Source organism: Vitis vinifera, chromosome 16, assembly GCF_030704535.1.
Source record: "Vitis vinifera cultivar Pinot Noir 40024 chromosome 16, ASM3070453v1".
Classification (NCBI taxonomy): Eukaryota; Viridiplantae; Streptophyta; class Magnoliopsida; order Vitales; family Vitaceae; genus Vitis; species Vitis vinifera.
The window spans coordinates 1,047,819-1,119,907 of record NC_081820.1 but is presented as its reverse complement, the minus strand read 5'-3'; the positions used below and the strand labels follow the sequence as shown (position 1 = coordinate 1,119,907).

Genomic DNA, 72,089 nt, shown 5'->3' with positions numbered 1-72,089 from the left:
TAGCACCCCTCTAAGCCCTAAAAATGGGTCTCTACTAAATAAGGTGAAACAAGTGTGGCAATTAATAAGGAAATTAATGGATACCAATAAAATGATCAAATAATAAAACGAATTGAGCATGATAACGAATAAATAAATGAAGTAGGATTGAAAACGTACCTTTAAGAATTGGAATTTTGGAAATTAAATTTGAAAGAAATTGGAATTTTGAAAATTAAATTCGGAATTGTGGAATTTTTAGAAAATTAAATTTAAAATTTTGAATCTTGGGAAATTAAATTTAAAATTAGAATTTTAGAAATTATTTCGAGAATTGAATTTCGAAGAATTAAATTTAAAAAATTGGAGTTTTGGAATATTGAATTTAAGAATTGGAGTTTCGTAAATTAACTTTAGAATAAGATTTTACAAGATTATTTCGAAAATGATATTTTTTTTTTTTTTTTAAAAAAAGAATAGATAAATGAGTAGATAAATAAACTTGGAATTTTGGAATTTTAGGAGATTTTAAAAAGTTATTTGAGAATAAAAAAATAAAAAAAAAATAAAGAAATAAAGCTTTTATCATTAAAAGTTTTAAAAAAATGAATAAAAAGATAGCATGGCTACTGCATGTGCATTGTTTTTCCCAATCACATCTGTCTGTCATGATTGCCAATAGTAAAGTTTGAACAAGAATTCCACTTAGCATTCCAGTCCAGATACTTTTGATGCCCGAAATGAAACAACCATCCCAAGAGAAACCAAAAGTAACTGCAATCCCAACAAAACCAACCTTGAGCTTATAAACCAAGAGCCAAGCAACAAACACGTGGACTAAAAGAGCTAACCTAGAAACCCAAGCAATCATTGCAACCCAACAACATGGAATCCAAATCAATTCCACAATTAGGCCAAGCCCAAAAACCAACCCGAACTAATATCTGCATATAACATCTCAAAATAACCCATTCAAGTCAACAATCCAACCAAAAGGAGACCTAAAACACATATTCAAAGCCCAAAATCCAAACCCAATATTGAAAATAATTACTATAGAAATCAAAGAGGAAATAAATAAATAAATAAAACCTCATATTCGAAACCCTATGATTGGAGACAGAATGCAACAATACGCGATAGAAGGGGTGGCAGTGATGATCGAAGCATCGGGAGGTGTAGGTTGGCAGTGCTTGCATCTTCGACAATAAGATCTAGTAGGTGGAGGCCATAATAACCAAAGGAAAGAAGAAAAGGAAAACGAGAGAGAGAAAGAGAGGGAATGATGTTGGGGGTGGAATGTGGTCAGATTAGTGGCCGATGGTGATGAATGACGTTGATGAATGGAAAGAATGGGAGTTGTGGGTATGGTGTTGGTGAGGGAAGAGAAGGGGAAAAAGAATGATGCTCCCCAAAAAAATGGGTCGGCCGCCTAGAAACAAAGAAAAATCGGGGAGTAGAATCTAGAAAGGGCCATGGAAAAGAGAGAAGAGGGAAGAAAGTGGGGGAGTGTGGTGACGTGAGGGTATGGGGGATAGGTGAGGATAGGTGGAGGAAAAGAAAGGAGATATGAGAGAGGAAATAAAAGATAAATAAATAAATAAATAAATAAATAAAAATAAAATATAAAATATAAAAATAAAATATAATATTATATAACATAATAATAATAATAATAATAATAATAATAATAATAATAATAACAACAAATAAAAATGAAAATAAAAATAAAACAATTTACAAAATAATAAAAACTAAGATTTAAAGGTTGAGTGGGCCAAAAAACACATGTAATCGGGATTTAAAATTAGGCTCAAAATTAATGTAAAAATAAAATTGGGACGAATTTTGGGGTCTACAATTACGTAATTGGAAAACAAGCCAAGAAAACCTTTTTCATATTTGAATTCTCAACTAAAATTTTATTCCCAAAAATAAATAAAAAACTAGTTTTAGACATTATTGTTCAAATTTGTTTTTTAAGAAATGTTTTTAAAATTATTGTCAAACAAGTCTTTCTCATTATGTTTTGAATTTCGTGAATTATAACATATAAAAAAAAGTTTACAAAAGAGAGTTTAGAAAGTTTGAAAATAAAACTCATAAGGATTAAAAGAGTGTTGGGTAAATCTACTTAATAACTTAAGTGACTTAATTAATTAATTTATGTCATCAAGTATGTTCAGTAAAATAACTTAATGGTATTGTTCGCGCCCAACCAACAATAGTAAGGTCCAGCTAGATCCTAACGGACAAAATTAACACAATGTATTCCGTCTAGCTCCTAAGATATAGACAGAGCTATTGCCTGCACAAAATGATGTTTGAATGGATTATCCGAGCACACTCCTCCAAAGCTTAAGTTAGAGAGAGAAGACTTGAGCAAGAAAAGAAAATGTCTTGGAGAAAATGACCACGTACTTTTCTTATGGCCAAGAACGTCTTCTCAAGTGCCTTAATGGGGTCTTTGATTGCGTGTTACTATCTTTAATGTCAATGATTGTCAACTTATAATGGCTATCATGTCTTGATGAGACTTAAAAATTGGCATTTTAGCCTCGTAACGATGGTATCAATCAAGACACTTAATTCCTATCGTAGTTAATGTTTGTCAGACGACGTATGCAATGTTCGGTTGGTTTTGTGTCCGTCTAGTACCATAGAGTGAGACAGACAAGGCTACATGGCTCTTGTGCAAAACATGCATCGCTCTAGATTCCGCGTCGGGCTCATACTAGACGACGGTGAGCGTATCACGGTGCCAAACATCCTTTGTTCATTTGATACCTAGATGAGAAATTGATTTATACCTAGACGGATACGGGGTCCCACAGTATGACTTAAAGTGAAAAACAATTTAAAGTAATAAGTAAAAACAATTAACTTATTCTTAAGTTCACATCTTTATTTTACTTTTTTATCCTCATTTATCTTAATTACCTTCATGATTTCTTTTGTTATTTCATGACCTTTATTGTTATTCAACTTCCTTTATCCTAGTTATAATTTATGAAGATAAATATATCAATTTGATGATTTACAATAAATTTTAAGTTAATTTTATTAAACAACTTTAATACTTAAAGTAAAAATTAAGTAATAAGTTTTAAACCAATAATTGTTGTAGAACAATTTTAAAGATTACCAAATATTTTATCAACCCAAAACCAGAAATCTCATGTTAAATCATAAAGAAAACATGCCGATTAGATTAGAGAATGTAGACAAACCTGAATCCATTGTTGATCTTGAAGAAATATGGTTCTTCAAAGGCAATAGAGGAGGAAACCACCTTTCTGTTTTCTCTCTTATGATGAGAGGCAGGAGAGAAAACGTTTATTTATTTATTTTTTTTCAAAAAAGAAAACTAAAAGACACCAAACTTCAGTTTCCTTTTCCCTTTTATTAACTTCCTCTATGCCTTAGGAACCATACCCATTAGGTTGTTGGGCCACATGTGTCATAATCCCACCATGTAAGACACATGTGACTTGGGTTCTACACACAAGGTGACCCATACTTAATAAACATAAATTGAATATATATAGATAGTTTAATCATAAGCAATTATTAATATATGTGAGTCAATAATTATTTTAACAATCTTCCACTTGGACCACATATATTACCAAATAATGTTCATGATAATACTTTATTGAGCTCATCTTTGCTATCCTATCCAAATATCCTTAAACAATCCGATCTACTAATTATGTTAACACAGAATCAAAGCGGCATTCATTAATCATAACTATAACTAAACCCATCAATGATCACAACATTAACAAAATTAGCAACATGGATCAAGTATGGATGTGTAGCATGAAAATTACATAAAATGTGATCTTTAATATGTCTATTTCCAATTGGTCCTACTTTATGATTAAAAATAGTCAAATTCCACTTTCAACACTTAATGCTAAACTGCTTCTGAAAGTCATCATTTCAGTTCAGAGTATTCAAACACAATAGTCTTTAAAACTAAAGTATGTACAAATAACACAAACATAACAATACATCAAGAAAATAAACACAAAGCCCAAATACAAACTCCCACATTACTGGCATATCATTAATATGTACAACACTCATATGTGTGACATGCTCATGAAATACTTTGGGTGGCAAACCCTTAGTGAGCGGGTCTGCAATGATGGAGTTTGTGCTTATGTGTTCGATTGATACTTGAAGACTCTGAACTTTTTCTTTCACAACCAAGAACTTGAAGTCAATGTGTTTGGACTTTGACGAACTTCGGTTGTTCTTAGAATACAATTCTGCGGCCTTATTATCGTAATTAATTCTCAATGGTTTCTCAATCCCATCAACAATGTGCAATTCAGTGATAAAATTCCATAGCCATATCCCATGGTTTGATGCCTCATAGTAGGTTATGAATTCTGCCTCCATAGTGAAAGAATCAATAAGTGTTTGTTTAACATTTTTCCATGAAACTGCTTTTCCAGCCAACATGAAAATGTAACTTGAAGTGGATCTCCTACTGTCAAGACATCCCGCGAAATCGGAGTCCGAATATTCCACGATCTCTAAATAACTGGATCTTCGATATGTGAGCATATAACCTTTAGTTCTCTATAAATACCACATAACCCGTTTTGCCTTTTTCCAGTGATCCATACCTGGGTTACTCAAATATCTGCCCAACATTCCAACAATGTATGCAATATCCGAATGCGTACAAACTTGTGCATACATGAGACTTCCTATTGCCGAGGCATATGGAAACCTCTCCATATCCTTCCTCTCAAGTTCATTTCTTGGACATTGGTGCAAACTAAATTTATCACCTTTTGCCACAGGTGTGTCTCTTGGTGCACAATTGCTTATGCCAAACCTAATCCAGTCGTGATGTCAGCCTTATCCGGCCACGACCACCATCGTTCGTACAATTCATTCCCACCATCCCACGAAACTCCCTTGCTGTCGCTCTTCAAGTCTCTCTTATACAAGTACGCTGACAAGAATCCAAGTTTTAGTCAAAAGTCAGTTTTGAATTTACTAAAATGCCCTCAATCTCTGTGATTGCCACTGACGCTGACCGACACCAAAATATTATAGACATATCAATTATTCAATTTTTTTTTGTAAATATTAAAATAAAATTAAAAATTATGAAAAATCACTATAAAAATATTTAAATAAAATTTTGAAAATAAAATTAATTAAAAAAATTTAATATATGCAATTACAAACAATATGATTAATAAGAGGTATAAAACTTTTGCATAGTACTGTTATTATGGTATTTTTTTATAAATAGAAAGGATTTTAATAAATTATTTTGTTACCATAAAATTCAAATTAAATAAGATAATAAATAATTAAATAAAAGGCTCAAATCCAAAAAAAACTAAAAATAGGATTCCTAACACTAGGCCGGCTAATTTTGGGCCTGCTTTGTTCATCCCTTAAATGGAGGCCCCAATGAGTCATGCTCTGGATTCACACTCGCTCGGGCCAACCCAAAGAGGTTTGTTTAAGAGCATGTAATAGTTGATAAAAGAAAAGAGAAGATAGAGGAGAAGGGTGAGTGTTTTGAGACTCGTTCATGTTGCACCATGCAAAAGTTCCACATCACTACTTGCAAGTAGAATATCATCTACATATAGCACCAAGATAATGAATTTGCTCCCACTGAACTTGAGATATATGCATTGATCAATGGTGTTCTCCTTAAAACCAAATGAAGTAATCATCTGATCAAATTTTCGGTACCAATATTGGGATGCCTACTTTAAACCATATATGGACCTTTTTAATTTGCATACAAGTTGCTTTGAATCATTAGACTTAAAGTTCTCTGGTTGCACCATGTATATTGTCTCATCAATGTTACCATTAAGAAACGCAGTTTTAACGCCCATTTGATGTAGCTCTAAATCATAATGAGCCATAAGTGTCATGATGATTCTAAAGGAGTCATTTGACGAAACCGGTGAAAAGGTCTCCTTATAATCAATGCATTCATTTTGAGTAAAACCTTTTGCGACTAGGCGTGCCTTATACCTTACAATGTTGCCTTTTGAATCTCGCTTGGTCTTAAAAATCCATTTGTAACCAATCGGTTTTACACCTTCAGGCAACTCTACTAGGTCCCAAACACCATTGTCTTTCATTGATTTGATCTCATTCTTCATGGCTTTTATCCACTTTTCAGAATTAGAACTTTGTTTGACTTGACTAACTGAAATTGGATCATCTTCCAGACCCATGTCAAACTCATGTTCTTGGAGATATACAACATAATCATCTGAAATTGTACTTCTCCTTTCTCTAGTGGATCTCTTCAGTGACACTTGTACTTGAGGTTCTTGAGTTACCTCTTCATGAACTTGAATTGGTTCCACAACTTGAGTAGAATGAATTTCAGGTGTGTCTACAATCTCTGTTATTGGTTGTACATTCTAGATAGTGTCATCAAACATAATATGACCATGTCCAGTTGCAATAATAGGAATACTAACAGACTCCTCTTCAAATACCAAATTTCTTAATGACTCTCTCCTACTTAACTCAACATCCTCAATGAACTTAGCATTGCCCGTTTCAAAGAAAGACATAGTTGAGGGATCATAAAACTTGAAACCTCTTGACATTTCAGAATACCCTACAAAGTAGCAGCTCACAGTTCTAGAGTCCAATTTTTTCTCATTTGGCTTGTAAGGCCTAGCCTCAACTAGACAACCCCAAACATGCAAATTCCTAATACTAGGTTTCTTGCTAGTCCATAACTCATATGGAGTTTTGGCTACTGCTTTGCTTGGGACTTTGTTCAAAATGTAAACTGTAGTTTTGACAGATTCCCCCCAAAGTGATTATGGCAAGGTGGAATGACTGATCATACTCCTTACCATATCCTTAATAGTACGATTTCGCCTCTCTGCTACACCATTTTGGCTTGGAGCCCCTGGTATGGTGTACTGAGGAACGATATCACACTTCATCAAATATTTGGCGAATGGTCTTGGACATTGTTCACCGGATCCGTCATATCTACCATAATATTCATCTCCACGGTCAGATTTAACGACCTTTATTTTCTTGCCTAGTTGGTTCTCAACTTCGACTTTAAAATTCTTGAACACATCCAATGACTGAGACTTCTCATGAATCAAATAAAGATAGTCATAACGTGAGTAATCGTCAATGAAAGTGATAAAATATTGTTGTCCATTCCAAGAAGGGGTAGGAAATGGACCACAAATGTCTGTATGTATAAATTCCAAGACGTACCACACCTATTGGCATATTTTTTCCTTACATTTGTTTGTTTACCCTTAATACACTCTATACAGACTTGAAAGTCTGACAAATCAAGTGGATCAAGAATTCTTTCTGACACAAGCCTTTGAATACGTTGATTTGAAATATGACCTAAACGCCTGTGCCATAACATTGATGAATTCTCATTTGTTAACTTTCGCTTAATGTCATAATTACTTGAATGCAAGGTTTCATTACCATTAGAGGCCTTTATGTTCAATTTGTATAACTTATCTATTAGACTACCGGTACTAATAACACTTGCATTTAGGTAAAGACTAACCATTCCATTTCTAAATGAACAAATATATACATATTTGTCCAAACATGAAACAAAAATTAAATTTCGTCTAAACGACGGTACCACAAAAGTCTCATCTAAATCTAAAGTACAACTAGAATCTAACTATAATCTAAAAAGACCAATAGCCTTCACTACAGCCGTGTTGCCATTTCCCACATAGATATATCTTTCACCATCAAATGACATTTGACTCCTTAGGCAACCCTGTATCGTGACATTTATGTGAGTAGTTGCACCTGTATCTATCCACCAAGTGTCAATAGGCACTATAGCTAAATTTATTTCTGAACAAACAAAGTTGAGAAGTGTACATTTCTTTTCACACCAAATGGCGTATTTGGTACAAGCCTTATTCATATGACCAACCTTCTTGCAAAAGAAACAAGTGATCTCCTTATCTTGTTTCTTCTGCACCTTTTGCTCAGATGTCCCATAATATGCAGTTTGTTTTCCCTTATTGTTCCTCTTTCTTTTCTTATTGGTACCATGTCCCTGAGATGTGGAAGCTAAGTGAACACTTTCCATCTTCTCTTGTTTCAGTTTCTCCTACTCTTGCACACACTGAGCAATAAGCTCATTCATAGTCAATTTTTCCTTTTATGTGTTGTAATTGATCTTGAATGGACTAAATTGTGTAGGCAAAGAGATCAAGACCAAGTGCACGAGCATGTCTTTTGATAACTTTAACTTTAGTGCCTTGAGTCTAGTCACAAGATTGGACATTTCCATTATATACTCCTTTATATTCTTTTTCCCTTTGTACCGTATTGAGACAAGCTTACTAAGAATAGTGCTTGTCTCGACCTTTTCGTTTGCAGCGAATCGGTTTGCTATCTGGTCCAAGAATGTCTTGGCTCGGGACTTCTTAGGTATTGCACCCCTTATAGCTTCTGGAATTGAGTGCTTCATTATGATTAGACTCATGCAATTGGATCGCTCCCATTTTTCCATAGCAACCCTTTGCTTAGCAGTGCTGGCACCAGTAAGGTATGTAGGGTGATCCTCCCTTAATGCATAGTCCAAATTCATGCACCCAAGCACAATCATAACCTGCTACTTCCATTTCTTGAAGTTTGTGCCATTAAGCACATGAATGTTATTAACATTAGCAGATATAGAAGATGCTGAACAATAACAATAAAACTCACAATTAGTCACAAAAATATCATACATATATGAATAAATAAAAAAATTTAACATATATATACATGCATGTGGGCCCATAATAAAATACCTAGCACAAACATTAATATTTAGTATTTGGACAAAATATCAACTTGTAATTGGTACTCTTTTAGAAAATTAGTTCATAAATATTGACAATAAAACTGAAGCAATATGCCTTTCTTTGGACTGACATATAGCATGCAAGGTAAACTTTATATGTCACACATTTATGACTACTTTATTTATTATTATATTAAAATAATCTTCCTTTGGGTCAATTATTTTACACAATAATAACATGTTTACATATTTCAAAATAAATAAAATTACATAATATAAGTTACTTTGGCAACAAATATACATAACTCATTTATTTTAAAATATTAAACACAAATGTAGTAAGAAAATGCTAAATCCATTATTTAATATTAAAAAACTGCATTGAAGTCACTTTGGTGACAAGATTAATAGCCTTACATATGTTGTACGTTGGCAGATTGGAAAAGTTCCAATCCAGTTCCAAAAGTTGAAACACAAAAGAAGTGGCAATAATTATTATTTAAACTCTATGCCTTAAAAAACAAGCCTCCAAACTGTAGGCCAATTCCAGCCCTTTTAGTCATGCTTTGGCTTTCTCCACTAATTGATTAAATTTTATTATTATTATTATTATTTAGATTCAGAAAATGAACCCAACCCAGAAAAATTCTCAGATTCTGTCAAGAAATTTCTTGCCTTAATATGCCATATGGGAGAAAATTCATATAACTTTTAATTAACATGCATTTCTTAATGATTCAACATGTGTGGCTCTGATACCACTTGTTATAGAACAATTTTAAAGATTACCAAATATTTTATCAACCCAAAACCAGAAATCTCATGTTAAATCATAAAGAAAACATGTCGATTAGATTAGAGAATGTAGACAAACCTGAATCCATTATTGATCTTGAAGAAATATGGTTATTCTAAGGCAATAGAGGAGGAAACCACCTTTCTGTTTTCTCTCTTGTGATGGGAGGAAGGAAAGATAACGTTTTTTTTCTTTTTCTTTTTCAGAAAAGAAAACTAAAAGACACCAAACTTCGGTTTTTTTTCTTTTATTAACTTCCTCTATGCCTTAGGAACCATACCCATTGGGTTATTGGGCCACATGTGTCTTAAGCCCATCATGTAAGACACATGTGACTTGGGCTCGACACACAAGATGACCCATACTTAATAAATATAAATTGAATATATATTTATAACTTAATCATAAACAATTATTAATATATGTGAGTCCATAATTATTTTAACAATGATAACTTAAGTATAATTTAACTTAAAGTCAACTTAAGTTGTTAAGTAATAAATATCAAATTTTATCAAATACTCCCTAAGTTTGATAAAAATTGTAAATAAGCAAAATATTTGAGTGCATTTCACAATATTTTTAAAAAACACTTTTAATCTAAAAATGTTTTTTTTAAAAAAAAAAAAAAGTGTTTGACAAAATTTAAAAAATATATTTAAAAATCTAAAAAATTACTTATAGTATTAAAAGAGAAACACTTAATATGTGATTATTTTAAAAACACTTCAACCACATTTTAAAAATATCGATATTAGAAAGAAGCTTATAATTAAGAGTACTTGCAAGTAATTTTAAAAGGGATAGAAGCTCTTTCAAGTATAGAAAGAACTTTTGAAAAACTCTTAAAAAACAGTTCTAAATTTTTTTTAAATTACTTGAAGTTTACATTATAGTGATTTTGTTTTTTAAAGATAACTTTATTTATATAATACATTATGAAAAATTTTATGAGAACTTTTTTTGAGTTAACATCCAAACATCAGTAGTTCTCTTTGCAAGTGTCTATAATAGAAGTTGTGAAGACTACAAAAGTTTTTCTCATGGCCACTTTCAAATGGGCTCTAGCCTATGGTAAATTTTATAGATTTCATTAACGTTTTATAACAATAAGATAATTTAATTACAAAAACTTAAGGATAGAATATTGTCTCATTATTTTAAAGATAATTTGTTTTTTTTGGAAAGTATGAGAATGGTTTTCAAATATTTAGAAATGTTTTTCTTAGAAAAATTAAGAGTTTGACAAAGTTTTGAATATCACTTTAAAAATCCAATAAGTTTTGAATAAATAATTCTTTTTTTTTTTGTGTTTTAATATGTTAAATAAATTGAAATAAGAGGAACTAGTTCTAACTTTTTAATATGATGAAAAAGAAAATAATTTATTGTTTAGTAGTTCAATGAATTTCTCATTTTTTTTAGGATTATCTTGAAGTAATGTGAAAAGACACTGACTCACTTTGAAAATTTTATTCCACCCATTTTGTTTTTGTATGAAAAAGGGGATAAAGGTATGAAAATTCCTTTTCATAATATTGAAAAAGATGCGAAATCTCAAAGGAAAGAAAAACACATAAATCAATGAAATGGTTTTACATACACATCGCTTAATGTTTTTGTATGGGTTTGGTCGAGTGATCATTTCATTTTCTTTCTCTAATTAAAAAGAGACCCAATAATATTTGGGTCATTTTCACCTCATTAGGCTTTCGAGTTTAGCAATTAAACCAAATTTGAATAATCCCATTTTCTCAATGACAAGACATGACAAGCCAAGCCCACAGAGTGAATGATCAATCAGCCTCTCTAAGGATTAGTCTTTGGTGTGGAAATGAAATAATTTTAGTCATAACATTCAATCATGACCGGTTTAAGTCACCTTAATGGAATTTCTAGAGTAATGATTTTGTAAGGTATGTCTAATCATTTTTGCTTAGTGGCAAAATGACTAATCTTTATTAGTTGATTGAAGAAGAATTCAAAGAAGAAAAATGTTAAGACGTTGTAGTGGTACTTATAGAATAGAAGACTCAAATTATTGAATATGTGTAGTGAGATTTAGGTCATCGAATGAAAGTATAAACAAATGAGATTAAAGTATAAGAGTACAAATAATTGAGATTAGGGTACAACCGTTATGACTTAAAAATGTGTTATCACATCAAATATGAGATTACGGTACAAATAAATAAAATTAAAATACAAATAAATTCCAAGAATTTATTCTTAGAAGCAGCATTTATCATTTATCAATCAAGTATTAGTAAAAGAAAAAAACATTTTAAGCAATTTTCTAAATTATTAAAATTTTGTTAAAATTGTAATTTCATTTTAAGTAGAAAATGTTATATCACATCAGATAAGGGAGAAAGTTCCTAACATTATATAAGTGTAAGTTTTTATTAATCATAGATGTGTTTTAAAATCGTGAAGGCTCCTGTAGATCCAAAGCAAATAATATTTATATAGTTGAAAATAAACATTACGTCTACATGGGGGAGTAATTGTGATATCTTATATTGAATATGAGAGAAATCTTTTTAGCATAAGAATATGAGCTTCTTTTAATCAGGTAGATGCATTTTAAAGTCATAAGAGTTTTTTGGGTTTAAAATAAACAATATTTATACGATTGAGTGCAGGTCATTACAAAAAACATTTCTAATCCTTTAAAAATCATTTGAAACAGAGTTCAAAATAGACTCCAAATAAATACACTTGCTAAAAAAAGGAAGCATTATTCATAACTTAGTAAACCATGCCTATGCCTATAATAAATTTTATATAAAGGTAAATTTCACACCATTTACAAAGAGAATGGATAAATTTCCCTTGTTTGGATTTTACAAATTTCTCAAGTATATTATTAATATTTTTTTATTTTTCACTTCTAAATTTAGAAAAACAAAAATTATATTATAGAATATAAACATGGAGCTAATCCATTTTTCTTTTTTCTAACTTTTTTAATCGTAAGAATACCATCCGCTATAATTAGTCAATAAACGTACAAAGAAAGAAGTTGCTTCATTTTATTTTATTTTATTATTTATTTATTTTTAGGTTGAAGTCACTTTCAAGAAACAATTTCCTAGTTAACATCTCAACAAAGATGTGACTTTGATGTATATATTTTTTTAAATAAATGGGATCCAAGTGTACCTCACGCAAAGTATCTTTGGTTCTTGTTTGACTTAATCCATCTATGAGCCTCAATTATTGACATTATATACTATAGAAATTGTTACTTTATTTTATAGATCATAGACTATGTGCTAAATTATAGATCATAAAAAAAATTAAAAAAAAAAATCGATTTGGAAGATTTCAATGTCTACCAAGTTGCCATCATATATTCCACATCCAAATCTCTTTGTGGTAATCGCTTCACAATTTTAAAATTTGAGAGGTGGAGCTCAAAGATTCTCCCACTATCACCATGGTCTTTTGTCTTTTGTCCTTTTTTTTTCTTTTAAAAAAAAATTATAAATCAAACATTCCATTCAAATATCCTTCTCTCATGTAAATGCTATCATTCTCCATAAAAGGTAATAGGAATTTGGCAAACTCATTCCCTCATATATCCAACAATTTATTTGTTCCAATTTCATGTCAATAAGCTAAAAGCTCCATTCTATGACAGCTTAGTAACAACTAACAAGGCAATTATGTGTTTGATATTATATGTATATATATAACTCTGGAATCTTCCATGATCAAACCATTCATACTCTTGGGGACTCAAACCTCCAGATGCTGATTGAATCTGTCACAACCAACACCAAATAATTTAAGGCATTCAACCAATGTTGGGATTCCAAACCCTTGGATATTGCACCTCTACCACACATCCTAGCATTCGTCCAAAGGCACCTGACAGGCAAAATTATGTGTTTAATATTGTTGATTGACCTATAAGTAACATTACCTAGCCATGACGGCAAGCAAACACACATATATATATATATATAATGTATTTCTTATGGGCCACCATGCCCTATGTTTAAAATAATTTATTGATAAGAATACACAGCTGTAATTGCCAAAATCTTTTGGTTATTACATGGACAGTGAGAATAATCTCAATGAGTTCAGTAATTATCAGTTAATCAAACCCATATCGGAACAATGAGTTGAAATTGCAAAGTTGGCCTTACCCATTTGAAGTGAGGTTTTTTTTTCAACACTCTTCATACAATTATACATATGAATCTCCAATCTCCAGTCATGGTAATAACCCAGGTGATTTCCATGGAATAGAACTTCTACCTCCTCAGCAATGCTGCTGAAAAAAATTATTGGGAAGGTGACAAATAAAGATACAAATGCATACAATGATCAAAACCTTATTTATCTGAATGATCATTGGTGTCCATCAGTTGTTGTGTCCTGCATCAATAGAAGAGAACTGTAAGCATTTTTGCAGATTAATGTAATTAAGGTATGAAAAGCTTTAGAAAGTTCCCATAATATACAAGTTCTTAATGAATTATTAATTATCCATGTCTTAGAAATTTTAAGATGACAATTCATGGGATTCTTTTAGGAGAGAGTGGGTCTCACAATTTTGAGGAAAACCAATGTAGATATCAAATACAATCCAAAAAATAAATGTTATGAAGGTGAGTTTAAAATGTAGTAACCCAAAAAAAAAAAACATATAAGAGAAAAAAAAAAAGCACCGAATCACTAGCCTTTTTAAGACTAAAGGCTTAGAAAATGTCAGAGACATCCAAAAGCTACATCCATAACTAAGAAACTTCCCAATGTAATAAGGGCATCAGTAAAGCTTTTGTATCGAAAGAATGAATAGTACAAATATTTGATTTTTTGATCCTGGAGATATTCCAAAATTGATGCAAGTGCACTTCCCAGAGGAAGTTTTATAATGCCAATGAGCTCTTAACATTGAGGTGCCTGGGCTAAAGTGAGGCCCCGCCTCCTACTTCTATGTGTGTAGAGTATTCTGCATTTTTTTTCCTTTTTGGATAGATAAAAATTGATTGTATTAAACAACACAGAAGTATGCATGTTATATACAAGGATGCCAACCGGCCAAAATATCAAGGCAAGGGGAACACAAAAATTAGAGAATTCTACAAAATCCAGTTCTAAACTGTTCCAAGGCATTCTAAACTGTTTAGAGAGTTCCACAATACTGTAGAGCACAAGCTTTTGGAATATCCCGACGGTCTCTAAAAAGGTCAGGCGAGGGGACAGATTTGTGTAGAGTTTATTGAGCACTGATAGATAATATCTAGAACCTTCTGTCTAATGGGAGAGGATTTGCATAGGGCATTGAACTTACCTCAACACAATCTTAATGCAACCACTACCACCTTCCCTCTTCACCTAATGTACTTCTTCCACTCCTTGACTTCATTCCAAACTCCAACCTGTTTTCTCACTATGTTCTCTAGCTACAACTGATAAAAATCAGTAGCACAACCTTTAACATCTTACATAACATTACATTTATGTCCAATCCTTCATTTGATTCACCCTCCTACACAAACTCCCAAAACAACAGGCAAATTTGGAATTATCCATCCCTCTATTTATTAGCCACTGATTTTCAAGTCCAACTAGCCTCTTAAATTCCAATTTGACTCATTCCTTACACCAATCTTTCGTTCAATAACTTCATTCAAAGAAATTTCCATAACGCTATCAAAAGCCATAAAAATTCAGAGAAACATCAGATAAATGGATTTCTTTTCAATAAGATTATAAATTCCATTAGAGAAGGGGAAATTCTTTCATGATGCTTCTGAAAATAATCGTAAAATTATGAAATAGATGTCCCGGTGAGCAAAGCATCTTGCCTGTTGCAAATGACTTCCTTCAACAGAGTTGGAAGTTCTCATTAGTAAACTCATCCATTTGTTCAATTCTTGTAGTTATGGAAGAGTAAATAAAGGGTGGAAAAAATTCTCATAATAGTCAATTGCTATGTGGCCAACAGTTTACTTTTAATGTGGGTTTTTACTATTTAAACAAAGGCCACAGTTGAAAAGAAAATGTTACCATATGGATGTGTGACTAATTCCAAGCCCATTGCAGGTAAGTATCATTCCTTTAAATCTGGTAAGATATTCCTGCAGTGCAATGGCATAACATGCCATAAAATCAGTTTAAAGCACCATTGTATCACAAATCAAGAACATTTTACAATGCTCCTAAACAAATGAAAGTTGGCAATTCTACACCTGATGAGATTACAAAACTTCTTACCCGTAAAGTGTACTTATCAATCTCATAGTTTCCAGTTAAATCATAGTCAAGTCGTTTAGCAGGATCACTCAACACTGCAAAAGAATATAATAAGAATAAAACACAAAGAATTCATGAACTACTGAATAAAATAATAATGGTTTTACCACATTATCTGATTCCCCAAAAATATTTGAAAACGACCATCAAATATAACAAAGTTTTACACAAATAGCAGTGAATAACTCTGGAATGAAATTAGATATATATTTTTAAAATTTCAGCCTACTTTTACCAAACAACATGAGTGGACTATGGGCATGTCTTGTTCTAGGAGAGTAGAAGTTGGTTATCATGGTACTGAATCTACACTAATCAATGAATAGCTTAGAAATGCAGAATATCATTTGGGTTCCAATAGCTCAATATAAAAATGGAGAACATCAGAATTCTGCCACAGAATGACTTAAACCATTTCTCGTCTTTTCCCAATCACAGGTTGAATCATCCTACCTCGAATATGGGAGACCAAATGATTAATAAGTTACTCAAGATGAGAAATCAAATAGATTTGTAAGGCATATAACTCCCATAAGTGGGTGACCACAAAAAAATGCAGATTGCGCATCATATAGCATGCAGGGATACAAGTCATTTGGCTAGCATGCAGGATACAAACCATTTGGCTTGCCACAAATAAGAATATTACCTTTATAAGCTTCATTGATCAGTTGAAATTTTTCTGTAACAGCATTGTCACCCTTATGCTTGTCGGGATGCCACTTCTATGCACGGACAGCAATATCTTCATCAAGTTCCCATTTATATTTTTAAGCAAGAAAAACTTATAAGCACCATCTAAGAAGCTACTAAAAGAAGATCGATCACTAACCAGTGCAAGCCTTCTGTAATTTAACTTGATCTTCTCATTAGTTGCATCATAATCAACCTCCAAAACTTTGTAGTAATCCTTGAAACAAGTAAAAAAATCGTGATCAGATTTTACATTGTCGTAGCCCAATTTTATCATAAATATAAACACATGAAGAACAAAAAGTTAAAATTGTGGTTCAAGCAACTGATAAATGGGTCCCAAAAAGAGATTTTGTATTATAGAAATTAAGTGAACTGGAAAACAGATTGCCTTTTGGTACCCCCTGTATAGATCTTTTATACTTTAGTGTATAGAATTCTTGTTCTTTAATTATAAAATTCCCCCCTTTACTGATCAAAACAATAGATTGCAGCCATCAGATATATGACACTGTTTTGGAAATTCAGTGTAGGTGAATTGGTAGAAAAAGATGAAAAATGTGGCATATCATCATTAAAAATGATATGAGCATCTTCTATTCTGTCTTTGAATCCTTTCCTACTGGAGAGAACTCCGGGGGAAACATTCAAAAGGAGAAGTTCCACATTGTAAACTGATACCACTGGTAGACAACCGTCAAGGTTTACCATGTACAACTGACTAGAACGTTTATTCTGACAGTATGTATCACTTAGACGTAACATATTAAAGGAAAGTACAGGGTCCCATTGGTGTACCGAGGTAACTGTAATCCTAAATGGGTAAACATTAAATCCTTGATTCAGCCCCCCTATTCCTCAATCACATGATTCCAAAGCCACAACTGACCATCTTATGGATTTGCATAAGCCGCCCATATATCTTCAGTTCCCGAGCATTTCTTGGTTTGCAGTTCACACCTCACAGCCAATTTAAAAATAGGGAAAAAAAAATATCATAGTGTATTCTAATCATGAAACGACATGATGAACCTAGAGGATTTGGGCCAAAAATGAGGTATTGGGCATAAAGTATGCTTTTCTTTTTCCCAGGTTTGCCTTGACTTTCTTGGCAACCAAACGGATCTAAAATATGAAAACACCAAGAAATCTCTTCCCCGTCTGTTCCGAAACCAGCAAAATTGTTATGCTTTCATAAGCATATCCCAAATTGCAACCTCCTTTACCCCAACTTTCTTGGCAACCAAACAGAGGGCAAGTATGAGTGAGCACAAACATATCCAATCCCCCCAAAATAGTTACATTTCCTTAAGTATATTCCAAATTCGAATCCCGGCTTCCCGGAAAATTTCAGAGAAATTCCTGCATCGCTCTGCAACAAAACAAACAAAGATTTCCCAGAAACTACAGCTCTAACATGTAACAATTCAGTATCCAAACAACAAAATGCAAAAATTGATGATAAACCCCAACAATACTTTCGCTCCTCAATACTCAAGAGTTCAAGAATTCCAAATAATGAAGAATCAAAATCACACATACGAATCACCAATAATATGGAGAAAACAAAATTGAAGCAAAAAAACCCCTGAATCTGAAATGGGTAATGACTGAATGGAGCCGTTATTACTTGCAACAGAAGAAAACAATATCACCCATAGAAGGAATAGAACAGAAACATAGAGATAGTATGGAATATTGGGTACCTTGTGGGTGGAACTATCATTGCTTTCCATTTGCTGCCACAGCTACATACTTCATTGATGGAGAAAACAGTGATTGACCCAGCTCTGATTGATGATATATAACTGAAATTTGCAAGATTTTTTTTTCTTTTCCTATGTTTTTTGAAAAATTAATTTCAAATTATTTTGGGAAAAAGAAAATTAGGGTTTTTGTGGTGGAGCGTGGAAGGGGTGAGGAATGGGAATTCTGTGTACCACAATCTGAGGGCTTTGGTATTTTGTCCCAAACTACATGGGTCTTGTCTTTATCTCAAGGCCATTTTTCTTTCCTTCTTTCCTTCTTACCTTTTTTATTTTTTATTTTTTATTTATTTATTTTTATTCTTCATTTTCTTATTCATCTACCAATAAGATATTTATCCTGAGATTTATTGAGTGGTTCCAGGGCTAACAATAATTTATTTTAAAAAATGATTATTTGATCAAAAAGTTCATTCAAAACCCAATTTTAAAATTTTAATATTTCATCATTTTTTTTATATCACTTTGACTAAAATACCCTTATTTTTTCTTATAAAAAAACCATTTCTTTTTATAATATTATAATTATGAATATTATTAATAAAAAATAAAATTAATTATTAAAATATAAATTATATATAAATATGGAAATAATGTTAAATATGACAAAGTTTTCATAGTTTTGAAATATCAAAACATTTAGAGACAATATATACATTTGATATATTTTTTTTTATAAAAAATATCAAACATTGAGATGGGGTATAATTTTTGTTCCAAATTTAAAGAAGTATAATATATTCTATTCGAAAAAATATCTTAAAACATTATTTTCTCTTTAATATATATATATATATATATATATATATATATATATATATAATGCATTTGAAATTTGCCCCATCACCAAAATAAATAAATAAATAAAATCATGGAATTGATAAGAAATATTGGTGTTGGCAATTTCACCATCTTCCCCATTTTGTCTTCTCACTCCAATGGGATTCAACCTTCTTCATTTCCTTCTCAAGCACATGTATTTGTCTTGGAATGGAGACTTCATTTTCTTCATTCTCCAAAACAAAAAAACAAAAAAAGCATTTAGCAACTAAAAAATAAAAAATAGTTTTTATTCTTAACACCAGAAAACATAATGTTTTTCAATAACATCTTGTAGTTATTTAATTATTTTTTTTAAGAATTGTTTTAAAAAAATAATTATATAAATATAAAAAATGATTAAAAACAAAATTCTACATATAAAAGTTATTTTTAAAACATAGATAATATGTTAAAAATATTTATGTTTTCGAATAGATATTTGTTTTATAAAACATTAAATGACAGTTTTCAAATCCTATTCTTAAAAACGATATTTTAAAACTACTTTGAAAAATAATTATCAAATAAGACCTAAGTTTTCTTGTCACCTTACTAAGAATATATCTCGTTTCTTTTCTTTAAGGAATGTATATTTTGGCTAGAAGTTATCATTTTTGTCTTTATTAGCATAAATGAAATATTTTTAGTTTTATTGGTAATGGGTTACATATTGTAAAATAATTGAAGAATTTTTTTTTTCTTCTTCTTCTACTTTAATTGTCAAAATAAAATACCAATATAGATATATATATATATATATACAATCTTATGTCTCTACAAGATTCTTACTCAAATGAGGTCCAACACATGGATGGTGGGGTGTCTTGCTTGGAAGGGAGAGATGGATATAGGAATCTTTGAAAGAACTCAATTTAAAACTAACAAAAATGAAATTTAAGATGAAGAGAATTTACTTTTTTGAGAGAAAATTTCTGATCCTTCAAATAATCAAGATCCCCTGAGTTCATGGATAAGAGTAAACTAAATGTCATTTTCAAGCCAAATATAGAGATAATATCTAGGGATGCTGAAGACCCAAAAATAGTAGATAATATCTAGGCCAAATATAGAGATAAAATAAAAGGGTCTAGTATAATTTTTCAATTTTCTTTCTATTCTTTGTAAACATTAATACATGTTTTGACACGATGATTTTTCATGAACCTCAAATTTTATAAATCAGTTTTATCTTTCTTCATTTAAAAATATTTTAAAAATATATGCACTTTTTTCATAAATCCGATAATTATTTTCTGAAATGACATTTTTTCTTACCAGATTAATAACATCAATTTACAATTTAAAAAAATTAAAAATAAAATTAAAATTTAAAAAAATATTAAAATAAAATATTAACTTTCACTTCACTAAAGCACACTAATAGAAAATATAGATATTGAGAAAGAGTTGAAAATATAATGAGAGTTAATATTTTATTTCTTTAATTTGTAAGTTTTTTGTTTTAATTGTATTTAATTTTTAAGTTTTTATTTTAATTGTATTTAATTTTTAAGTATTTTAGTTTCAATTGTATTTTAAATTCTTAAAATTTCTTATTTTATTGTTGATGTAAACTAACAAAATTTTTATTCAATTTCATTAAAAAAAAAAAGATGAATGGATTTATATAATACATGATATAAAATCGTTATTAATTAGGGAATTAGAAAATTTTTATTTATCACTCCAGAATCATGGAGAATTTTTACATAATTTTTGTATCTTATATTATATAATAAAAAATTTATAATATATTTATTTATAAGATACTTCAATCAAATTAAAATGGTAAATTAATTTTTTTTTTATCATTTTATTTAATATTTTCGTGTAATACCCCAAACCCAATTTAGGGGTAAAATCGTCATTTATAAATTATTAATTAATTAAAGTAACTTAATAAGGGTAAAAAAGTCTTTTCATATTTAAAACTCTAGATATAAATTAGATTTTTCCTACATTCTTTATTCAGAAAACCTTTTTACACAAAGATCATAAAAATCAGAAAGCATAGGACTGAAGATTTGGAGATTGGAGGTTTAGGATATGAAGATCAATTTTTCAAATAAGATTTTAATCCTTAAATTAATATTTCATATTCATTAATTAGTTTTGAACACTTTAGATATTATTTGAAATATCTCAATTTTGATTAGAGTTCGTTTAACTAATTTATAGGTCAAAAAGATTAAAAATTTATGAACACAAATTGATTTATTAATGGAGATCAACATATTTTGATTACTCAAATTAAGAGATCTAGAAAAAATAAATAAATAAAATAAGAGTAACGTGATTTTCTGGAACGGTGAAGAGAAAATAATAATAATAATAATAATGTAGATATGTGTCGTGTAGTAGAGGGTTTAAAAGAAAAAAAAACAAGGATACGTGTGGACGTCTAGGAAGGAATAAACAAAAGAAGAAAAAAAAATGTTATTATAATAATAATAATAATGGGTGTAGTTGGTGGCTTGGAGTAATGGTGTTACTGGGTCTTTGAAAACAATAATAATAATATATACGTGTGGTGGTGAAATTGTGGTTAAGTGACACTTGGATTATGGGAACAATAATAATAATAATAATAATAATAATTCATTGCATAGGTTTTAATTTAATTTAAGTATATAAAGAAATAAATAGTGAGGGTAAGATTATGAAAGAAAATGAATTTTACAATAATTTGGAAACTTAATAAATTAATTTATTATTGTTTAGTAAGTTGAAAATAATATTGGGTAGTAATAATATTAGCGGATCCCTAATACTAAATAAAATATTTTTTAGAATTGTCAAATTTTTATCTTTAGATAATTGTGTATGATATTATGTTAGGTGAAGAGTAAATTCGTCGAGCTAAATACTTAAAAGTAAGGGAAATTAATGCAAATTTTTATAAAAGAAAATAATTTTCTTTTTATATTGTATTTTGAAATGTGTAAAAATATTATTTTTATCTTTACGCATGGATCAAATATGTCTTTTGTATGAAAAATATATTTGAGAATTTTCTTTATTTATAAAAAATGAAAAATTGAGGAGATATGATATTTTGTTTTGTAAGTTTGAATTAATGAAATAAAGTATTTAACTCTAGATTATATGACCTTAGTTAACGGGTTATAATAGTTGATCTTATGACCCTAGTCAACAAGTTATAATTGTTGACATTTGGTTTTGTTCACCTTAAATGGAACAAATTTAAAACTAGTTACTCAATTGTGAAGTCCCACCTAATTGGGCACCCTTTGTCATACAATAATCAGAGTAAAAGATATTTTGAATGTATTCAATTTGGTTTTGATAAGAAATTGTTTTGAAAAGGATATGAGAAAGTTTTGTTGAAAAGTTTGAATGTATTAGTATTTTGAACTCAAAAGTTTTTATGAAAATAAGTATATGTTATATCTCTAATTTTCAAGCATGATTGAAAATGTTTGATCCATGAAACTGTATTAATGTTCCTTATTGGGCTTTGAGCTTATCCCCTTTATTGATAATCTTTCAAGTAACCTCAGTTCGGGCGAGGAGTGACCATTAAGAGGGAAATTTGGCTTTATTATGACATTTGTTTAAACTCTCTTTATTTTGGATATTATTTAGATGTTAAAACTTAATTCTCGTTTGAATTATTTTGAGTTTGGAGTTATTTGGACAATAACACTTTAATTGATGTATTAGTTTTTTTTTTTTAAAGTTGATAATCAGATATTTTAGAATTTTGTTCTACTACTCTAAACAGGAATTTAGTAATTGGTAAATGTCCAGTTAGAATATGAATGTTGTGTCGTTTCTACTTTGAGCCTTTAGGCTTGAGTTGTTAAATGATTGTCATGCCCTTGGAGTAGGTTAAAGGGTATGACATTTCGGTAAAAGGGTATTTCAAGAAATAATTATTTGATTTATGAATATAAATATATATATATATATATATATATATATATATATATATATATATATATATATATATATATATATATTATCTTTAAATAAATAAAAATAAATTTAATTTATGAAAGTCCACTTATACCTTTCATTTTTATTGATAGAAAAGAAATTTTCTCTTTGGATTTTTACCTTATTTAGGAAGGTTTTTCGATGTTATATTACTCAAATATTTTGAAGGCAATCCTCTAACTCTAATAACTCTTGAATCTATATTTCATATATTATTACATGGCAAGCAAATTAAGCCTAAAATCCAAATAAACCAAGTTCAATTAGATTTTCTAAGTCCCACTCTCAAGTTAGTGAAGTATAAAACATTTGTGTTAGAGGCTTAGAGGTGGCAACGGACAGCTTGGATATGGGTCACCCCTATCCTATTCCTGTTATTTATACTTATCCTCATTATTTATAATTATTCTCATCCTTATAAAATAAATACATAAATAAACATTCGGGTAAGTGAAAATCTTTGTACTTGTCCCACATTGTTTAATATTTTATTATTTACAAAAAAAAAATATTTTACTTTTATGAAAAGTAATTCTTTATTATATGTATTAAAAAGGGAAAATGAAAAAAATAAATTAAATTAATTTTTTATTTAATTAACATATAACGAGAGGGTTGGAGCGAGGGGTTTGTGATTGAAGTAAAAATATATACTCCAACGACACATATATGACATGATTTATATGATATAAATAGTTCAAACCATCCACCTTTAACTTAAAGTGATGTAAAACCCTAGTTATGAATTTCACTTTTATTTTGAATCTAATTTCAAGTTTAAAAGATGAAAAAAAAATATGATAAATGCAAAAATCATTATTAACCAATGAAGCAGAAGTTAAACATACATCTCAAGACTTATGAACCATGAAAAGTCCAAACAATGGTGTAATAAGCAAGTCATAGGCATGAAATATTAGTAACAGATGTTATAGAGTGAGATAAATGACAAACAACCATAATGGAAGAGGTTTGAAGCAAATGCAATCAAGTTCACATAGAAATTTGGAACTCAAAATATGGCAACAATATGTATTATGAATTTGAGATTAAATCAAGAGCATTTCCTTACATTATTTTTGGAAAAACTATATATGCTTTTAAAGTTTGGAAAGTTAGGAGTCCAATGCTTTAAACGATATGCAAATTGAAGTTGAAATGAGAAAGTTATGTGCATTTGAAGTAAATTGCGCATAGAAGAATGTTGAGTTTGAAATTGATAATTTGAATTCAAAATGGTTTTTTAGTCATTTAAAACTCAAAGGAACACAAGGATACTTTTGGTTGATGCTGAGTTCAAATCCTTCTACCTATTTCGAACAAGAGGTAGGCATTTCGAACTCGAAAATACGACGAAACAACATGGACAGTGGTGGTGATCAGTTTGAAATTCATAGTGAATTTCAAACTTACTTCCTAAATTTTGAATTTGTCAATTTTCCTTCACGTATGAGTTTGAAATTGATTTGGAATTCATCCCAATTTTGAAGTTAACCACTGGTGATTGAGTTTTGAGTCTTGAAACATGTCAAAATGAGTTACAAATGCCTTCATTCAAGCTGAAATGCATGGTACTCGTTTAGAACTCGTAATATTTTAAGTCTTTTAGGTTGTTTATAACTTTTCTTTCATCTTTCTACTTTATTTTCTTGGCAACCAAATATAGCTTATGAGGAGAAATCCTCCACCATGTATGGCTAACTTGATTGTTCCAGAGATGCCAACAAGAAGGTGAAGAATCCAAATAAGAGTAGCAAGAAACAATAATGTATTGAATGGTTTTATCATGTTTTCAAATTTTAATTGGTAGGAATAAATCCTCTATGTTAGATCACCATGGATAAATTATAAAGGATTCTTATTAATATATTAGTAATTCTTGGGATGACCTTGATTACTGGTTACTATAATTTGATCCTCTAAGGGTCAAATCCACAAAGATGGATATGGGTTTTTGATTGAATAAAATTGAAAATTAAAATTAATCATCAAATTTAATTGGTTTAAGAATTATAAAAATGAGAATGGTTGGATTACAAATTATGAATCTTTAGTCCTATCTTTGTAAGATGTATTAGGGAATGATATGGTAAATTATTACCTAATACTAATGACTCTTAGTGGCTCTTTTATCATTAGTTATCCTGGTTTTCTCCATCATTAATAGCCCTAAAACAAAACTATAAGAGTATGACATATTAAAAAGTCAATCCTTAAACGGGTAATTAATTTCATTCACTTCATAGTTTTAGGAATCTTTTTTAAAAAGGAAAAATTGGAGTTCTAGATGCAATATTGATCTTAAGATTCAATTTGTTCATGAATTGATTTGATCCTAAACCCTACATTTTATAATGCTCTCTCTCTAAGGATTTGACATTGGATTGCGAAACTCTCCGAAACATTTTCTTTTGTTTGATTTATTTCATTAAATATGTTAGGAGATTTTTATTCATATATTTGTCTTTATTTCTTTAAATTAAGATTTCATTCATTTTAGCAAATAATTAATCAATTTAATTTAAAAACAAATAAACACATTAAAGTTAATCTTAAACGACGATAACCTGAAACACTACAAAGTCGTGAAAACTCTATTTCTTATTTTTCTTGACTAGAGTTATCCTATGTTTAAGTTTTAATATTTCAAAACAAGGTAATACTTGAACCCAAACTTAGTCACTTGGTTTTGAAAAGAATTTTAAAATTTGTCTCTAATCTATCATGCTTCTTCCAAATCCATCTTATTAGGGATGAAACGAGGCGAATATTTGAGAACAGTACCCATTCCATTGTCATCCCTAATATCAATATTATATGATTTCACACATTTGGAAGAAGTCTTGGGTGATATGCAACAAAATGATAACTTCATATGATTTCCTCTCATGAATGAATATGGAACTGAGGAAATCAATCCCTCACCACTCAACTTCGTTGTTGGGGCTGATCCCTTCATCGATAATACCAGGTGAGTGAAAGATAGGTATGAGACTTTACTCAACATGCACCATGAGTAAGCTATGAGAAAGGGCCAATACACATATCAGACAGCAAGTACACATACTATTAAAATAGCAATAATAACTACTGTATACACACTAACTTCACCATCATTATATGCAGCAGAGCCAGATGAAATAAGAGCATCTACAGACTAATAAATCAGCAATGAATTCAGCAAAATAAAGAATTGTATACAGATTACAGACTACTAAATTATGAATGAATAAGAAGAATTCAGTCTTCATCTTTCACAGCTTCACCAACTGAATATGAATTTCCAGAAAAATCATGCTGCCAATTTTGCCATCTTGTGTCTCTTGTTCCTTGGTTTACTCTATGTTTTCGTGTGGACGCCGTCCCTCAACAAGCCTTTCTTCCCATTCCAGAACTATCAGTGTAGATCCTCCACCTCAAAGATGATGGTATGTAACTTTCTTTGATCTACTTCGAATTTAATTTTCTTACAAATTTTCAGAGAAAATTATGTAGAATGTATGTATATATAGCTCCCATTACCTAAATGATATTTTTAATATCTTGGTTTAGGAGTCTGGGGACAGCCATACAAATGAGCTAGAAAGAGCTTTATCAAAAGCTTCCATGGCGGACAAGACTGTAATACTCGCAATGATAAATAAGGCCTACGTCGATGGGGACAAGACGATGCTAGATCTTTTCTTAGACGGTTTTTGGCTAGGAGAGGGCACACGAGGCTTGCTCGATCACCTCCTATTGGTTGCTGTGGATCAAACATCGCTCGAACGATGCAAGTTCCTTCATCTTCATTGCTATAAACTTGAAACCGAAGGCGTGGATTTCAGTGGAGAGAAGATGTATTTGTCTGAGGATTTCATGAAGATGATGTGGAGAAGAACCTTATTTCTTGGCGAAGTACTCAAGAAAGGCTACAACTTCATCTTTACGGTAAGTGAACAACTTCATCTTGCATGTTAATTTTGAGATGATTGATTTGAACAATCAGTTAAGCAAAGAATGTTTGTCACTAAATAATTCCAAAAATTATATATATATATATATATATATATATATATATATATATATATATATATATATATATGTATGTATATATTAATAAATATTTTATTTAAAATGTATTAGCTAAGTTTTACTTTTAACCATTAGGATTAACTAAATTTTTTCGAAATTATTAAATTGACATATTTAATTAACTTCATTATTTTAATTTGTATTTATCTTTATTAATTATAACTAATATTTAATTTCAGTACTCTTAAGTAGTAAATTTGTTTATTAAATGCTCACATTAAAAATATTATAGAGAAATAAAATGTTTATAATAAAAATTGAGTTGCAAATATGGAGTCGTGAATATGAAAGAAACTTTTATTAGATGTCGACAAATAGAATAAAAGAAATTTGAGATTTAGAATAAGTTAATTATTTTAATTCAATACTTAAAGTTATTTTTATTTTTAATTTATATTATTAAGTTAATTTACAAAATTTATTAAATTGTATTAAATCATTAAATTGATTTGTCAAATACACTCGAGAAGCACATAAATCACAACATGATCAAAATAAGAGTGATAAAGTTTCAAATTAAAAATCGTAAAGTTGGATTTTCAAAAATAAACTAAGAGAAAAAATGTTTTTAATAACTCTTTCTATGGTAAGAGAGAGAGAGAGAGAGAGAGTATAACCAAGGTTTACAAAATTAGTCAATATGACACCTACCAATCCTTTGAATAAAAAGGAAAAAGGCTACACATTTTTCAGTGGTATTGAATTATTTATACATTTCCCTATCCCAATTCATTAAAACATTTTAATCCCTTTTCTAGTCAAAGTATTTTATTAGCACCCCAGAGAATTTTAATTCTAAATAATGTCATAGCCAATACGATTTTCTAGCCCCCCAAAAAAAAGTCATCTTTTTGACCATTTTTCTTTAGGTGTTAGGCATGCAATATTGAGCCATCTAACCCAACCGATTTTAAAGAAAAAAAAATTGCTCTCTGTATCTTTTTTTTTTAAACCGTGGATGTTACCTGGATAAACCTCTAGTGACCCTGAGAGGACTCAAACTAATGATCATTAAAGAACAAACCCAAGGCGGAACCAACTGAACTACCGCTCAAGGTTTGCTCTCAATATGTACTTGAGGTGTGTTTTCCAATACAAATTTAATTTAGGATTGACTCAATCAAGTGTTAGATTAACCCAAGCTTAATTCCAACTAAATTTAATACTTTTACAATATTATACATATATATATATATATATATGAAACCTGAAACCAAAGCTTAAAAGAATGTAACCACATCCAACTTTAGTTGAGCATTTAAGACTCAAAAGTTCTATTTTAGTGAGTTTAAATTTAACTCAAGTTTTAAAAAATAATGTATTCATATCCAATTTCGAGTAAGCACTTAAGAGTCAAAAGTTTTAATTCAATATATTTAAATTGATCAAACTCACAATGGTCACATATCCAACCCAATCCTTAAGGTATGACCTTATTACTCTCTCTCTCCCTTTTTTTTTTTTTTTTTTCCTCAAATGTTCAAAAATTTTGGTGATTATACTTTTTACCTACAACTTTCACTTGATTGACTCAACTAATGAATTGATCTTTTTATACCAGGACATTGACATAATGTGGTTAAGGAACCCATTCCCGAGGTTAACCCTAAACCAAAGCGTCGATCTCCAAATTAGCACTGATGACTTCAATGGTGACGAATGGTCAGAATCTAACCACATCAACACCGGCTTCTACATGATCAAATCCAACAATAAGACCATCCAATTGTTTGGGATGTGGTATGCTCAGAGGAACAACTCTAATGGTCTGAAAGAACAAGATGTTTTGGATGGAATGCAGAAAGATGGTGTGTTTAGGGACTTGGGAGTGAAAGCCAGGTTTTTGGATTCCCTCTATTTTAGTGGCTTTTGCAAAGAGAGTAAGGACTTTAAAGTTGTGACCACTGTTCATGCCACGTGTTGTCGAAGCATTCATGCCAAGGTGGCAGATCTGACGGTGGTGCTTCATGATTGGCTAAGGTTCAAGAACTCTCCCACCAATGAGACTTCGACATTTCAATGGTCGAGCCATACTGCATGTATGCATTCTTGGTGATTTCCATGTCGATGGCTCAAGTGATCCTCAAGGTCTCATTAATTATAAAGTTATTATGAAAGATATTTTATGAATGTAATCTTAATTTTAGATATATAAATAAATAAGTTTAATATTTAAATATAATATGATAAAATTAGAAAATAATTTTTTTTTACAATATTTTAGTCTTAAAAGGAAAAAATGTGTTTCCACACTCATAAAAAAATAATTATAAAATAGAAACCCTCTAAAAATAATTAGAATTTCATGTATTCATACGTAAATGATCGAAGTAATACCTATATCATTGAAAGATAGTACTTGAATGGTCAACGAAAAAAATATGTTTTTACACATTCATGTAAAAATAATTATAAAATAGTAACTCTCTAATTATGTTTACATAACTATTTAAAATTTATATTTTATAAACTCGGTTTGTATTTTGTAATTTTTTTCATATGAATGTATGGAAACATATTTTTTTTATAAATATTCATTGTATAGTCAAATTTTGATAAATAATATTAATTTTTAAACATTATAAAATTGGTAAATAATTACTAAATTAAAGAATGATCTTTAAAATTCAATGTTTTTTATATTTTGTTAAACACTTATTTTAATGGATACTTTATCATTAAAATGTTATAGCTCGTTAGGGCTCAAAAATAAAATAATAAATAATAATATAAATTTGAATTTGATAAATTTATAATTTTTTAATATTTTATTTTATTTTTTTCTTCAAATGAAAAATAGAGCCATTGAATAATGCAGTCAAAGTTTTGTTATTTAAATGGTTGTTCAAATTTGATGTGCCAAGTTGAAGGTAATTAAAAAAATTTATTATTTGATCACCATGGTTGTACATAGTTGACTTTTTCAATGACCAAGTTTAAAATATTGAAATATTGTTTTAAAAAATAATTTTTAAAAATCGATTTTTATTCCACTTGTCCTAAAAATACAAAATAATAATACAAAGCAACAAAATCACTAAAAAAACTTGCATAATTTTTTTTTTTGCTATCCATGTAAATGAGGAATTTTATTTTATTTTATTTAATAAACAAGGAATGTTAAAATTTGAAAACAACCCACAAATACCAATAAATTTAAGTAAAATTAAATTTCCTTGGACTGCTAGAGCCTTACACCCTCACTATTTATATATGCTTTTGTTTTCCCTTCCCGCATCTTTATGTTAGTCTTCAACATCTACCGCACAAGCAAAGCCATCACCAAAACAATTTCTTTCTTTCACAAACATGAGCACGCAAGCCAACCAAGTCATAACATGCAAAGGGTAAATCCCCATCCAAACTTTTCGTTTCTATGTCTATCAATTTAAGTTTTTAGGTCAATTGTGTAGGGACCACCCCTAAACGAACACGTGGCAACCTCGCAAAGCACTCCTCCATTGGACACGTGGCACGCCCAACCCCTTATCCAGATGTACACAAGGACCGACACGTGGCACGTCCAACCCTCCATTCAGACTACCATGGGACTAACACACCTCCCCTATCCGGATGTCCTATCCGGACTCAATGGATAGCGTCTCAAACAAGAGTCATGACCGCGTCTCGCGGGCAATCATTATTCATTTTACCAAAAGCATGCTCGACGGGACCTTCCTGGGTCACTTCAGGCGACCTGCCACCACCTGCCCTGCACCGCCTGCAGAGCGAAAAGATAAGGATGGCAGCAAGTCATCCCTCCTACAATCTCTGATAGCCGCCTGCAGGATAATGATAACTCTGCCACCATCTAAGCACCATCATGACAAGCCAAAAGGTTTTCCCACCATTAAAGGGGACAAATCTCCTGGCACTATAAAAGGCCCTCACACAGTCAAAAAAGGTAAGCATTCCTAAGGAGAAGGGCTCAAGAGAGAATATCAAAATGTTAGAAAGCAAAACTAACAGAACCATCGAAGGGTGTGTTCAAACCCCCTGTTCGGACATCTTTTGCAGGTTGAAGAAAGGAAGCATCATCTTCGATTGAGGAGGCGTGTCCATCAAGCAATTGCAGTGGTCCCGGTAACGCGAGCCCTCAACAAATTGGTAGTTTAATAGAACCTTCTTCTCCTGCTGTCTTGCAGCGACTATCTGTTGGGGACTTGGGGAGCAGGTGAAGATCGAGGAGATACAAGTTGATCCGCCAAGGTCATTGGAGGCTAGAGTTAGGGTGCTCTATGCTAGTCTATGCCACACAGACATTGTGTACTGTAGAGGAGGATCAGTAGTAAGTTCTAATTAGAATTCAGTTCATCTCTTTGGCTCTTGGTTTGGTTTGTTTTGGTTTTGTTAGTCTGAGTTGTGTCATTTTGGTGCCTTTCCTCAGCCTTTGTTTCCAAGAGTTCCTGGGCATGAAGGTGTTGGGTAACTTTTCTATCGCTCACCAACTTCTTAATCTCTCAAAAATTCTAAATTAATATCATATTTTTTTTGTGAGTTTCATGTGAAGTAGATGTTGTGGGGGCTCCCCTCCACGTGTCACTTACTAACCCACCACTGTCTGGATAGTGGGAGCAAGTAGTGTCTAGATTCTTCCATCCGGACCACGTCCAATACATTCGGTCATAAGGGGCCCTTCCCCTATGTGGACAAACAGCAAGAAAGACCGGACTCCCCAACAAACGGAACCACCTAGTCAAGCCCTCAAGGCCTACTATTATGCGTAATCATTCACGTTTGACGTAGGAATAGCTGATGGGATCTCTCCCAACCCTCAAGTCCATGTCAATTAATTACCACACACAAGCCCATACCACCAGCATGTTGAAGGAACGGGCGGCTACACGATCAAACATCATGGCTTATCATCTGACAGTACCTGTCAACCGCCTAAAACTGTAATGATTGTCCTGTCACCTACAAAACAGTCATCATTACAAAGAAGGTCAGAGTGCTTAATCAGCACTACAGTGACTTTCTCCTCAGCACTATAAAAACCCTCTTAAGGCACAAACAAAGTACACACACGCATAAGTTAACCTACTAACTCTCTCCTTTAAGGAGCCTAAACTATCTTTGTCTAACTTAAGTCTCAGAGGGGCGTATCCGGACCACTTATCCGGATATCCTTTGTGCAGGAAAAAAGCTTGCCCAGACTTCTCCTTTGTTGGACAGGAGCTCTGAGAAGTATAACGTAAGAAGGAAGGCTGTCTAACCCCAATTAACTTAGACGGATATGACTTCAGTAGGCTCTGTTTCAACAGATGTGATTAAAAAAGAGAGAATATAGGTTTTTTTTTTCCGTCTGACACGAAGTAGATATGAGTGATAGAGAGAGATGGATTGAGAGAGATAGTGAGAATATTGGAATTTCTGTGCAATCGCTCAGTGGATATGACTGACAGAGAGATGAATTGAGAGAGAGAATAATGGAATTTTTGTGGATTGCAGGTGATGTGGATGTGGTTAAGAGAGAGAGAGAGGATTGGATTTTTTTGTGGGTTTTAGGGGAAGCAGATATGATTGAAAGAGAGAAAGGAGGGAGGGAGGGAAAAGTTGAGTTGATGGGGAGAGAGGAGAGAGAAAGAGAGCGAGAATATTGGAGTTTTTGTGGGTTTCGGGTGAGAGAATATTGGAATTTTTGTGGGTTTCAGGTGTGAATATGCGACAGAGAGAGAGAGTTGAACTATGTGAGAGAGAGAGAGAATTGAACTGTGAGAGAGAGGAGAGACTTGAACTCAAAGAGAGAGAGATGGAGAATTGAAAATGACACAGTTGCAACAATTGCAGTTCTCAAGAAGTCTACAGACTAGTCAATGTTGTGGTTTTACCAGATTTTGGAAAGTTAGGTGACGGAACTTGAAAATGGGTCTTTGGGAAGATTATGAATGTATATATATACACATTGGGAAGATTGCATATAAAAAACATTTTATATAACTTTTAATAACATTTTGTTTTCGGAGAGTCAGAAGAGACTCTGCATATAAAAGCTTTAAATGAAATTATTTGGCCCTTAGATATAAAATTCATTCTTGTTTTAAGTTATTGCAGATCTTCTTTTAAATTCCACTAAATGAAAATAGGATAAAAATAATAAAATAGGCAAAACTAAAAATAAGAAAAGATTAAATTTGGGGATGATTGATGGATTATAAACATTCTTTGGGACAAGGCCTGACCTCTACACATTAGGCAATAGAAGCAGCAAGAGCAAAAACAATAAAATAGTAATTATTCCTTTATATTTAGTAATAGAAGATGCAAAAGTAAAAATAATAAAGTTGGAAACTTTATTTTAAAAGTGTTTTTGTTGAAAATAAGGATAATATTAATATTTAAATTTTAATTAAATAAGAATATTCTTAGAGAAAAAAACATGAATCTCCTTATTTCTCCAAATTGCTAAGAACCAAAATGACACTCAAAGTTTGTGTTTCACCATCAATAAATGTTTTTACCATTTATGAAGTTCTTCGGTTTACATTGGATTTGGATTAGATTCAGCTTCTTGGGGAAAAAAAAAAAAAAACAAACTCAAGCTCAACCCCAGTTTTAAGAATGATTTTATAGACCAACCCCGTCAAAGATCTAATCTAAAACTCACAAATTTCTCATTCTTCTATCCAAATGAATAAGAAAACAACACAATGTGAATGCAGTATTGTTGAGAGTGTGGGAGAAGATGTAACAAGCTTGAAGGAAGGGGACCTTGTGATCCCAACCTATGTAGGAGTATGTGGAGAATGTGAGAATTGTCTATCAGGAAGTAGCAATCTATGCAGAAAACACCCACTAATTCACAATGGGCTAATGCCTGATGGCACCTCAAGAATGTCTGCCAAAGGGCAAAGGCTCTCTACCATTTGTCTAGCTGCTCTACATGGACTGAGTACATGGTTGCCACTGCCAACTACCTTGTCAAGATTGATCCCAGGGCTTCTATGGCTGATGCTAGCTTCATCTCTTGTGGCTTCTCAACTGGTTATGGGGCAGCTTGGAAGGAGGCCAAGGTTGAGAAGGGCTCAAGCATCGCGGTTCAGGGTCTTGGTCCTGTTGGATTAGGGGTACATACTCTCTATAGCGCCAAAGACAATCTCGATACTGTGAGATTCCTATAAAATCTAAAAACGGAGTCCATGAGAAGCACCATTGTCCTTTTGCTTTCATGTCAAGCCCTTTTTACAGTCTGGAATGTCTGATTCAAGGTTTACCCTCAAATAATGAAATCTATTCAGCATAAGGAAAAAGAACTAAATGTTTCAAGACTTTCATGGCAGCAAAGCTCACATAACTTCACATTGTTTACTTCATTGACATTATATGTTTTGATATGATTGTAACTGCAGGTGCTAGTAGGGGCTCGGATTCAAGGGGCAACCAGAATAATTGGGATTGACATAATTGAAAGGAAACGTGAACTGGGAAAAGCTTTTGGAATGACTGATTTCATAAACCCTAGTGAATCTGATAAGACCATCTCACAACTGGTTAAAGAGTTGACAGAAGGAGAGGGTGTGGACTATAGTTTTGAATGCACTGGATATATGAATTTGATCAATGAAGCTCTTCAAGCAACAAAAGCGGTATGTCTCTAGATTCACATGAATCAAATCTATATTCCATGCAGAATAACTTGGAAACAATACTAATAAGGTTTTCTTCTATGATGGTTGCATGGGAGATCAGGGGAAAGGGATGTTGACTGTAGTTGGTGCAGGAAAGAACGCGCCTGTACAGATTGATTTCATGACCCTCATTGCTGGGAGAACAATGAAAGGATCCATCTTTGGAGGGATCAAAGTCCAATCAGGCATTCCTGTTATAGTTGAAAAATGCATAAACAAGGCAAGTTCCATATGGTGAACGTTTTTTAACTCATCAAACCACCTAGGAAACCTGTTCCAAGTATCCTGAATTTCTAGGTATCTGGTTTAGTGTTACTGAAAACCCTTAAGAGTATTAAATAATCTTTCACACTAACAGCTAAGAGAGTGCTGTTTAAAAGACCTATTTCATTTGAACTCTAATTAGGTTTCTTCTCTCCCACAGGAAATTTAACTTGATGAACTTTTGACTCATGAGGTTCAATTGGAAGATATGACTAAAGCATACGAGCTTTTGAAGGACCCAGATTGTGTAAAGGCTCTAATCATGATTTAATTGATCTCAGCAACAACTATACTATGTGTATTGTCTTAATAAGAAAGTTCCTATATGAGTTTTTGGAGCAGTTATTATATGTATTCTACAACAGCCAGCAAGTACAAGCATTCAATCAGAAGAGCTAGCAAACTTCAAGATAGAACTCTTTGCAAGTCAAGTCAGTTCATAATTCTATTCATATTCATATCATTCAGACTTTCACAACATGAAATTATACAGAAGCTTAAAAAATGAAGGGAAATGTATTCATCAAGCTAATGGTGTCGATTGATTAGATAAGTGTCATCATAAAAGGATTTCAAACTACACAAAGGGCATCTACTTGTTATGGCAATTGATGGAAGGGAATACCACATCTACCCCTGATGTAGTCAGGAATGCTTAACTAACAATCGACATCCTATCTGCAATTGTCATTCAGTAGAATTACTTACAGTTCTTGATGATTCTTCCTTTCTCAAATCTAGACCGAGGAGAAAATAAGCGATCTAAGGCTTATGAAATTTAAGGTGCTATGTGAAATAGAGAAAATTGGTCTTTTACACAGTTCAGGACTCAGTTCAAGTGTGCCTAGATGATGGCAATCCACGCTTAAGAACTAACTTGAGTAAATACCTTTTTTAGAGTAGTGTATCGATTCAATTGATGATATAGATGACTGTAACTTGTCTCTTCCCAGGTATGACAGGCAAAAGGAGAAGATAATGAAGTTTCTCAATTGCCTTTGGGTTTAAAGCTTATTTTAATCGGATGAGAGATCAATCATGACCATCCATATTAGCAAGGCTTCCTGACTTTAGACAGCAATATTTCTGTTACAGAATTGAAACATTCGAAGCTGTTTCTCAAGGGTTGCTCAGTGGAAGACAAAGAATATGAATAAGAGACTACCAGTATGGTTAACCAGACCTCTAATATAATTGACAAGGAAAAGAAAAGGAACGATCTGTTTATGCAGCTTCAAATATGCAGACTATCACTAAAAGACTACTAGTATGGTTAACCAAACAGCTAATATAATCAAGAAGAAAAATAAAAGGAACAATCTGTTTATGCAGCTTCAAATATGCTGACTATTGCACTGAAAATTTGTAGACAAAACTTAAGAAAACAACCTCCAAGCAAATTAATGACAAGAACACATTGTTGCAGATTCAATTTACAGCACTATGTGATCTTTCAAAGTTCAAAATTCATTGTCCATATCAAGATTTAACCAGTTGATTTGAAACTCAAACAAGCTGAAGACATTAGCAAACAGAAGAAAATCTCACATTGTAGCTTCGACTTCAGGATCGGTTTCAATAGGTACTGAAGGTGAACTATTACCGCCTCTCAAGCGTGAAGATACATTGTCAATGGCAGAATTGAGTTGGCTTATTTTTGCATTTAACGTCTGCCTGGTCTTCTGCTTTGCCAAAAAGGAAGATAAATAAATAAAGGAAAGTAAATGCAAACTTCAATTAGTAGGAAAAGATGCATTCAGAATCTAATAGTATTCAAATCACCTCTAAGCCTTCATCATAATACATTGGTCGTTTTGCTCTTCGAAACCCATATTCATCTTCATTCAGCAGGGATCTTCTAATCTGAATGGTCAGAGAACAGAGCAAACCAGGATCAAACCCCACACAGCATAAACCAAAACCCAAAGAGGAATATGACAGAGAGTGAACAAGATTCAAGCACAAAGGATGAGGGAAATAACATGCTTTCTCATGCAAGTTCCAGTTGCCCCTGATGTCACAACAATATACTGGATTATGCATGCAAGCAACTTTAAGATCGGGTTGCAAAAGTGGATCATTATGGACACAGGCATTTGGAAATAGATGGAATGCAGAGAGCAATAGACATAGACAACAATTATCAACGAAGAAGCAATTTTTCAAACTACCAATCACTTTCTTGAACATTCTGTGTATATTGAATTGCTGGATTGTCCTCTACACATAATTTTATGCACAAATTGATCATTGTGAATGGAGTCAATATAGCAAATGGGTGCCACAAGCACAAAAGATGGTAAAGTTTGTACTCTGAGCATTTCATAAAATTCAAAAGATCATATTATCCATTCGACAGGTCAAATTTTCTTTACCACCACTGTTTTGACTAACAGATCATTACCTTAAAATACCATGTAAAGCACAAACAAGTCATTCAATTGAGTTATGGACTCCAGGTAAATACATAAATCAGAACAGAATTATGCACTGTGATCAAATTATTGATTGTTGGCTTTCACACTCAATTATAGAGCTGCATCACAAAGGACTCCTTACAACCGCAATTCAAAGCATTGAGTAGGGTAAATCAGAGAAAAAAAATTATAGAAGAAGATGCAAAAATAAGGCAGGTGAATGATCTAGTATTTTCTCGTATTTTCTCATATTTTCATAATGAAAATCATTGTTCCTTGGCACATAAATAGGAAACTACTAATTTGCTCTCCTTAAAAATGTTCAATTGGACATCATTTATTTTAGAAATTATCAATATTGACTATCCTTGCTTGATTGTGCCATGCAAAACTTCACTTGACCATGGTTTGTTTGGTTGTTTGGTTGCAATTTTATAATAAGTCATGCTTAGAGTTTGTGGGCTCTTAGTAGGGTGCGGTTGCTGGTTTTTGTGTTTCTGAGCTTCTTTTTGGTTGCTTTGTATACATCATGTATACTGCATTTTTACTCTAATAAATTTACACTTATCAAAAAAAAATAAGTCATGCTCAATGTGGATACCTTTTCATATTACAGATATAAGAGGAAGCAGTTCGTTGACCTACAGTCCTCAACCAGACTGCCAAATATATACTTGCACACGGGAATTGCTGGAGTATTAATTACAGAACATAAATAATAAAGATGCAAGGAAATGTATAACTAACCTGTGGAGCAAACACATATGCTAAAGTTCCAAACACTGCACCTCCGAGAAGGAAACCAGCAACAAAATCACCACCTCCACCTTTATTACCACCACTACATACATCAAATGAAAAGAAAAGGATGAGCACTGCACAATCCATCAAATGACAGATAAATAAGGTCTCCAATTTTTAAACAGAGCAAGCAAATGCTAAGCATGAGAGGTAGTAAGAACCAGCTTCATTTACATATAGAACAATAAATTTTACCTTCCACCTTTAACACAAAACCCACACACATCAACTCCCAACAGTTATAGAAGTGTACAATCAATAAATCATCTCAGCCAATATGCAACCAAAAATTGAAAAGATCCTCTTTAAAACACATAATTATGTGTGATGTTATTCTAGTCAACCACAATTTGATATTTTCAAATCCCGTCAAATGATAAGGGATCTCTTCAAGTCTACCCTTGTTCGTAAAAAACATATAAGCTAAAATAACTTTCAAGTTGTTATTTTTCCCTAGGTATCCCCTCATTATCAAAGATTTTCTATTCCTCACCTTCTAGACAACAAAGACAACAATGTACAATTTTACAAATCTTTCCAAGTGTCAAAGCAACTCCTTATTGGCCCTACAATGGGTTTTCAAACATCATATCTTTACAAGGAGCCTTATATAAATTTTAGCAACAACAACTCAACTTCCCCAGTAATAGTGGTTAAGTAATAAAAGGAAATACAATTGGAAAAAGCAAAAAGAGTATCTTCCTTTTACCTCCCACCCTTAACAGGATAGAAGGTGTTCCACCATTAATTCCATCCAAAAACAGTCTTATTTGGTTATTAAAAAGGAACGGAAGGGTGATGCATAGAAATCAAAGAATCATAATAGAAATTCATTCAGGTTTCCATTCCACAGTTTACTTACAAGAAGACTCGTCAATTAAAAATAGAAATATTATATAAAAAATAGAAACGCTCACACAAAAAGTATAGACTTAACTTATACCCTTAAAAATTACTTTTGAAATTTTAAAAATCTGAGGTGATAAAAGATTACATATATAGAAGTTACTACTATTTTCTGTTTTTAAAAAATATAAGACAGTAAGTGTATTCAAATGGATACTAAATTACTTAATTGCAAAAAAATAAAAAATAAATAAAAGAAAAAGCATTTAGTCCAGTTCACAAAATCAATACAAACTAAGGAGAACCGGCATCCAATGGAGGTTGGTGCTTGCTAGAGGTGGAGCAATGCTTGAAAATTCTAGTGAATGTGTTAGTGTTCCAAAGTTTTTTTTTTTTTTTTTTTTTTTGTTTCATAATAGTTTCCTTTTGCCAAAACTCAAACTTTCAAAACAAATAAATTCAAAGTGATATGTAGATTACTCTCCTTATACAACAGCATCCTCTAATTCCATCTCCTAACTCATAGACAACATTTTCATTCTTTTTGAAATTCATAAACAAGGAGACTTATCAAGGAATGTTTTAACACAAATGGAGTTCAACATGTCATACTTGTGCTCTGCACAAACAGATAACTTGCGGACATTTCTGTTCGATTTCCTTTGAATCATCAGCCTTGGTGTTTTCCCAAATGAATTGGGCTTTGTGGACCAAAGTTCACGTGCCTTCAAATGAGATCCACCTATATCCAAACAAAAGCAGTTATCATGATATACAAACCATCATATAGATGTATCAACAATGTAGTAAATAGAAAAGATCTCACATAAAACAGTTCTAAAATGCTTTTCAAAAAGAAAAAGAAAAAGAAAAAGAAAAAGAAAAAGCTAGATCAAATCTGAGTTTCATTTAAAATATATGATACCAGGACTCAAGTATACTGGTTGAATGGAGGTCCATTTCCAGATGTGGGTTTATATATCACAAAATTTAGGAAAAGGCAACATGGTTGGTTAAATTGTCTCCAACTATCCAATTCCCTTCTTTTACACCCTAAAGGCAAATGAAGTGCAATACAACAGAAACTTTCCAACAACAGCACTCCATTAATTTTTCTTTTAAATAACCACGAAAAATAGGCAACATTAATGAAGTATGTCAAGGAACCTTACACTTGTATGCATAGACCATGTGCATCAATTCCAAATTTTACAAGAACAGTTCTCAACAGTCTCAGAGAAAGGAATAGTTTTAAACAATTTTGAGACTTACAACTCTAGGCTCATTTTGAGGTGAGCTTGAGATAAATGCCTTGAAGCACAATCATAAGGCTTTAAGTAACTAAAGCTCCACAACACAATTTACAAGGCCAAACACTGTGGAATCATCTCATGTTTGAAACAGGCACCTCTGCCACCTCATAAATTAAACAAATATATGAGGCCTCATTATAAGTTGAAGATTTGGAACTTCTACTTCAAAATCAAGGGCATCCGATTCCATTTTTTTTATTTTTCTTCCTCATTCAGCTTTGAATATACCCCTATAACCTTTCTTATAAGAATCTGATCAATCATAAAGGACATAACACCAAATCACAATCCAAGATATCTATATCTGACCTGCTAATGTAAAGTATCATTCAAGTCAGTAGACAAATAAAACTCACTTTCATGAGAAATGCTGAGATAAGCAAAAGTTACTACTAAAATATGAGAAAAATTAAGAATACAAAAGTCCCAAAGTAAAAGAAAACAAAGTTAACACATAACATGGACTGAAATTCCATTTTAGCCCTTACCATAATGGTTTGCCATCACAAAATATTGTGTATTAGGTGCCCAATACAATCAAAAACTACAACTCATAAGATATGGTAGAACGAGTGTTTCAATGTACCTATTACTCTGGCACTAACACATACATCTACACCCTGATTTCCCCTTCAAGAGAATTCAGGATTTGCATCTACTCTCCCAACCTTACATGCTACAACACATCATAGATCATGCAAAATGAATTGGCTTTAATGTTGAATTTTCATATCCTTAATTCCAAAAATTTAAAAAAAAAAAATCAAAAAATCAAAAAATGGGATTAGTAAAGTTCTCACATAATCCTTTGTGAAAACAGAAACTCTTCCAAATGAAACCACACACACTTTGGGCTTTCTGTTCCAAGGTTTTTAAAGGGACTCCCCTTAATGTGTTACAACTTGATTGGTTAGCGGTGTGTACTCCATAAGGAATGGTCCTTTATAGAGAGTTTGCTTGTTTTACAATGTAATTTCTTGTAATTTAGTTTTCTTTGGCAGGAGGATTTCTTATCCTTCTTTTTGTACTACTTTTTATCTATCAATATATCTCTGTGTCGTTTCCAATAAAAAAAATAGAAACCACACACAAGCATACATACATATGTATATAGGGGAATCTCCATTTGGTAGCAAAGAACAAAACCAAGGAAAAGAAAAGAAAGGAATTTTTTTAGGAAAACAAGAAATATCACTTGGATTAAACTAAACATTTGTACTAGGCTTAGCCGAGTTAAGTTCTCTAATTTCTTAGCTTCCAAATAATGAAAAATATATATTTGGAAGAGATTCAATTTCTTTGATTTTTCTCTCATTCCCTTAGAAACCAAATAGAAAACAACCTAAAAAATACCCTAAACATTTAAGATAAACCTCCCTTAAAATTTGAGATATACCTGAGTTTGCAAAGGAAGCCAAAGAGGTCGCCATGAGAGAGTTTAGAGAGAGAAAGCTCAGAAATGGGAAAGAAATGGAGAGGCAAAGTGGGTTATAAATGAGTTCTTTTCCATAAATACCCCAATTCTTAGTAACAATTACTGAATAATGTATCTCCAAAAAGCAAAATTTTAAATTTAAATCTTTGAGATTAACAATAAAAAAATAAAATAAAACCATACATTATGATTTTCTAAAAATTAATCATCTTATTAGAAATGTACAAAGAAGAAAATCTAGTTGTTATTACATCATTATAAACATTTTAAGTTAAGTTTTTCTTTCTTTTATTAACAAAATCTTATTTTTAAAATGTGTGATTATCGGAATTGTGGTGTCAGACATATTAGAGCAATGGATCTAGTTTTATTAGTTTTCTCAGATCTGAAATAATGAAAAATCTTAGACCTAAAATTGCAGTTCCTTTTCCTTTTGCTCCCTTAATTTTTTTAGCTACCAAGGTAGCATACCTATTATGAGACAATTCAAATATCTACAATATAATAATATATGTAAAAAATTTTCATATGCAAGTAATATCACGCAAAAAAGACAAAAAAAAATTACATATAAAAAGAATTCCATTGTAAAGTGGATAAGATTTTTGAAATAAATGAATAATGAGATCTAATTAAGTAATTTTGTATAAAGTTTTGTAAAAACACATTTTATACAATTGAATCTTAGAAAACCTTAGCAGCTAAACTCCAAGATTTTTACTTTGGTTGCTCCGCCCTCTTGCTAAACGCCAATGATTCTAATTCATTATAATTGTCACATCTCCTTTTTGTGATTGCAAAAGGTGGAAAAAAAAGTTTAATACCAAGGAAACAGAAACTAAGGTTTGCTTTACCTAATATCAAATGAGAGATACAAACAAAGCTACAGATAAATGAAACACCTTTTGAATCACAAATGTATAAATGTGATGTACCAAAAACTGTATGGTTCCTAATGAAAGAGACCACAAAGCTACTTTGCCACACACTACTGCTAGATCACCATCCCACAAGGTGCTTTGGATGGTTAGAGAAAAAGGGATTTGCAATTATATAAAAGTATTAGCAAAGGGAGATATCCCATTTATCAACCTACCCTGCAAATCCATTTATCAACAATTCTCATTAACACTTTTGCTTAACATCTAAAATCCAGTATTGAGCTTAAATCGACATAATTGAATAATTAAGTTCTAAGTTTCCACACCTGAAATTTTGAACCACTATCAAATACCAGATGGGTTTCATGCAAGATGACAACCCAGATGGATATATTCTATTCCTTCACCAAGAAAAATTAAGAATTCCATGAACCACGAAGTAACAGAGAACAAACTTGACGCATAAATTGGCCCACCCACAATGTTTTTCCATGAGGCAACATTTTTGAATTAACTGTCACTACAATCAACACATACATCTACACCTGATTTCACCTTGCGCAGCAGCACTCAGGATTCTCATCTTGCCTTACATGCTACAAGGCATCATAGATCCATGCAATATGAATCGGCTTTAATATTAGATTTTTCATATGCTTAATTAAATCAAAACAGGGCTACAGTTTGGTTGCTGAGAAAGGTGAGGAAAATATAAGGAGGGAAAAATCACTTGAGCGAAGCCAAAAGAGTTGTAGTAGGCCTAGCAGAGTGGAGGTTTCTGATTTCTTGGTTTCCAAATAATGAATGGCAGGTATGTAATTTCTGTTATTTTTCTCGCATTTTCTCAGCAACCAAACAAAAGATATTTTCTTTCTTTGATTTTTCTGACATTTTCTCAGCAACCGAACAGAAAACAGCCTAAGAAAAAATCTGGAGATATACCTGAGATTGGAACGGAAGCCAAAGAAGCCGCCATGAGAGAGAATTTTAGAGAGAGAAAGCTGAGAAATGGGAAGCAAAGAGAAAGGAGACGTGGGTTGTGATGGAGTTTGTTTCCGTAAATATCCCCTTACCTGGAAATACTTACCATATCATGCGCATCTCCAAATAAAAAAATTAAATAAAAAATTAAATATCATGGATTTTGGAATTAAAAAACAGTATTTAAGAATTGTTTTTTAAACTAATAATGTTTTGTAAAATAGAATTTTATTTAATAACTTAAAATATTTTTTTAAGTTATTTTCTATATTTTTTATATTATTTTATTTTCAATCATTCTCATATTGAAAATTACTATGCTTGATATAATTATTTCTTTAAATAATCCTTAAAACAAGTAAAAGCAACTTGGTATATGCATCCATGAACTTTACCATGCTCTTGGAGACCTGTTTACTAAAATATGTTCCCAAAAACTCTACGGGTATGTTTAGCAATTGTTTTAAAAAATAACTCTAAAAAATAGTTTTTAAAAACTATTCTTTGAATTTTGCATAACAAAAGTTTGTTTGGAAATCTAAAATTTTTTTAACTTATTCTTAATAATTTTAAATATGTTTTGAAAATAATTTTTATATCTAGTATTTTATTTTTAATTACTTTATATATTTGTATAATTATTTCATAAAACAGTTCTTAGAAAACAAGTTAAAACAATAGAAAACGATTAAAAGATGTTCTCTGAAAAGACTATATTTTTTGTTCTTAAGAATAGAAAACAGAAAATAGATTTTAGTTGCCAAACGTTTTTTTTATAAGTTCTAGAGAACATAAAACTATTATAAAAAATAGTTCTCAAACAAATATATTTTCTATTCTTAAAAATAAAAAATCATTGTCTATTTTTTCTATTGACAAACATGTTTTCATGTTTTTTTTTCTTCCAAATTTATCCTAATTTTCTATCTTTAAAAATTAAAATTAAAATTTAAAGTATATTTGAAACAAAAAAAAATCTCTAAGAAATTAGAGAAAGGAGTGGAAGTCAAAAAATCCTCTTATAACCTTAGTTACAAGGCATATTAAAACTCTCCTCCAAGTATAGGTGAATAAAAAGAACTCCAAAGTTTTTCATTGTAAAACAATTTGGAATCATATCATTAGGAAAGATGTGTTTCTCGTATTCAAAATTGATGTAGAATAACTTTGTTATTTACAATTAATAGGAGATTAGGGTTTCAATCTTCTAGGCTATATTTGGTTAACTAAATGTAAGATAAAGAAGAAATAATATATTATATCCTATATTTAGTTGGTAATGGATCTTATCATATATTTAACCAAATATAAGATAAAATAAGTGATGAGATATATTAACCAATTTTATTTTTATATACAAGTTAATCTTAAGGTAAAAGTTATAACATAAAAACATGTATTAATTATGTCATCTTTCTATCAATTTTTAAACTAAGTTTTTATTATAACTTTTATTAGTCAATTTTTAGGTTGAAATTTATGAATATTATTTTTTATTAAATAATATATGTAATCATATTTAACATATTTAATTTTAGAATAAAGCCCAAAGAAATTAAATATAAAATTGAATATCTATATATATATATATGAGAACAGACCATATTATCTAATAAGATAAAGATAAGTAAAAAAAAAAAAAATCAAAGGATAAATCTTTCCTTGTCGAAAAAAATGAATTGAGACATTATTCGCCACAATTAAGAAGTGAGATAATATCTGATACAATTGAGAAGTATACGCCTAATTGAGATTCTATAAAGGAAGATGAGCTCAAGAGTGTGATGCTTTGATGAAGATGACCTTTTACATGGTGGGAGACATAAACTAAGTTGCGCATGGAATTTGAAAAATGGCTCAACTCATTTATAGGCGTGAGATACCAATATATGCACTTTCACAAGCTATAAACAAGTTTCAATCACAAATAGAGATTTTAGGATACAATTAAGTTATAAGAATTCAAAAGAGATTATCCATAATCATAAGATTAGTTACAACTAGTTGTCGTGGTGAATCATTGATTGATAATTTTGGATTCAAATTGTTAAGTCGATTCTCTCCCCCACAAGAAAGTGCTCCCATTAGAGACACCAATTTTGGACCTGAGAAGTTGATGATGTTGTTTAGAGAGTGGTTTGGTTTAGGTAAGCAAGCTAATCGTGCATGGAGACATGAGACTTTAAATTGTCCATTAGCAAACTTGTCCCAAACAAAATGAAAATTGATTACAATATGCTTCATACAAAAGTGAAATATCGAGTTAGCACAAAGACACATAGATCCAACATTATCACAATAGATGAAAGGTAAGGGAACCTTAACAGTGAGCTCATGAAGAAAGGATAGAACCTATGCTAATTCCATAATGGTAAAGGCAACATTGCAGGACTCAACTTCTATGGAGGACCTCACAACCATCGTTTTCTTTCAAGATGACCATGAGATGGAATTACCATCTAAGTATACAATATAGGTAGTTATTGAAATTTAATCATGATAATTATCAGCCTAATCAACATCAAAGAATGCATGAAGAGATAAAGGTTGATTTCTCTTGAGATTTAAATCATAATGAAATGTGTTATTCAAGTAATAAGAAGTTGTTTTGCAGTTGTCTAATGAAATTGAGTCAAATCATGCATAAATTGTGTCACTTGTCAATAATGAACAAAATACCTAGACAGGTAAGTGATAAAGGCTAGAGAGAACCAATTACTTACTAGTAATCTTTGGCATCAACAAAAGAGAAGTTCTCATTAAGAACAAGAGGCTTAGTGATTGTCATTGGTGTGAGGACTTCTTTGACTCCATCCATTTTGGTGCTACTTAAGAGACCCCTTATGTACTTATTGTGAAACCAAGGTTTGGTTAATCTTGATTTTGATGATAACAAAACAAGGTTTAGAACTAATGATCATATTTCAAGTGTGATTAGGCAAGACAACTTCCAAAGTGGCAATCCAAAGACAAATCAAGCCAAGGAGAAATCATAAAGAAGAAGACCACCTCAAAGAGAAGAGTTTTTCAAGACCAAAGCTTCTTAAGATCTCTTTGTAAAGTTGTTGGTGCACTAGGACTTTCATGCATTTCATTCTTTATTTATGCACCAAAATCATCCAAGAGTAATATTGTTTTAAATATCTTAAGAATTGGATGATTTCATGTTTTCAACTAAAAGCATGTGTTAAATGATTTTCAAACTTGTGTTAAAGGTGTTAAGTTGAAAAGGGTTGAGTGTTGAGCCAAAAAAAATGGCTCAACCAGTTCAACTGGTCGACCGGTTGTGCTCGTCTGGTCGAGGACCGATTGAGGGAGGCCAAAAAGTTTCTCTGTCTCCCAGTGGCCTTCTCTTCCCGGTTAAGGTTGAACCTCAACCGGTTGAGATCCGGTAGAGGTCCGGTTGAGGTCCAGTTGAGGACCGGTTGAGGTCCGGTTGAGGCCCAACGGTCACTTTTCCTAACGACTAGTCAACCGGTCGACCCCTAGCTCGACCAGTTAAACCCCCAACGGCTAGTTTGGCTTTTTTCTTCTATAAAAAGGCTCCAATCTTCATTGTTTCATGAGCAAAACCTTCCCAAATCATTCTTGATTATATTTGAGCCTTGGAAGAGTGTTTTTTAGTGCACCATTGTTTCATAACTTGCATATCTTTAGTGCACCATTCAATCCTAGTTTTTCTTGTATCTTTGTACCTAAAGTTTTATTACTAGGATTTTAAGAGATCATTATTTGTATATCTTTGTGAGGAATTTTCTCAAGTGAGGGGTATCACTTGAGAGGTTATTCAAGAGAGTGATATCTCTTGAAGAAGTGTAAAGGGTACTTAGAGCCAAAAGTCCAAGAGGGTGAATTGGAACCATAATCCAATTGTAAAGAGATTGGAAGTTTGGTTGAAGCTTCAAGATAGTGGAACCCTTACTCGGTTAAGAGGTTGAGGAGAGTGGACGTAGGCAAGGAAGTGTCGAACCATTATAAACTCTCGTGTTTGCACTCTCTCTTCCCTAACTCTTTTAAATTATATGCAATTGTGTTTATTTTGTTTATTATATATTTGCATATAATTGTCTCTTATTTTTGCATAGTTTAAATTTGTGAAAAAGAGACCATCACCCTATTTACCCCCCCTCTAGGGTGATTACCATAGTTTGGATTAGCCTCAAATTCCTAACACTTATGTTGTGTGAGAAAGAGACCAAACAATATGGGCAATACTTTGATGCCCAAGAAGTAATGCAAGTTGCAATGATCTTTGAATGAATCAATTAGAGAGGGCATTTATAAGCTATTGAAATTGCATCAAGTTGCTACCTATAACAAGAAGATAATCTATATACACAAGGAAATACATTAATGAGCCATAGACACTATAAGCAAATAAAGAGGCATTAGATTTGTAGTTTTGAAACCTATTGGAGATGAAGAACTCCTTCAACTCGTTGTACCAAGCATGAGACACTTGTTTGAGCCCATATATTACCTTCTAAAGCTAACAAACATGGTTTGGGAGAGATTGATCAATAAAGCCAAGAGATTGCAACATGTAAACTTTCTCACGAGGAGTGCAACATAAGAAAGTATTTTGACATCTATTTGACAAAGCAGTCAACCATTACTCAAGGCAAAAGAAATGATAGTTAGCTTAATTACTACATTAAAAGTATCATGGTAATTAAACTTAGGTTATTAGTGCCCTTAGCAACTCGACCGGCTTTTTATCTTACAATATGGACATCCAGATGGTGATATACAAGGAATACCCATTGATATTTGACAAGATTTTGATGAGGTCGAGAGGAAACTAATTTCAAAGTGTCATTCTTGGTAAGATCATTGAGCTCTTAAATCAACGGTGACGTTGATAGATTCAAGATGTTGGTTTTGGAGAGAAAGGGCTATGAAATATACAGTAGAAATTTAAACTTTTAAATCTTTTAAGGTTTTTAGAAAATACCTAGACTTGAATGTTCCTATGTCTGATTGCTGATGATGAAAGGAAGATCTTGATAATCACTAGTCGTCTACCATGATGACTCATATCACAATCTTGCATAAGGTAGTATAGGCAACCTCTCGAGGAAGAAGACAATAAAGCAAAAGGGGGATTTATTCAATTGAACATGTATATATCACTATCTCTAGCCCTAAACCCATCATAGGTTTATATGGAGATATAAATTGGGCTTTAAATACAAAAAATTGCGAAACATGTTTGGTATAATATAAAAATTAATGGGTCTTATTAAATTGGATTTATTGAAAACATAACTTTTGGAAAACAAAATTGAAAAACGGTGAAAACGAAATTTTGATATTTAGTGAATTAGCCAAAAACCAGAAGTTTTTTATGCATGGATTATATCCCTGCTTTTAAAAATCTAGAATATTATTTGAATTGGCTGCCAAACAATACCCAATTATTATTAGAGATTCACAAAAGGAAAATGGATTATTATAAAGTTTTATTTCCTTTTTTTCATTAATAAGATAACCTTTCAAAATTAGAATAGTAGTTTTCTCTCATCTCACACAATGGAAAGTCGTTAAAAGTTTTTTCTTCTTTTATCATTTTCCTCCCTTAATTTTCTTGGCCACCAAACATAGCTTACTTTGTGAGTAGAGAAGATGAGCCTTTGGAATAGGAAGAAGTCGGTCACTCTTAAATTTTCGAAAAACCCAGCAGCTAAACTCCAAGCTTTCGCCTTTGGTTGCTCCGTCCTCTTGCTAAAGGCCAGCAGTTCTAATTTATTATAGAGAAAAAACAATAAACAAAGAGGAAAGCAAAATCCAAGGTCGGCATTGAATTAGACCTCCATAAATGTGATATACCAAAAATCTAAGGTGAATCCAACCAACTTCGAGGTATATATCTCCATTATCAATAAAGCAAACTTAAATAATATGAGTCAACCCTTATCATTGTCTATAAAGCTAAAAATATTCTTTTCAGTATGTTTTATTCCATAACATTCAAAACTCGATACTTTATCCCTCAAATTTGTTGAAGAGCAACACAGTACCCGAAAACTTGTTAAAAAAAAAAAAAAAAACCAAAGTTGAAATACAAAGAAAAAAATTTATCGTCCAAATTTGAAGTTGTCATATTTCATAACTGTATAATCATAAATAATCATACGAACATCTCTTTAAAATCAAAAATCAAAACTGGTGATTATTATATTTTGAAAATGTTCGGGAAATGTCACTCCAAGACTATCAATTCAAGGTTAGTTTTACCTAAATTTGAATCGATATTCAAACAAGGTGTTCAAAAGAGTAATCTCTTTTATAATTTTGTGGAGTTTGTAATAGAAGATAAAATATAAAACAAATTTGAACGACAAGGTGTTTGATTTTGAATATGCAATGACGGTATAAAATCTATCAAAGATCGTGATGATAAAATGTATTTAACCCTTATCAATAAAGCAACCCCAAAAATATATATATGTCAACCCTTTCATCTTATTCAAGTACTCTCACCCCCACTTCAAAGACTAGGAAAACTCAACATTGGAAACTCTATTTCATTGTCAGAAGGCGCTACCCATAACATCAGTGGATGACAACAAAGCTATTTTATCAGTCATTGCTACCAAAGTGTCATCGCACAATATGCAAAAAATCTATGGCAAATCAAACCAAAGATCAAGGTATTTATCGGAAGACACTAGCCACACCACTTAAATACTAGGAAGGCTCAAGGTCGAAACCGAAGACTCGAGTCATTGTTAGAAGGCACTGCCGACAGCACAAGTAGATGGCAACAAAGCTAACTTTGCCATCTACTGCTGCTGAATCAATGCTACATGAGCATGAGAATATCACATCCATTGAGCAAAGACGGGTTGTAATCGTATAATAATATCTATAAAAGCATGTCTTAAAAACAACCAACTCTTCTCATCAACATATCAACTCCATTAGTAATCTCAATAAAATGAGAATGGAGGGGATGGGCAAACCCTCCACTGCAAACCAAGTCCATCACAAGTCTCACCTGTTAATACCCTATGATCCTGGTGCCAGCAATTCAGATATAGAGAAGAAAAACAGAGACAAAAACCTAAAAAACCAACACATTGTTCTGGAAATCCCTCATGGCATTTCGAAACTGTGTCGGCTTTCATCCTCTTTATATACAAACCGCCGTTACTATGCACTCAAAAAAAGGAAACTGAGAAAACAAAGGCAAAAAAGAAAATTATTACTTGATCTTGTATGGGTTATATGAACAGATGGAAATAGATTATGGTTCTAAGCGATTGGGGCATCATAATGTATACAATGTGCATCACCACGAGTCTGTCTAACTGTCTGGGAAGCCCCTCCCAAATAGGAGGAAGGATGTATTCACATTGGGCCTTTCAGGAAGGAGCTGCTCAGTTCTGGGGACAGGTTTCACAGCTCGTTCCTTCTCTGGGATTGGAAAGGAAAGAGAAAGGGAAAGAGAAGCTGCATCGTCGTCTTCCTTGATTGTCACCATATCAGGAGGCTTGTCCTGCTCGGTTTTCTTGTCTGCACTCCCAAGATACCAAGGCAGGATCCCTTGTTTTGATGGTTTCTTTTCAGCCCCCAAGGCAAGCTCAAGATTTGGGACTGTATCATGAAGTCGATCCTCATATTCTGGTGAGAATGCTTTCCGAGGCATGGAGTCATCCCCCAAGAGGAAGTTCCTCACAGGATGCAAATCTACAGGAAAGAATCTTTTTTCATTGATAGGTGGAACAACAGGAGCCGGATCGTTTATGGGTGATGCAAAACCATCACTCAAAGAACTCGTATTTCTAGAACTGTTACAAACAAATGCTCCAGTATAACTTGTCTTCAGTTTCTTGCGCTCACTTTCTCCATCAACCAAAATACTATTCCCAGTATTCCATGGCAATCCTTGACTTGTGCCAGTAGAAGAAGGTTGTGACACTGTCTCTGTAGGATCAGAGCGTGGCCGTTTAGTGTTGAATTGCCAACCCTCTCCATCAGCTTCTGTGTCCATAACCCTATCTTCGTCCATCAAGACAATCTCAAATTTTGCTCGACTCGTGATGCTGCTCATTCTATCATGTAGCTTCTCCTCACTGATGCTCCTCATGACACCTACCTCTTGAGAACCAATGGGAAGCATCTTGAAAGGATGATGCAGAACATCCTGCCTATCAAGTGATGCGGCCCGATGCACTGGCAACTTCTCAACTCTATTCGAACCACTTCCTATCTTAATTAATGGAACAGAAGGTTGAAGCTTCGACTCCAGTTTGCCATCTGGATCGCTACGCTCTTTCTGCAGGAAGAAAGGATAACATTAACATACACTGTAAGGCCAGTGATAAGAATGCTTCAAAAATTGTTTTTAATTCTGGGGAATAACAATGCTTTTATATTCATGCCCATGGAGATCAAAAAAATATATGCAAAAAAAAGGGGAGAAGGTAAACAATTTACTTCTTTGAGACACTCTTCTAACTGGATTTCCACACAACATGGAATTCAATTTTGGCATGCATGAATATTATTTAATTATCAGACAATAAAACCCATTAAAATGTAGAACCTCAAGAGAACGGAAATTTTGCCTTGGGGTTTCGTTCTGATAAAAACCCTTTTTGTCCCACAGAGCTCATCCAAAGCTTAGACCAACAACTCCACTGCAAATGATCTCTCCATCAGGTATTCTATATCTAGATGAATCTAAGCCAGCTCCATTAAAGGAAGGATATCCTCAGAGTTCATAATTTACCTCTAGCTCCATAATGAGGTTGACCATGGTGAGAAGATCTCTTCTCTGGATTTCTATTCCATCCTTCGAAGCCAACCTCCACATTCCCCAGTTTCTTAATGGTAAATGAAAAAACAAAAAGGGATTTCCGCTAACCAATGCATGTTTGTTCCATGGACAATGTTCCAAAAAATAAAATCCAGTAATTAATTGAGTTACTAATTAGGCAGTTAGCATGTGATAAGTAACGAAACATTACCAGGGAAGTACTGGTGCATCTCACTTCCGGGCACAACTGTGAACTGCCTGTTGGAATCCTGGACAAGAAGTGGACATCAAGTTTGGTCTCCTGCTGCTCCATTTTTTCTTGTGAACCTAAGCACTTATCATCGCATGAAGGTGTTTTCGTATTGTGATTTCCATTTACAGTTTCAGATGATGAAACAAAGGGTATGTCCACTAAGGCAGGAGCCATGGATGACAGGTCTACATCGCATGATCTGTCACATGTGTTTACATCTTTAGCCATACGTTCAGGTGAGCATGTGTTCTCAGATGAAGTCATGGCAATGCTGGGAATATCATCATCCTCAGGTACTGTATTCAAACTAGGAATACAGACAACCTTTGAAGAACCAGATGTCTGTTCTGAGCAATTCAATCTCCTTCCTTTGAATACACCCCATAAGAAAAACATCATATTCCAACCTGCCAACAATGGATCATATATTTTGTAAGTTACAGAAATCTATTCAAAACCAGAACTGGGAGTTCAATAAAAGTTCATATTTCTGCATAATGGCATAATCACAGGCATTATTAAACAAAGATGGGGGTTGCGACCCAAAATTTGTCCTTGCAACAAGTTGTAAACCTCAAAGAACATAACTGGCATAGGAAAACAAATGTATTACATGTCAGAGAAGTTTGAGACAGAATAGTTACAACTAAACCTTAGTCATGTGTAGTGTGTTTGGTAAAGCTGTTGGGACTGATCTAACTCTAGCAAAATACTTTGGGAGGTAATGAGGTTGTAAAGCCTCACTTCAAGGCAAACCTTGAGTAAGCCACAAAGACATTCTAGAACAATGATTATAAGGAACAAAACAGAATTTTGTTTTACAAGTAATTCTTACGCTGAGATTTCTCAGGAAGCTGGTTGGATGGGAATATCAGGAGTTCAACACCATCAATGTTTCCTTTAAGAGCTAAATCATTCTTCATCATGCTCTCCAACAAACTCCTGTAGTTTCTCTCGTAACTGGACCACAGAGAAAAATTTAAGAGAACAGGTAAAATTATACACATTAAAGAGACCATTAAGAAGGAAATTATCTGTAATCATTAACCTTTCAAGATCTTTAGCAAAAAAATAGAGCCCAATGTTATCTTCTTTAACACTGCAATCTTGAAACTGGGCTGGCCACATACTCGAGCGAGGAACTTCATTCAAGAGAACCTTGTGGGGAAACTTATTTGCCACTTCAAGAACTTTAGGTGACGCACAGGTTGATAAGTGTGCTTGCACTCCACCACATAAGTCTGGCACTTTTCCACTTCTATGGACTTCAAAAACCCCTCTGCATGTTAAATTTTTCAAGATGTAAACTATTTCCAAAGATGAATATGATGAAACTAACAGACTTCATATATATATATATATACACATATGATGAAACTAAAAGACACAAAAGTTTCAAGGTCTCAGGCTGACAAACAGAGGTATTGAGACAGGAAAAGTGAAAGAATCATACTGCCAAATATATTCATGCTCTGGAATGACAGGCATCTTCCAAAGAACATTAGCTGCAGTGGAAGCATCACTAGAAATGTCTCTCATAGAAGGCTTTACATCAGCAGGGACAATAGAATCTACTTCTCCCACTTTGGAAGAGAATACAGATCCAGTAGGGAGCACAGAAAGCTGCTTCAAGTTGTTGACAGCTGTTTGTTTGGAAGAGTCAACAGTATAATTCTGGACTATTGCCTTCCCTTCATCCATTCCTTCAGCAGAAACCATATTCTTTGTACTACTCGAAATTGATAATTGATCTTGAGAAGCCATTTGACCATTCAAATCTGTGCTTGACAAGGAAGCCTCATCAGATTGATCAAGAACTTTGTTCCTTTTGTATATTCCAGGCCTTTTAAGCATGGCTGCTTCAATTGCAGCTTTCAACTTATTACCCTTGTTCATCAACTCTTTTGAACTTTTTGCAGCTGATGCATCAACAGTAGAAGGCCGAGGACTTCTAGTTGTGCAAGATTGCGAAGAATGACCAATTTCTTTACATTTTTCACAGGGAAGATTTCTTCCACCAGTGGTGGAACTCTGCTTTGGGCGATTAACAGAAGTCTCTCTCGTTTTCTCACCCTGGTTAGTTGATTCCCGAGACCAAGGTGACCCATCTTGTGGTGTTTCATTAGCATGAACAGATTTCTCAGTGTTCCACGAATTTGATGAAGGTTCATCCTTCAAGCTAGCATGGTTAGGCTTCTGTTCAGAAGAACTGCATGTTCCATTGGTAGATGAAGAAGACTGCCTCTTAACTTCACCTAATGCAGATGGACAGCATTAAAAACTAAGTAAACACCATAAGAGGCAAAAAAAGGGGATTCACAAACAAGCAACTCAGATGTTGTTCGGATGCACTTCTTGTTTTCTGTTTTTGAAAACAGAAAATGATAGTAAATCCTATATCAAATGTAAGAATTCTTGGAGACTTACATTAAAAAAATAACGGCTTTTAAAAACCAACTAAAAAATTTGAGATATTAAAAATATTTTACTACCTCAAATTTTAAAAGTTTTAAAAATAATTATAAAGGACATAAGGTAAGTCCATATTTTTAATATAAGAATTACTATATTTTATAAAAAAGTTACTACTATTTTTCTAATTCCATAAACGGAAAACACAAAGTATATCCAAACAAGCACTAAGCTAATGCATTAAGAGATGATAAAAAAATAATAAATAAATAAAATAAAATAAAACACATGGAATATGCACACTTTATATCAAGAAAGTAGTACATACCTAAAGTAACTGGAATTTCTGAACCTTTACGACTTGGATGGCAAGTTGGCTTTGGAGAAGTTAATTTCCCATCAGACTGCACAGCCTTCGAATCACGGTTATTGCTTATAGAAGAAAGTGAAACAGATTCGCCACGAGATGCAGGTTTTTGATCAGGCTTTGGTGTAGAAACACTAGAACCAGCCATTGCTGAACTACCCAATGTACGTTCTGATTTAAACGAATTCTTCCTATCAAATGAGTTTCGTTCTATAGCCTGTTTTAATCCTTTTGGATTCTGAACATGAGAAAAATTAGGGGAGAGCATTTTAACTTTTGATTCAGTAGCATTTAAACGGCCTGAGGATTTAAATGACATGGATTTTCCCATCATTTTACTAACACCCTCCTTCATATCAAGGGAAGCAGGTTCCCTAACCCTCTTCTGCTTTTCAGGAAGAACTTCCTCTACAGGTTTCACTTTTGGTTTTGTGTTTGAAGTGCTGAAAGAATTAGACTTTAACAAAGCACCTGCATAAAATCATAAATTAGTGCTTAAAATGGTAAAAACATGGAAGTCAAGATAAACATCAAAATAAGCAGACAAAAGCTTCCATCCAAGTAATATGACGAAGTCTTAATATGAATAAGTCTCATCAGCAAATGGAATTTACATGAAACTTACCACGAGGTGTAAGTCGTGGACCTGCAGTTGGAGATCGTGCAGTTTCCGGAATATCACTGGAGTGTGTGGTAGAAGACGTTTGATGGACTGGCCTAACTTTCCCCTTATCTGAATTCTTGAATGAACCATTCCGAGATAATGCAGCTATTCTGCTAGGGCTAGATGACTTTGGCGATCCCGAGCTTAGTTCAACAGCCTGCCTTTTCACCACTGGACCAACTTCTGTATTCTCAGCATGTCTCTTACCAGAGACTTGTGTACCTGAAACAACTTTGTGGGTACTGTTTCCCTCAACATCTGAATCTTTTGTATCCAACTTCACAAGTACATCAGCATTTACAGCATTTGCTTGTCCAGAAAGTTGATTTTTCTCAGTACCCTCCATTTCAACTTTCACTTGCTTCTGGTTTTCAATTTCCTTCTCAAACCTGCATTCTTCACACATCCAATTACCTTCTGGAACTTTATCCAGCATTTCTCGCATGCAATAGCTGATCAACAGCAATAAAAACGTTAAGAATCATATCAGATACAAAAAATATAAAATAAATAAAATAAAACCAAAAAGAAAAAAAAAAAAAAAAGGCAAGTGGGAATATAAATAACAAAGCTATACAATCTTACGTGTGCTCAGCACCATCACTGCATCTACTACAAATAGCAAGTAAATCCTCCCGACCTGCATCTCCACAGATATCACAAACTTTGACCTGTTCGAAAACAGTAAAAAGAATTTACCAAGCTTATCATATACAGATAGGCATCAGACAAAATGGGGAGGCGACAATCTGGCAAGTATTTTGTTATGGGAACAACTTAACCACCAATGTTTTCCTCTAGTAATAACCACTGAGAGGAAACTGTAATAGTTCAAGTAGAGATATACTAGTTGAACTGTAGAAGTACTTAAAGACAACCTTGGAATGAACAAAACAATTGAACAGCAATATTAGAGAAATATTTTAGTGATTCACATAGAGCAGTTTCCTCCAGTAGAGAAATATTAACTGAGTGAAATCCAAGGGTCAAAACTTCACCACTTCAAAAAAAAGAAACTAGTTTTTGAAAATTTGTAGTAATTCATAGAGAGCAGTTTCCTCCTGTAGAACAGTGTCCATATAACATGTGTTCTAGCACAACAGTGAAAGAACCGTGTTAGCAGTTTAATATTTTAGCAATTCACATAGAGCAGTCTCCTCCGGTAGAAGAAATATTAACTGAGTGAAATCCAAGGGTCAAAACTTCACTACTTATTAGATTTCATTTTTTGTGTGTGTTTAAAAATGAAACCAACTCTCTAGTCTTGATCCCACATCAAGTTTAAGAATAAAGAGTGTGCTTGAACTTTAATCCTCCAAGGAATTTAGAAATTTTTTATGTTTATACGACACCAATTTCCCTAAAGTATTTTCAATGATTTTCCCATCTTTTAGCTACTACAAAACTTGGGGTTTTGGTGAGAGATATTCATAGTAATTGGTATGCTTGACATTTATGAATGTTAATAAAGCAAAATTTTCTTCTTTTTTTTACTATGAAATAGGATATTAGCAAAGGAGAATATAGAATGTAGAAAAAAGGATTGGCAGATCCTTCAACCAGATGGAGGAGGCACACTTCTTAAGTGTAAAGACTATATTCTTATTTCCTTTGCCATTTCCTATCTTTTTGAACTTATTCAGTTAAGAATGGGCAGGATGCCAACGCTATGGTCAAAAACTTGCATCTATGCCCTAGGAAAGCTATAGCTTAAATTTATCCTAATTTAATGAATTAAATTTCTCCTCTTGTTGATGGCAAATACTCTATTCTTTTTTGGGAGGATCTATGGCAAAGAGATAAACCCTTATGCCCTCTCCTCCCCCATTTTATTCTTTTTTTTTTTAATATCGAGGGGTCTCCTATTGCTAGGTTATACTTGTTTCTTCATGACCCTCCCTCTTAGAATCTTAAATTCTATCGGGGTATCTTATTTTGAAAAATTATAAGACCTTTTAGCTCTTTTGTTTTTCTTTTTTTTTTGATAGGCAAATAATAAGACTTTATGAATAAGCACCAAATGAACAGCATACCAAAGCACACAAGGCATATACAATGGGTGCCAAGAAGGCATATCCAAAAAGAGGGGAAACAAAAAACTACTTCCCACACTGTGAGAGCCTAGCTAATCAACAAAATTGATTAAAGGCATAAAACCTACATCCATATACAACTTCAGCTACAAATAAAAGATTACTAAAGAAAGAACTTTTCAAAGCATGATCCGATTGATCCGCATGATCAAATGACCTTCTATTCCTTTCTTTCCATATTATCCAAAAAATGCACAATGGAGCCACTCTCCAAACCTTCTTACATTTTTTGCCCACAAGGTATCCATACCACCTTAAAAGATTCTCTTTGACCATGGGAGATTGTACCCAAGAAATGCCAACTATAGTGAAAAACAACTGCCAAAAGACCCATATCTTGGTACAATGAAGGAGGATGTGATCAATGGTTTGTGCTTCGACTTTACAAAGACAATATCTATTAGCCAACAACCACCCTCCCCTTTGAAATTGATCTAGGGTCAACACTTGTTTCCAACTAGCTTCTCATACTAAGAAACTTGCTTCAGACGGTACCCAAGGATTCTAAATTACATCCATCAGAAAAGGGATTGAAGCCCCCGATTCCAATACACTGTATAAAGACTTCATAAAAAAATTATCCTTCCTTGAATCCATCCACACCACCTTGCACTCCTTTTCACTATTTACCAGCATTCCTTGCAACCTAGAAAGAATTCCTTTGCATTGTGCCCTTAAGGCTTGGATCATGGTAAAGGATTGGGGTGGATTTGTGGGAAGTTCCATATTCAAGTCCCAATGGGAACCAAAAAATAAAAAACAAAAAAATATTCAAAACTTTACTATCCTTCCATTTCCCACACAAAAAAGGAAGTTCTACTTAAAAATTGTCTCAATCCTTCTTGATATCTTTCTATAACCTAACTCATACCCATCTTTCCCTTGACAAGATCATCACAATCCTTATTACTTGTATTTTCCAAAAGCTCTTCTTTCAATTGCATAACGCCAACTCTACTTCCACAGAAGAGCCTTATTATTCGAAGAAAGGTACCTAATGAGTAATCCCCCCTTACTCTTCTTTGTACATACAATCAATGTTTTAAAAGGCTAGAAGTGAGCTTAAGGCGTTTTACCCAAATGAAGTTAAGTATAAGCTTCAAGGCTGAACAGGGCATAAAAAAAAAATCTTCAAAATTAGAAAAATACTAATAAATCACATGAAAAATAAATCATAAAAAAACCATACAATTTATAACAATCAAATTAATTGTCATTTTCAATAGCTTCTAATTTAGTTTCTCTTTGTCTTTCTTGGAAGGAAATTATTCTAAATGGTGCTATGACTTGCTTTTTTATATATTCATATGTAGTACATTATTGTCGTATAGGTTCACATAGTACTTGGGAGCTTCAAACATACTTTCTAATTAGTTTGTTGTCTTTTTTTTAGGAGGAATCCTCCTTTTATATTCCTTTATCCTTAATTTAATACATTCATTGTTTCTAATAAAAAAAAATTATTTTCTCTTTTGTCTCTTCTAAAACCCAACTCTCTCTCAAGCCTATATTAAATAATCTTTAAAACTACCATCACTATCACTAGTAGGATCCTTTAATGAATCGTAATTATATCCAATTGCTCTTTATCCTCTCCATCAATGTGAATGTCACCCTATTTTTCTTCTTTATCCATTAACTACAGTAATCTTTTTTCCTTTATTCAACAATAATAAGATAATATGATTATAAATAAATAAGCTCAATCACTATAGTGACCAACAATTCTTTTATTTCTTCTTCCCAATCTCTTCCTTTTATTTCCATTTAAAGGGTTAATTAGTAGTCAATTAAGCCCTTATTGTTTAAAAAGTTTAACCCTAATCGTGGATGTAAAACAAAACTTATAAATCTACACCAAAACCTCCTAAAAGCACAACTCATTGTAAGTAACAAATATTGAGGCTTAAACCTCTTATAAACTGTATACAAAAAGCCCCTAAAGGCCCTAAACCCATTGAAACCTTTTGAATATTTGAGGTTTAAGCCTCAATAGTCTCGAGGCTATAACCTCAAGGCTATAAAACTCAATAGGGTGAGGCTTAAGCCTCAATTACCCTTTACTAAGACTATAGCCTCAAGGCTAATTTGCATAGCCTCGATAGCCTTTTAAAACATTGCATATAATCAACCACTTCATTGGATGATATTTTTTCTCCAAAGCCTCGCCTCCCAAAAGGAAAAAATCCCTTTGAATCTTCTTAATCCTCAGTATGACTTTCCTCAAAGTGCCGAACAAAGAACAGAAAACATATGGGTAGACTAGATAATGTGCTCCTAATCAATGCAAGTCTTCCCACTTTGGATATATATTATCTTCTTCCACATTGACAACCTCTGCAAAACCATTCTTCCATCCCATCCCAAGTAGCTACTGATCCAAAAGGAGCACCAAGGGGAAGACCCAAGTAGGTAGATGGACGCCCACCTACTCTACACCCTAATTCAAAGGCCAACTCCTTTGCATTATCCACCCTTCTAAATTGGAATCAGCTCACTCTTTTCTAAGTTAACTTTCAGACGCAAGCTGGCTTCAAATCAAGAGCACAACCAACTTAGATGAGTCATTTGGTCCTTAAAAGCCTCACAAAAAAACAAGTGTCATCTATAAACAACAAATGGGACACCTCCTCCCCCCACCACCTCGCCCCCTCACCTTGACACCTCAAAAGCATCCTCCCTCCTTAGCCTTAAGAAAAAACACAAAGGGTCTCCATTGCTACTACAAATAAATAGGGAGGCAAAGGATCTGCTCACCTCAAACCCTAGAGCTTTGAAAGAAACCCAATGGAATGCTATTAACAATCACATAAAACTTTTCAGAGGATATATATCATTTAATCCATCATATCCATTTCTGACCAAAATTCATCCTATCAAGAACTGAAAGTAAGAAACTCCAATTGACATGGTTGCACTCCTTTTAGTGTCTAGCTTACACATGACACCACAAGCATTGCTCTTCAACATAGAGTCTACAAGTTCATTGGCTACAAGAACCGCATCAAGAATTTGTTTTCCCTCTATAAAAGCATTATAGAATTTGGATATCACTTTTTCCACCACCTTTTTTAGTCTCTTTGCCAAAACTTTAGTTAGAAGCTCATACAGAACACCCACTAAGCTAATAGGCTAAAGTTTTTCAAGCCCTCTACAACCCTTTTCTTTAAGATTGATCCTAGCCATAAAATTTCTCCTTCTGTGAGAATTAACCATTTTATGAAAGAACTTTGTGTTTCTATCACCTTACACAAGGCTTCTTTAAAAAGAGCCCACTTACAATACTTCCTCCTTTGCAACTCCCCACTCTTCATCTTTCCTTATAAGAAAGGGGCCGCTCCCTCTCCTTAGAGTTCCAAAAACTTGCCTCATTGAAGGACATCTCCTTCCTAATTGAAACATTACCAAACACCTCTATTCTGAATTTTAAAATGTGATTTCCACGCTTTCAATTTCACAGCCAAAATGAAGCCATAAGAGCCTCTAAAATCATACCACATCCACCACCCTTTAAGTCTTTGAAGCCCACCTCCTTCAACCACATATTTTTGAACCTGAAAAGGATAAAACCTTTCCTGATCCATCCCCAATCTAGCAAAATAGGTGTGATCCAACACAGGGTTTGGCAGTGTACACTAAAATGACCTTCCTGCCCTTTTAACACCAAGAATCAGTCTAGATTGACTGTCAAACCCCCACCCCCCTCAATGACTCATCTTTGGGAGAATATCTATTGCCTCACATTTTCTCAACATCAATCACCAAGGAGTTTTAGATAGTTCCTTTTAACATTATTTTGCAAGGTTAGTATGTTTTGTTTGTTATACAGGCTGAGCGGGTTTGTCCATCAATTGGTGTTTTGAAGCTTAATTAATCCAAACCAAATGGAATGAAGGATTCATTCAGGACCATAGGGGTGAGAATATTCAAGCTTTGTTTAAGGAAGCGAATTATGGGCTAACTATTGAAAAAGAAATATTTGTTTTATTTGACGGTCTCAAAACTATGAGAAAGTTAGGTTGTCACCAATTTACCATTGGAGGGGATTCAGCGAGAATTGTGTCTTGGGTGGTTAAAGGTTTTATAGATATTGCCATTGGATACAAAGAATTAAGAGAGTATAGAGTTTCTCTATTTATGGAAGCTTAGATCAACTAATCAGGAAGGCATAGTTTGGCAAGAGATGAGTCTCTTCTCTAGTTGATTTCATTGGGGATCTCATACCTCATTGGGTTTACTGGTTTGTTTCCTTAGGGGTGAAAAGCCAAGGTTACTTACCATGGAGTTTTTCTCTTTTTATGCACTCATGCACTTTTCCCCCCTTTTTTAAAAGGATTTTTCATCCTTTGTTTTCTTGCACAGATTCTTACTTGTTCTAACACAAAACCAGATATTGATTCTTATTTAAAAAACTTAATTAGTATGCATATTTGAGGAACCATGATGCAAACCTACAAAGCAATAACAAGTGGAGTATTTATATATATATACCTTGATATTGGCAAACATATTATTGAGTAAGCCTGATTCACTATGTTTTGATATACTATCCTATTATGAATTTATTTCTGAGTTGGTAGAAAAATAATGATATATAATTTATTATTAATACTAATTTAAAATTTAACATAAAAGTGAAGACCTAAAGTAAATTATGCATGTAGGTTGAAGTCGTATTATCAACTGATATCGTGATATTGCTTTGGCATGAGATTTAACAAATAAATTAAGTCCTATTCAAGCTTATGGCATATTACACCATAATGATTTTTTTATGAAAATAATAGATGCCCTATTACTTTATACAGGGAAAATCATCATCATAAAAGAAAAAGATTTCCTGATTTTAGTAAAATGATAGTTAATTAAGATAAAAACAAATGAAAATCATGGTAAACTTATCTCACAAAGCTTCCAAGGCAAAATTCAATAGATGCTACTTCAGGATGAACAAGATATACAAAACATAAACTACATTACTAAATAAAAAACATGAATAGGTCTTAAACTAATACATCTTATTTGTTTGTTTGTTTGTTTTTAATTAATCATCAAGTAGAAAGAAACCAGTATGTTTTATTAATATAAGCAAAGAAAAAGCATCAATACTTACATCATGTTCCACAACGTCTGATTCATCACTCTCATCCACAAGCTGAGATTGCAAAGAAGGTTTCTCAATATCAGGTAACTTAGGCAACTCATTGCACTTCTTGACCTCCTCATCTTGGTCTACACATTTCAATGCTTCAGTCGGCCTGTCCTTACCATCCTTGTCAGTCTCTACTTCTAAGTCTGTATGAACTTCAATTGAAACCACAGAACTGCCTCCAATAAAACTAGTTTTACTATTTGCAATAGTATCAGCAGAGTCATATCCAGCAGATTTCTCATCAGATACAACATTCAGTGCTGCCTCTTTTGTCGATGATGAATTCATATGCCCCATTGAGCACTCGGGCAATTCTTCCTTGAGATGAGAAGAGAAATCCTCTTCCAAATCCTTAACTTTTGGGTTGCAGGAAGGCAATCCACTGCCCTGTGAGCCAGTGCCAATATCAATATCTTTTAAGGAAGGAACCTCTGAAGGTGTTGATAAACTAGGAGGCACCTTCTGAATAGAATCTTGAGTATAACAACTCACTTGCCCACTGTTATTATGGCTCTTTTTCATATCACTGACATCATGACTGCCTGAGGCAGTTTGAAAATGAACAGTCTTTCCAAATCCCTCTTGACAAACACTACTAACTGAACCTGCACTACATTTTCTGTCAGCATTATAACTGGTCTTTTCATCTTTATTCTCAATAATACATGAGATGTTATCATCATGCACTTCTAAACCCTTTGGATCATCATACTTATTTGGAAGGCTTCTTTGATCAGAAACACATTTTGGTTCCGAAGCAAGGTGATCCTCTACAATATTTTCACTTGGAAGCATCTCAACATCTTCAGACGCATCCAATGCTGCTTGACTTTGAGCATTTTCACAGAATGAATCATGACTTGAATTAGCACTGACTAGATTACTTATCTCACTGGCAGTATTTTGTAAGTTATCACATGTTCTACTCTTAAAAGGAGGTTGCACATCATTAACAGAATACTGGCTAACAGCATTTCCCCGGCAGTTTTCATCAGAAGATTCATCAGACTTTGACCCCATGAGAGCTTGGTTAAAATGCATGCAAGATGAGCAAGGAGTGGAGCACACGTTACAGGTCCCAGATTCTGTCCTAATATAAGCTTTCCGACTTCCCTTTTCAGCTGATGCCTGATAAATAGAAGCAGAAAATAAGTGACCATGCAACATAAACTAATGCAAACAACAAGTTACACACGACAATTTACACCTTATCATTAAAAATTCAGTTCTGTCATAGTATGAAGAAAAATAGTTTTTTACTTTGCTAATATGTAGAAAAGAAAAATTAAAGAATTGTGAAACAAGGGGGGGAGGGTGGACCTCAACATTAAGGATGAGATAAGTTAAGGAGTGATATATAGATAATAAGAGAATGGCAACAATTCAAATCAGGCTTTTTATTTTGGTCCCTGTTGAGACTCAAAAATAGAACCTCCCACATCTGCATCCTCACCCCTTGCCACTTAAGGAAGTTCTTTATGAGTTCTTCATCCCCATCAAAAAGAAAAAAAAGGCAATCCCATCTAACAAGTCCCCAACTCAAGTCCTCTCTAGCAAAGATTTTTCAGTTAAACTTTTTGTTTCCTCCAAATGTGCTCCTTTGTGCTTTAACCTAATATCACCTTAATGGATGGATATCTTAACAACCCTAGCCTTTTATCTACTATTGTCCATGTCCTACTTCAATTATTTCAAAATCCCCAATATATACCAAAAAAAAAAACCATAATGCTCTCTTTCACTTATTTTTATCAAAATACATTGAATTGTTCATTATCAGTATCAATCATCATGCAAAAATACAAAGATCCAACACAACCAACTCAAAAGATAGGATATTTATACAATTATATCAGGCAAGTTTGTGTTGATCTCACGTGACAAAATCCACTGTTGTCAAAACTATTATATGCCATTCAGCCAACCATACCACAATGTCTTAAAAGAAAAGCAGGTTGTCTCAATCAACTTTGTCAAAACTATTTATTTCTAATTCAAAAGGCCCTGATCTAGTGATTATGATTAACACTAACATGTTGTCTCAATCAACAGTTCATTTTGTTTTTTCCAAATGTGATATCATTTTCTTTCTTTTTTATCAGACTAAATGTGTATCTTATTTGAATATGTATTGTGATCAAAGTGGCAGCAAAACCTATATACCAACCATTTCAGCTAAATTCTTCTTCTCCCTTCTTTGTTTCTTTTTTATTTATTTGTGTGTGTGTGTGTGTAGCAGATGGATAGGAAAGTAAGAACATATTAATAAGCCACAGTGTTGGGGGGCACTGGGGCAGCCAACCCACAACATGAATCTTATCTGCCATACAACTCTATCAAAGACCTAAGGCCATGGCCAGTAAATTAAAGGCCTTATGTATTTTACTATCTCAAGTTGAGTTTTTTCGCCTTGCTCAAATGCTTTGAGCATCACCATGCTTGAATCAAATAATCTCTACCTTACTGGCACATTCATTGGTCCACATTGAATCATGCACTCACCTGCTACCTCATCTTCTCGTATTGCAACTCATCCATCTTAACATCCTTACTTGGGCACACTTGTTATTTGAAGGATTTTTCTTGACCCATGAAATAATGTAGGCCTCACGGTTATATCATAAAGTTTTTTCTATGACTCAACTGGTATTCAACAATACCTATAAAAAAATGGTATTCAACAATGAGGCAGCACTCATCCCCTTTTAACTCCAAAAGTCATAGAAATGAGCTAATAGTATTTTGAAAAAATCAAATAATTACACTTAACTTGGTTAAGAACTTATCATCACTTTTAGTATATTTCATGATCCAGTAAAACAAATATAATTAGTATATCAGTAATTACAGAATAGAATATGTCATATTAAATAAACAGAAGCAAAAATGTCAAAATAAATATCCTAGGCTCAAATTAAAAGACAATATGCTTAACCCGATTAATGTGTGAGAAGAAAGTTTTAAATTAGTGAATAACCATTTTCAAGATGTCTGTGGCAAAAACACAAGAATAAGCTCTCTAGGATAGACACGACCTTAAAAACTTATCCCACTTAGAAAGAAGAACTTAAAAGCATTTCAACCACAAAAACCCAAAAAAAAATAAAAAAACCCAAAAAACCAAAAAACCCTAAGGAAGTTGCCGGAGTAATTAGGGTTTCATTTGACATACATTTCGAACAATCACATAAACTAAACTAACTACAACCCTAGGGAGCATCCAGGGCTAAGTTGGATTTCATTTGGTAAAGTCACTTACTCATCCAACTTTAGAAAAGAAAAGCTTAAAAGCATTTCAATCACCAAAGAAAAAACCCCACAACTCTAAGGACCTTGATGGAGTAATTAGGGTTTCATTTGTATATATTTTGAACACACATAAACTAAGCTAACTACAACCCTAAGAAGCTTGCAGGACTAATTTGGATTTCATTTGGCAAAGTCACATACATATATTTGAACAATCACAAAAACTATTAAATCAATGAGCATATGTGAATTTTTTTCTTTATCAGAAACAAACATAAGTAAATACAAAGGATGAGAAATCCTTTCCCCAGATGTAACCACGATCAAATGCAAGAAAAACCATCCACTCCAGATATCAATGGAAATGCACAACTAAAAGCGATTACAACTGCAAGTACAGGTGAATACAATAAACACAATGAAAGATTTAGAGTAGTGATGAATTCAATAAACCCAATGAAAGATACCGCAAATTACCCTGTTTTCTCACCGTATTGGTCTGAATATCATAATCCGTCTCGTCCACAGGCCCTTGCATCCGACAGCTCCCTCTCAAAACTGGCGTGATCTAATAAGCACATCAAAAACCACATAAATCACTGTCCCAATAGCACTAGCATTATCAAAATTATTAGATCAACTTCAAAGCACAATCACTCAACCATTTCCAATACATCCAAACAATCAAATGAATCAGCAACCAATCCAACTCCAAAACCCCCCCAAATTCCCCTCCCAAAACCATCAATTCAACAAAAATTCAGCCCAAAAAAATCAAAACTTGAAATAAAACCACACAATCAACAACCAAACTCAAATCGAGGAAACCCTAATTCAAGTAAGGCAACATATTCCACATGCCTCTGGTTCCAAAATCATCTCCGTTCCATTGTAAAGCTCCGCCAGCGTCCGCTCCTTCCGCTTCGCCATCGCCGCCGCCGACACGATCGATCACAATCCAGTCCCCCACAATCGCACATCAAAGTAGGGGAAATTTCAATTGCGAACAACAAATCTCACCACTTTTTCTCTCTCTAGAATCTTCTTAAATTGAAGTGTGCCACATAACAAAATCAAAAAAACAAAAATCCAAAATCAAAAATCAAAAATCAAAATCAAAATCACTTCTCTCTAAACCACTTCCTCTCCCTCAAGAAAAAGATCTGAAAGAATTTTCTGACAGGAGATTGTGAGATACACTTCTTCTTCTTCTTCTTCCTCCTTCTTTCTCTCTTGTAGCTGTGCTCAGCCTTTGATATGCCCTCTTCTCTCTTTCCTTATTCCTTATTTCTATCTCTAGATTTCTTTTATCATTTTTTTCCTTTTCTATATTTTCTTATTTTCGAGATTTTGTAATTTTTTTTTATTTTAAGTTTTTCTGAGGTTCGATTTGTCGGGGGCGTTTGGAATGGGGGAAAAGCTGCGGACGAAATAAGCGAGCGTGGGAGGTCGCACGTGTGACATGTAAAACGTGCCCTGCACACTTGTGGGTTCGCACGTGTAAGTGGGTGAGATCAATTGGGAAGTTTTCTTTAAGAATGATACATCTTGGAAAAACTAGACCATCTTGACAAGGACGCAAATTAATATGACGTGTAACACGTTTTACTTTTTTAGCATATTTTTTATTTTTTATTTTTTAAAGATTCGATTTGAAAATACGAATATGATGTAAAATTATAATCAATAATATATGTTATATACACGTATAATAAATCTTATTCGATTTGATGTAAAATTATAAACCATGAAATATGATATGATATATATATATATATATATATATATATATATATATATATATATATATGTATAATTGGTATGGTAAAAATTTTAACAAATTATAAAAAATAAATTAAATTTATTGATAATTCAAATAGAATTTTCTAATGTGTTTGATTGAGTTTGCACTACTTCATCGATGCAAACATTGTTGACAAATTGGATATGTTTGTAAATTCTTGGACTCTTTATTGATTTTGAACAATCAAAATTTCTAAATATGGATTTAGAAAAATAAAACTAGTAACTTGATTGATTGAGTTTACACTATGCAATTGATAAAGACATTGGTGGTAAATTAGACATATTTGTCAATTCTCTCTTAAAAAAATTTAAACAATCAAGACTTATGCAACCTTGAAAATGATTTAAAGGGTAGTCTGTTAATAAAAAATTATATTATTAAAAATGATTTTTTTTATAATAAGTGTTTAACCTTATTCTACAAATGATCAATCAACTTTCACATGTCCCGATGTGAGTTATGATGAATTGAATTGTAAATTTTAAGAGTTAGGTTAAAGACATTTGATAAAATCGGTATATGCTTTTATTATCATTAGAAGAAACAGTTTGATGCTAGAAGGACATTTGTTAAATGTCGCACTATTCGATCAAGTAAATAAAATATTTGATCATCCAAGTTAATATATATTTGTGATTTATTTTGATATATTCTATGAAATGCGATATTTCCGTTTATGCATGTAAGTCTTCATTGTTAAGAAAAAGTATAACTTGTGCTTAACAAAATTTTAAATAGTTATCAATTGTTTTTAATTCACATATGTTATTTGATTCATTTGAATCGTATTTTAAGTCCTTATTTCCCTTTGCCCCTCTCTTCTAGTAAGTAACAACATAGAGATATAGTAATAGACCGATCGAGTAGTGGGTTCTTTCATGGGTGGGATTAGGACTAATTCATCAATCATGCACGTTGTTTATTAGATTTTGTTTCCTAAAGCCTTCGATTGGCATTTTTAGTTGAGATTTTCATTATTGGATTCATTGGTTATGCTAATAAATAATTTTTTTTGGAAACTAACTTTTACTATTGACATCGTAAATTATTCAAACAACGTGTTTTGAATAATTAACTTGTTTGACTATTATCGACATTTGTTTGTTTCATATTATTGATCAATATGATGTGTGACATGATAGTTATGTCATTAAGTATTTTATGTCCTAGGTTTAGGAGGCATGACACAACTCCTTAACCTATTCATATTTTTTGAAAAAAAAAAATTGAGAATCAACCGAGTAAAAAATCATGATATGATTAGACGACACCATGTATAATGACATCAATCTATCAAAGTATTCCTTCAACACCATCCAACCTATCTAAACAAGTCTGCTAATTTTCGAGCGATCGTTGTACCGACCAACTTCAAATTTTATTTAAGAATTCAAGACCTATCATTCTATTCGATGGGTCGATCATGCCTATCATTTGAGTGCACAAAGCCCATGTGAAAATCTTCTATTCTACTTCTTACTTGGCCTATTAAGAAACATCAAAATGTTATAGTATTGTAAAGATAAAGTGTAAAACTACAACTTTAACGTGACAAAAGCATACCTAAGCCACGCTAGCCTCCCTTCTTTCTTTTGTGTAAAGATGACGGTCAAAAATATCTTCTTAACGGGTGACAATAGACTTTTAAAAGTCAATGAATAAAAACAAGAAGTCACCTCCAACCATTTTTCGTGTCATATGTAACAATTGATATACTAGGTTTCTATTAAGCCTATGGGTCTACACTAAGCCTAAATCCAATATAAAAACATAACCTCCCAAAGTAGCTAACCAAACAAACAAATAAATAAATAAATTAAGCTAATAAAATAAAAAATAAATGCAATATCTCACGAGATCCAACAATAAAAACTATTAAGTAAATAATTGAAATAAGCTAATTAACGAAAGTGATCGTGATATCCTAGGAGATCAAACAATAAATACAGAAATAAAAAATAGATAATTAAAATAAGCTAATAAAATGAAATAATTGCAGTATCTCACGTGATTTTATAATAATTATAAAAAATATATAATTAAATAATAAAATTACGAGGTCTTCGCAATCCACAAATTTGGATAACATAAATTATTGAAACATACTAAGTAGACAACCAAAAATAAATTTTAAATAAGATAATAAATCTACTAATTAATAAAAATAAATATGAATATTATGATGACAATCATACAATCAAATGAAAGAAAATTATCCAACTTCACATAAAAAAATATGAATATTCATGATATTGACTATAAATAAAGTTTAGTAACTATATAATAAAAAATTGGGGATGATGAGGCACCTACTTAAATCTTTTGATATTATTATTCATTTTCTCGCAGGGATCAAGAAATATACAAGGAAAAAAAAATTCAACTAACATAAAAATGAAAATCAACATGTTATTTGCTTCTTTTAATTCCTCTTATGATGCAACAAATGCTTTTATTTTATGATGGATGGAAAAAATTTCTTCATCATACACTATAGATGGTTATTTCTAATTACTATCTTTAATTATTATAAAAAAAAAAATGTAAGATTATGAGCAAGAAAATTTTTGTTGCAAGGGGATGGACTGAAGGTCAATATTTTGATATTTAATTAGTTTTTAAACCAGGGCTTCTATGTAAGTTTCAAAAAATTGATTAAAAAAATACTTCAAATTTTTATCTTTAATTTAAGAATTGTTAAAGGGGATGAAATAATCCTTATATTTGTAAATTTAACATTTTTCATATTTTTATTTGAACAATAACTCATTTTTGACATAAATACTCTTAATTATTTCAAATATTTACATATAGGTTTTAAAATAAATTATTATTTTTAAGAGAAAAAATAAAAACATTTTTATCAAAATATGACCAAAAAATAATGAAGGATTAGATTTTGAAAATTGGATTTCTAATGGTCTTTTTAATCCAATAACCATTAATTTAAAGTTATTTGTATAATCAATATATAACTATAGACATAAAAAAATTAGTGGATTAAATTACCACTAATTTGGTCTTCAAAATGAATAAATTTAAAATATATATATATATCCTCTTATGGATAAGTTTCCCTAATCTCCAACTATAAAAAGTATAATAATAATAATAAATTTATTATTATTATTATTATTATTTTATTGGTAAAACATTCCAAAGAAAAAAAATTGCTAAAATTAAGGAACTAAATCCCTGAATTAAACAATTAAAATTTGGAAATTTGAAATTCAAATTCCCTATCTTCACCTATAAATAGAGGTGTCTTCCATCAAGAATGGAAGAAATTAAAAAAAAAAAAAAAAATCTAGAAAGGAAAAATCCTAAGGAGAAAATCCAAAGATAACTTCATACGGGAAAAGGAGCTTCACAACAAAAGAAAGAGTTTCATCAAATCTCCCGGCAAGTTCGGTAAACGACAAAAGAACTACTACACGCGTTATTTGCCATTCAATAAGGTCATTCGGGAATAGGCCACTTATGACCCTCGATTGATCTTCGAAATCAAGAAAACGTCATCATCATATTCCAAAGTGTGATTAAGGCAAAACAATCAGAGGGAAAATATTCTTTTAGAAAGA

At 32.4% G+C, this 72,089-nt stretch overlaps 4 protein-coding genes and 1 pseudogene across 10 annotated transcripts; 2 read left to right on the top strand and 3 right to left on the bottom strand.

Moving 5' to 3' along the window:
• Window positions 1–13,090: 13,090 nt before the first annotated feature.
• Window positions 13,091–18,523, bottom strand: LOC100244367 (chaperone DnaJ-domain containing-like). Of its 3 annotated transcripts, XR_787836.3 has the most exons (7): window positions 18,266–18,523; window positions 16,699–16,776; window positions 16,516–16,591; window positions 15,828–15,901; window positions 15,621–15,691; window positions 13,751–13,982; window positions 13,091–13,466 (listed from the first exon to the last, which is right to left on the bottom strand). XR_787836.3 is itself a non-coding variant. In XM_002270998.4 (6 exons), exons 1-6 carry the CDS (start codon window positions 18,293–18,295, stop codon window positions 13,940–13,942), a joined length of 372 nt encoding a protein of 123 aa, XP_002271034.1. In that variant the 5' UTR covers window positions 18,296–18,523; the 3' UTR covers window positions 13,559–13,939. The 3 variants fall into 3 exon arrangements, 2 of the variants coding, with proteins under 2 accessions (XP_002271034.1, XP_010662097.1); XM_002270998.4 differs by lacking the exon at window positions 13,091–13,466 and having other exon boundaries at window positions 13,559–13,982; XM_010663795.3 differs by lacking the exons at window positions 13,091–13,466; window positions 18,266–18,523 and adding an exon at window positions 17,449–18,020 and having other exon boundaries at window positions 13,559–13,982.
• Window positions 18,524–26,325: 7,802 nt separating this feature from the next.
• On the top strand, window positions 26,326–29,357 carry LOC100251224 (uncharacterized protein At1g28695). Its single transcript, XM_002270344.5, has 3 exons — window positions 26,326–26,535; window positions 26,660–27,037; window positions 28,743–29,357. Exons 1-3 carry the CDS (start codon window positions 26,383–26,385, stop codon window positions 29,235–29,237), a joined length of 1,026 nt encoding a protein of 341 aa, XP_002270380.2. The 5' UTR covers window positions 26,326–26,382; the 3' UTR covers window positions 29,238–29,357.
• A 1,415-nt stretch (window positions 29,358–30,772) lies between these two features.
• LOC100256379 (CYP enzymes assisting alcohol dehydrogenase-like) lies at window positions 30,773–35,047 on the top strand (annotated as a pseudogene).
• A 1,333-nt stretch (window positions 35,048–36,380) lies between these two features.
• Window positions 36,381–43,865, bottom strand: LOC100249521 (uncharacterized). The gene is made up of 5 exons (XM_002270841.5): window positions 43,709–43,865; window positions 39,750–39,879; window positions 38,238–38,331; window positions 36,856–36,936; window positions 36,381–36,755 (listed from the first exon to the last, which is right to left on the bottom strand). Exons 1-5 carry the CDS (start codon window positions 43,740–43,742, stop codon window positions 36,618–36,620), a joined length of 477 nt encoding a protein of 158 aa, XP_002270877.1. The 5' UTR covers window positions 43,743–43,865; the 3' UTR covers window positions 36,381–36,617.
• A 6,964-nt stretch (window positions 43,866–50,829) lies between these two features.
• On the bottom strand, window positions 50,830–68,101 carry LOC100261463 (uncharacterized). Of its 5 annotated transcripts, none has more exons than XM_010663790.3 (12): window positions 67,883–68,101; window positions 67,563–67,742; window positions 67,192–67,269; window positions 63,414–64,580; window positions 56,793–56,878; window positions 56,169–56,659; window positions 55,505–56,014; window positions 54,218–55,019; window positions 53,813–54,043; window positions 53,600–53,724; window positions 52,723–53,171; window positions 50,830–52,028 (listed from the first exon to the last, which is right to left on the bottom strand). In XM_010663790.3, exons 2-12 carry the CDS (start codon window positions 67,629–67,631, stop codon window positions 51,057–51,059), a joined length of 4,980 nt encoding a protein of 1,659 aa, XP_010662092.1. In that variant the 5' UTR covers window positions 67,632–67,742; window positions 67,883–68,101; the 3' UTR covers window positions 50,830–51,056. The 5 variants fall into 5 exon arrangements, with proteins under 5 accessions (XP_010662092.1, XP_059589841.1, XP_010662091.1 ...); XM_059733858.1 differs by having other exon boundaries at window positions 67,192–67,259; window positions 67,883–68,090; XM_010663789.3 differs by having other exon boundaries at window positions 67,563–68,090.
• Window positions 68,102–72,089: the final 3,988 nt, after the last annotated feature.

Bases quoted from the DNA above. Each gene is read 5' to 3' on its own strand.
- LOC100251224 (XM_002270344.5), top strand. From the start codon at position 26,383: ATGAATTTCCAGAAAAATCATGCTGCCAATTTTGCCATCTTGTGTCTC. The intron at 26,536-26,659 runs GTATGTAACTTT...ATCTTGGTTTAG, and splicing joins CCTCCACCTCAAAGATGATG to GAGTCTGGGGACAGCCATAC. The intron at 27,038-28,742 runs GTAAGTGAACAA...TTTTTATACCAG, and splicing joins GCTACAACTTCATCTTTACG to GACATTGACATAATGTGGTT.
- LOC100249521 (XM_002270841.5), bottom strand. From the start codon at position 43,742: ATGGCGGCTTCTTTGGCTTCCGTTCCAATCTCAG. The intron at 38,332-39,749 runs GTATGACATGTT...TGATGTATGTAG, and splicing joins TCTGTTTGTGCAGAGCACAA to TGGTGGTAATAAAGGTGGAG. The intron at 36,937-38,237 runs GTTAGTTATACA...CTGACCATTCAG, and splicing joins CATATGTGTTTGCTCCACAG to ATTAGAAGATCCCTGCTGAA.
- LOC100244367 (XM_002270998.4), bottom strand. From the start codon at position 18,295: ATGGAAAGCAATGATAGTTCCACCCACAAG. The intron at 15,692-15,827 runs GTAAGAAGTTTT...ATTGCACTGCAG, and splicing joins TTGATAAGTACACTTTACGG to GAATATCTTACCAGATTTAA. The intron at 13,983-15,620 runs GTAACATTTTCT...CTATTGATGCAG, and splicing joins ATTAGTCACACATCCATATG to GACACAACAACTGATGGACA.
- LOC100261463 (XM_010663790.3), bottom strand. From the start codon at position 67,631: ATGGCGAAGCGGAAGGAGCGGACGCTGGCGGAGCTTTACAATGGAACG. The intron at 54,044-54,217 runs GTATGATTCTTT...TTTAACATGCAG, and splicing joins GAGCATGAATATATTTGGCA to AGGGGTTTTTGAAGTCCATA. The intron at 53,172-53,599 runs GTAAGAATTACT...CATTGTTGGCAG, and splicing joins GCTTCCTGAGAAATCTCAGC to GTTGGAATATGATGTTTTTC.